General features: G+C 42.2%; 1 protein-coding gene across 1 annotated transcript; it reads left to right on the top strand.

Moving 5' to 3' along the window:
* Positions 1 to 15,955: 15,955 nt before the first annotated feature.
* Snx18 (sorting nexin 18) lies at positions 15,956 to 42,277 on the top strand. Its single transcript, XM_090331944.1, has 2 exons — positions 15,956 to 17,729; positions 39,305 to 42,277. The coding sequence occupies exons 1-2, from the start codon at positions 16,109 to 16,111 to the stop codon at positions 39,556 to 39,558; spliced, it is 1,875 nt and encodes a 624-aa protein (XP_090188070.1). The 5' UTR covers positions 15,956 to 16,108; the 3' UTR covers positions 39,559 to 42,277.
* Positions 42,278 to 64,193: the final 21,916 nt, after the last annotated feature.

Raw genomic sequence — 64,193 nt, 5'->3', positions numbered from 1 at the left:
AAAAATTCTAATATCATGATGGTTTTAGGGGATAGATTTCCTTTTTCCATACTAGAATTGGTATTTATTAACAGTGATGGAACACAGTGCATATCCAGTGAGTCATTATTTAGTATGAGGGATATACTGAATGCACATCACTGCCAAATGCATGCATGTATGTAGAAATATGGAAAGTCACTACAGCACCATTTCATATGAAAAAATACTATCAGCCAGGTGCTGGTGGCTCACACCCATAATCCTAGCTACTTAGGAGACTGAGATATGAGAATTGAGGTTTGGAGCCAGCTTGGATAGAAAGGTGCAAAAGATTCATATCTCCAATTAATCAGCAAAATTCTGGACCCAGAAGAGCACTAGCCATAAGTAAAAATCCCAAGAGCAGGAAGCCAGGAATTCAAGTACAAAAACCAAAACAAAATACTATCAAGACCTCTAGGTATTACATGTACTCATTTCTGGACATTATATCTTGCTTGTGAAAGGAAGTATGTTGATGATGTCTAGGACAGACACAACTCCTTTGTTTAATGACCTGTTTTCTTTTTCCTTTCTTTTTTTTTTTAAAGTTGCTTCTCAATCCCTCTCATTACATTCACATAGAAAGGTATAGTTTAGGTAAATTAGATGTAGTAGAATTTTACAATAAGGTCCTGATACAACTAGATAGCTGTTTTGTTAGATCTACGTACCCATAAATTACATTTAGAGTTGCTGTTATTGATTATACTTAGTTCCTTTCAACTTCAGTCATCAATGGAAAATGCCAGATGTCCAATATAGGAATAATCTGAGTCCCTTCTTGAATGAGGAAGTAAGAGGCACCACTGGAATTTTCCTTTTCTTATTCATCTATCCTCATCTAGGCTCACTGCTGGAATGCATCTTTATTATGCTTCAATTTTCTGAACTGTAAAATGAGAATAATGTAGAATTCAGATGTACAGTACTTAAAACAACACCATTACGGAAACTGTGTCATAATAGGTCTCAATCAAAGATCATCTCCAATAGAGCACATCAGTGACAATGATCTGAAATGTCTTTCTTCTTTGGGAAATTTCATGAAAACAACCTTGAGACAGCATGTAACAGCTTTTCAGACCTGTTGAATCTCTGCTAAACACTTTGGAAAACAGAATAGGCTTATTATTATTTTTTTTTAACAGAGAAAAATGGGATAGTGCCCTCTAGTGGTCTATAGGCAAAGCAACTAAAGGACACAAAAATTAAATTTCCATACAGAAAGAAACCCTTTAAGTGACGTAAGCAGACCCAAAGGATCATAGGCTCAATGGTTTCTCTCATTTGTAATAATTAGTACAAACCTTGGACTCTCCTAGCAGAGGATTTTAATAACTCAAAACCTAGATACATAGGGCCATATAGGATGAGGCTAAATGAAAGGACCTCCAGGATATGGAAACAAGAGCTATATAAGGTGTGATTGTTGTTCTTATTTCTCATCTTTTTTGTTGTCCCTTGGTTATTCTCATATTGTTACAGTATCTTACCTTGTAATCTGATATATTGTATATGTTTATTTGTTTATTTGAAATAGGAAAGGGAAGGGGGAAAACAAGATGAGGGGAGGGGGTAGGGGAGGGAAATGGGGACAAAGACATGAGAAGGGGTATTAATCTGTGTGAAGTAATGCACCTTCTATCAGACGAATATAACTGTAACCCCTCTATTAATTCCAATAAAATATATGAAAAAAAATTATCTCTCCCCTGCCCTCTCTTCCTAGTAGTACTGGGGGTTTGGATTCATGCCCTTACACTTGATAGGCTAGCATTCTACCACTTGAGTAATTCCTCAAGCCCTGCTTTTTTTTTTTTTGCCAGTCCTGGGTTTGAGCTCAGGGCCTGAGCACTGTCCTTGGAGCCTCAGCACCACTTCCGTCATTTTTCTATGTATGTGGTACAGAGGAATCAAACCTGGGTCTTTGTGCACGCTAGGCAAGCACTCTACCACTAGGCCAAACTCCCGGTCCCTCAAGCCCTGCTTTTTGCTAGCCATTTCGGACATGGAGTCTAGCCTAGCCTCGAACCACAATCTTCCAGACCTCAGTCACTGAGTAGCTAGAATTACAGTCATGAACAATCTACCACAGCTTGAATTCCAGGTTGAATTTTCTACTTCCTGCAGCATTAGCTAATATTCCCTTTATATTTTGTATGGTTCTTACATACATGTACACGTTAATATTTATATTTTCAGACAAGGTCTCACTCAGTTTTCCAGACTGACCTCAAACTAAAATTCTCCTGTCTTAACTTCTGGTATTATAAGCTTGCCACGAGTATTACAACTTTTTTTATTTAAAGAATTTATTAGCACTGATTTTTACATCATATTTCTATTACAACTTTTTAAATGAATTTGTAGACCCCTTTCTCCTGTAAATTGGTCTATTGTTAGTTGTTTTACCTGACTCCAAAACTTCAGAGAAAACAAAAATTAACCTTCCCTACAATAGCCAGACACATGAAGAAATACGACCATGAATAAGAACCAACAAAAACAACAGAAATCACAAGAGATCCACAAGGATCCAGACTCTGGAGAGACTGTGAACAGTGTTTCAGATATAAACAAGAGAGATCATATTCATATAAATTCTGTTTTCATAATTGTCCTATTTCATGATTAATATTGTCAATCTGTTATTATGTTTAATTTATAGATCAATACTTATTATAGGTATGCATGGGGAAAACCATAGCATGCATATATATGTTTAGTGCTACAGTGGTTTTTAGGTATATTGGGATCTTGGAATATATGCCCCATGGATAAAGGGGGTCTACAATACTATCTTCCATATTGACATTTTCTTTAATATGTTTGAGCTGTTCATCTCCTCCATTTCAACTGTCACCCTCATACAATACCGATTCTTCAGGTTCGTTCTTGCCTTAATTTCTTCTATATCTCCCCTGTATCATTTACCATTTTGCAGTTCCAAGATTCTACCATACTATTTCACATCTCCAGTCCTCTGATATCCTTCCTGCCTGAAATATGAAGCTTTTCCTTAACAAGGATTAGGTTAGGGTAATGATCAGTGAAATGACAGGAGAAAAAGAAATTAGAGCATAACATTGCAAATAATATTACAACTCAGGAAAACTCCAATAAATCAAGAGAAAGAAATGATTACAAACAAGAAGATAATTCAGCAAGGTAGCAGAATCAAAATAGTCTTCAGAAATGGTCATTACGTGAGAATGGAATATTTAAATAAATTATGGCACCCCAATACATAATGTGATAGACTGCTCTAAGAGTGACAGGATATTTTATATTGATGGGATTCAGGACATGCTACCCTACAATATGACTGTGAGAGAGCAGAGCATGCCATTCTAAATGTGCCTCATTAGCATGAAGATTTTTTTTAGAAAGACACCACTGTACCATGGGAGAATCTCTGGAAAGGCCCCCTTTTGTGAGTGATGTAAATCTATAGAGCAGATTTCCATGGATAATAGGGTCTCCTTTACTGTAGGAGGAAGAGAAAGATAATGAAGTCACTAGTGACTCTTTATCAATGATGCTTTCCTGGCCATTCCATATCTGGTCTTCTCTCATGCAGTACTTTGTTTCAGTGAACCATGGTATTTAAGCCTGAAGATAATCCAACACTTTGAGATCCATTTTAGTGATTTACTTATTTCTTTGGGTTATCTGCCAATACACAGGAGGGGCCCATGTCAAAAGACTTCTGTTTATTTTCCTCTTGTTAATTTTTCAATACAGGGCTCTTTCCCAGTCAAAAGCTATGAAAGTGAAAGTGATCTTTTCTTCCCACCACACTATATATTGACATGGACATATTCTAAAGATATATCATTAAATGAAAAAGCAATGCTTTTAGGACAATGCTAAACATACAGTACTTGTGAAGAGGAATAAATACATTTGTATAAAAATCATAACAAGATGGGAATAAACTGTTTGCTTTGGCCAGGCCTTGTAGAGAAGGGTGCATGCAGCAGGCTGAGTTGGAACAAGACCTTCCACAGTGAGCTTAATTGTCTAGAATTGAGATTTGAGTCATATGTCACAACAGCTTTGTGTGAATATTAATTGTGGTAATTTAATATTTGTAATGTGGAAGACAACACTTAAATTCATCTCTAGCAGCAACTTAATAGCTGCTTTTTCTAGACCTATAAATTCACTAAAATCTGGACATTCCGCTACACACACACACACACCTGTGCTCTTTGATCTGAGCCATTCCTTGTAGTCACTTTACAAATACTTTGCACCCTTTATGTTTTCAAAGGACTTTAAAAAGATTTTCTGGCAGCACCTGTGCTCTTCCACTTTCTCTCTTCTCTATAGGAGAGAGAACACAATGGTGGGTAGAAGCTAACTTGGCATCTGGTCAACTTGGCATCTGGTCTATGCTCCTGCCTCCACTTGCCAGCTCTTAACCTCTGAGTGTCAATTGTCCCTTTGTCATTTAGAAATATGGCCATCCTCAACACAACCCCTTGTGCAAACATTAATTGTAGTAATTTAGTATTTGTAATGTGGTTATTACAATGCTATATATAAAATTAGCAGTTGGTTGGTATTTTATCACATTCTTGTGATCATGCACATACATACATATCTGTCAATGTTATTGACATGCACATATATGTGGGTATATGATCAATATACTTTATTGGAATAGTTGAATAATCTAGTAGTCTAGTTCTCTCTGGTTACTGAATATTCAACTCTTTCTATTACCTTCACCAGACAAGTAGGCTTCTTTGATTTATTGTGTTTATCCCCATGCAGGAAACATATCTAATAAAGAAATACTTGTTAAATTATTGATGAAGTGAAGAAGGCCAATTCTTAAGACCATGAAAGATAAGGGAAGCAAGGAGCAAACCATAAACTAGGAAACTCTGAAGACAGTCCATATCATACAAACTCTTAAAACTGGGTTTTTTAGAACCAAGGCCAAAAGTCCAGGAGCTCTGTTAGGGATTACAAGACACTTTCCTCCAGATGCCAAATAAAGAGACATGATAGAGAAAGGTTTATTCCATGCAATCATGGGAAGACAGCATTTCAGTCCATCTTCACCTATCTATAGGACACACATTGGCCTCAGATTGAATAGGGACACTTGGTGATGTGAGGTGAGAAATGTGCACATGGTTAAAACAGTCCCAGAGGCGGAAATAATCTAGTTGACCAACAGTCTCTGACTTCAGAAGCATGGCTGATGGTCTGGAGCTTTTGACTATTTTCTTCAAGATGATAAGAAGATGGCATTGCCTATTGGATGGGCAATTTGCCTTTTGTCACAAGATGCTCATCGATGACTCTTGTCTTTCCTGGAGCCCAAGGCAATTTTAAAATGATTGAAGCGGGGAATAGCTTATATCGAAAAGCACCTTTGCAAGGGGAGGAGGACTGAGTGTCCAGATTTTAGTTACTTTTCAGGCACAGAAAAAAGTAGCTTTTAAGTTGCCTCTCCCACTTCTGAAGACCAGATATGTACTTGTGGTCCAATCTAAGTTGAAACTGGAGAATCTCTTCCTCGCCTTAGACATAGTTGAAGGTGGACTGAAGGTTCTTTGGCCTGCATTTTTCTCCCCAGCTAGTAGTTCCTCCAAGTAATTGCCTCGGGAAGCCTCGAACTTGACTTGCACTTTGTGGGATTCCAGATTTTGATCATTAATTAAGATAGAATCCACTTTAAATGAAGGATTTCATGTTAGCCATCTTACTTTGATGCTCCAGTTCCTGGTAGCAGCTTGCTTTCACAGTGGTTCTGAATACTGAGTCCTTGGGAGAAGAGTACAACTTAATCATCTCAATAGGGCAAAAATTCTTGTTCCTGAGAGCTCAGAGTTGGCAAACACCCTTCCTCCCTCTTGGACCCTGAAGTGGCAAAGTGTTAGGTGTTACTACCAGCATCTGACCCCACTTCACTCTGCATGAGTGCGTGTTGCTCAGACCTCTTGCATGCTGCCTTATATGGGCCCCCTTTTAAATATAGTTTAGCTTATGGCATTTCTGGATATATATTTTCTGATTTAGCTACCTGATTGATACCTAGATACTGGGTTGTTATTTTATAAATATTGTTTTAAAAAGATGACTTCTTTTTTTGCCAGTTGTGATACTTGAACTCAGGGCCTGGGTGCTGTCCCTGAGCTCTTTTGCTCAAGGATAAGCAGTCTCCAACTCTGAGCCACAGCTCCACTTCTGATTTTTGAGTGATTAACTGAAGATAAGAGTCTCACAGGGACTTTTCTGCACAGGCTGGCTTCGAACCTCAATCCTCAGATCTCAACCTCCTGAGTAGTTGTGATTATGGACATGAGCCACTGGTACCCTGCTTTAAAGATGATTTTTTTTTTTTTGGCCAGTCCTATGCTTGATCTCAGGACCTGAGATCATTAACTTTGAAAAACAACAACAACAAAAAACTGAGTAAGAGCACAAGGCCATGACTTCAAGTCCCAGGACTGGCACAAAAGACAAATAAATAAAACTATTACTGTTATTTTTATTTTTTGCCATCAGTCCTGTGACTTGAACTCAGGGCCTGGGCGTTGTCTCTGAGTTCTACTCCCACCACCTCCCCCACAGGGATAGCATTCCACCACTTGAGCCACAGAACTGCTTCTAGCTGTTTGGGGTGATAAAGTAGAGATGAGGGACTCATACGGTTTTCTGCTCGGGCTGGCTTTGAACAGTGATCCTTAGATCTCAGCCTCCTGAGTAACTAAGGTTACAGGCAGAAGCCACTGGTGCCTGGCAATCAAATATTATTTTTTAATTGTTTTTTTGTTGTTGGGGAAATGTATAGAGGGGTTATAGTTACATTTGTCAGGTAGTGGTTACATTACTTCTTGAACATTGATACCCCTACTCATGTTTTTGTCCCCCTTCAGTCAAATTTTTTTTTGTTTGTTTTGTTTTTTTGCCAGTCCTGGGCTTGAACTCAGGGCCTGAGCACTGTCCTTGGACTTTCTCAAGGCTAGAGCTCTACCTCTTGAGCCTCAGCACCACTTCCAGCTTTTTTCTATTTATGTAGTACCAAGGAATTGAACCCGGGTCTTCATGCATGCTAGGCAAGCACTCTACCACTAGGCCAAACTCCCGGCTCCAGTCAAATTATTTTTAAAGATGATTTATTATTTGGATTTTAATCTATTTGATTTGCCTTATTTTCAGGGTGTATCTGTGTATGTATCTGTGTGTGTGTGTGTGTGTGTGTGTGTGTGTGTGTGTGTGTGTGTGTGTGTGTGTTACACAGAGAGTGAGAAACATCCTAGGTTATTTTTTTCAAGGTATATTTTTGAGTCAATTGGAAAAGGAGTGATGACAGTGGATTTGTAGATTGTTAGGTGAATCCCATGGACTTTGTTGCTATCTTGCCATTGAAAGGCCATCGGTGCATTCTTCTCCAGGTTTCCAGAAACAACCCATGCCACACTAGATCATTAGGTAGGCCTCAGCTATTCCTTCTCCACTTGGATGGAGGCAGGTTAGAAACCATCTAGACCTTCAGCATGGGTGTTGCCTCTGGGGCTGGTAGGACGAATCTTGCTGTGAGATCCATGCTGTCTGAACCACATGATGTTTGCAACATCAAGATGCTTTACATACAAATCATGATTTCTGGATTTTTACAGAAATTCAATCCTGCAAGTAGTAGAGGTCTCATATTCCTCATGTCACAGAGGTGGGGGTCAAGTTCATGTCTCCTCTACAGAACCATCTCCCTCTATGAGGCCCACAAATTACTTATGACATGTGAACACCTAAACAAATGACTCATTTTTTGTTTGTTTGTTTTTGGTTTTGGGTTTTTTTTGTGGCTCATCCTGGGGCTTGTACTCAGGGCTCATTCAAGTCTCTTCTTCATCACTGATGCTCTACCTCTTGAGCCATGCTTGCAGCTTTGCTTTTTCTTGGTTATTTCTTTACCTATTGAAATGGTTTTGGTTGTAGATAGACTCTTTCTGCAGACTGGCTTCTAATTTAGAGTCTCCAGAGCTCAGCAGCCTTAGAGTTAAGATTACAGGTTTAAACCACTGGTGCTCAGCCTCAAACAAAAGGTTTCTTTGAAAAACTATTTGTAAAATAGGAAAAATAAAGTGTCATTTTTCTCACATACTCAAAATAGCTGTTCTTCTGATATATCTCATGTACATTAGGTTACTGGATTTATTGGATTCTACTGCTACAAAATCTGTTTGGTAAATGGCAGTGCTCTTTAAAAAGGCTGATGCTGATTACATTTTTAGTGTGCATAAATATTCTATTAGGTGCATATTTGCTTCTCTTCCAAACCATTTCTTTTTCTTACAGACATCAGTTTTCAACACTGGATAGATATCAATAGGTGACCATTTTTGGTAAATTTCCACTTAGGTTTTGTTTGGTTATTATCATTATTATTATTATTATTATTATTATTAATTTACTCCTCTGAATTTCAGAGTTTCCTGTATTTTCTAACCTCCAGGCAAAGGTGGATGAATGGAGTTCTGATGCATGAATGGGATAAAGTCCTCATTAAAATTCATACAAGGAGCATTCATGTGGCCCTCTGGGGGAGCAGCCTCACTAGTAAGGGACAGTAAGGAGACAGGCTTCGTTTTCCTGACAGTGCACTGTCCCTATAGTCTGCACATTGCTTCTTGAAGATTCATGTTTCCTATAGTTATTAGAGATCTGGCCACTCTAACAGGAATTATGAAATCATCTCCCTGTCCCAAGAAGAGCCACAGAGAGTGCAGGTGATGAACCAATGATCTCGATGACTTGTCAAAACCATCACTTCAAACTCCTGGATTTTTCCCACCTGAAATCCAGGTAAGTGGCCATGGGTCTACAGAATGGTAATATAACTTACGACACTGTGGAACAGATAGCAGAAGGAAAGGGCTGAATTTAGGATACAGGTAGAAGATGAAGTTAAGGTAACTTTGAAATTTCTATCTTGTGGGGACATATGGACCTTAATGTCATCCATTATCAGACAGAAAACCAGCAGCCAACAGATGTTAGGCTCAGCTGGCTGATTTGGACAACTTTTTTTTTTTTAAATAATGACCTCTTTGGCTAAAACTAAATGAATGGTATTTATCCTCTTCTTTTCTTCTTTTTTTGTGGGTCACAGGGCTTGAACTTGGTCTGGGTGTTGTCCCTGAGTTCTTCAGCTTAAGGCTACTGCTCTACTCTTGAGCCAATCTCCACTTCCCCTTTTCTAGAGGTTAATTGGCGATAAGAGTCTCACGTCCTTTTGTGCCCAGGCTGGCTTTGAACCTTAATCCTCAAATCTCAGTCTCCTGCGTAGCTAGGATTACAGGTGTGAGCCACCGGGTCAGGCAAATGGTATTTATCTTTTTGATACAGACAACCTTCTCTCCTTGAAAAAAAGTGTGATATTGTGAAGTGCATATTTGATTGGTTTCCAACTGCTTGGTTTATAATTCCTAACATCCTTGGAACCTTCAAAATGTTAAGTGGCTTCTGTGTTTGTACATAAATGGATGGCTGGCAGCCTCCAGATGCCTCAGGATGGGAACTACTCCCAGGAAGTTGGACTTTCATCTCCTAACTTCTTGGGAAAAGAAAGAGTCTGACTACCAAGAGTCAATCATTTAATTGATTATTAAATCATATATAGTAAAGAATCTATAAAAGCCCTCAAAAGAAGCTAGGTATGGTAGCTTATCTAGCACTCTGGGGGTGAGGGGATGGTGAGGTCCAGATGATTGTGAGTTTGACACCAGTGAGACCATCTCAAATAGAACAAAATGAATACACAAGAGACAACAAAGCAATAAGAACAAGGTTCAGAGACCTTTCAGAGAACCAAACACATGGAGGTTCCTGGAGGTGGTATGCTCAGAGACTAATGGAAAATCTACGTTCATGCCTTCCTACCCTGCTCTGTGCATTCTTCCTCTGCATATTTGTAATAACCCAGCAAATATAAGTATCTCTCTCTCCCTTGTAAGCTTTTCTAAAAAATGAATAGAAACCCAGGAGAGTTCTGTGGGCACCTGGATCTATTCTGGTTAGAAGTAAGTCACAGCCTGGGTCTTGTGGTTCGCATAGAGTTGGAAGCTGTCCTGGGCAGGAAGCCCGCAAGCTGTGTTGCTCCATACCCTCTCCCAGTAGCCAATGTCTGGGCAGAATGGAATTAGAAGCACCCTACTAGTGTCTGTTTGGGAGAAGTCCTCAAGCCTCTTGAGGTCACAGATATCATGATTGTTATTGTTGATGTAATGATTGTTGTAGCATAAAAACAGGGAGGAGCTAGGCAACAGGCTAGGATTACAGCTTACACTTAGCATAGGAAGCTGAGATCTGAGGACTGTGGTTCGAAGCCAGCCCAGACAGGATAGTCCATGCAACTTATCTCCAATAAACTACTCACATGGTAGATCAGTAGCCTTGAGCAAAAGAAACTCAGGGACAGAGGCCAGGCCCAGAGTTCAAGCACCAAAACTAGCAAAAACAAACAAATAAAAAATGTCAGGGAGAAAATTTTCTTCTCACACATTTCTTCTCACCTTGTCTGGCATGGAGAGGCAGAGGAGGACTTAGAGGAGGTTTCTGTGTTTGCCCACATTGTTCTCTCTCTTGTCTAAGCTGTCTCACTCGGATCATTTCCCGCCTCAGGGACTGACTTTCAGATCTTTTCATGCAACTACCTAGTGAACAGCTCCCTCTGATTGCCATGTAGGCATCTTAAATCCAGCATTCCAAACTATTCTTACCTTTTCTGGCCAAATCTTCTTCTCACCAACACTCAGCATCCTCTCCTGCTTTCCCAAACTCCTCTGCCGGGTAAGGCTTATCAGTGAGCCTGTCCCCCAGTGAACACACTACCCACGGCTGACACTCAAATACTGCTACAGGAAGTGGAAGGCACAGAATGAGCCTTTAGGTTTGGGGCTCTGCTAACCTTTAGGGTATAAAAAAATAATCCTCTTCCACTTCCCCATTCTCTGATAGCCTGAATTGGTTAAATCTGGCACCGTTTGTTAAGAAAGTGGCCTTAATCTCCAGCTTCCTTTCCTCCCCCCCTGTCTGTTAAACTTCAGTGGCAATTACTTCATGTCCTGGTAACTGCTTGTTTGGTAGAGGGGAGGACACTAGATGGGAAATTTCTAGAAGATATTTGGATGTGAGTGGAGAGCTCAGAAGAGTCCCGTGCTGGACAGGGATGTGAATTTCTCATGTGATCACAGAGTGATGCTCTTTGCCCGGATACGCGAGGAGGAGGCATCCTCTAGGGCAGTAGAGATGGAGACCCATAGTACACAAGGGAGCATGCCTGATCTAAAGGAGAGAAGCTAATGCACCTGTGCAGAAACACCAGCCCAGCGTGGTCACATCCCTCCCAACACACACACACACACACACACACACACACACACACCAGCTCTTTTGTTGAATGAGAAATCTCTAACACCGATGCTCTTCAACTTGTGATGCGGTCACACCAGATAAACTTATCATAAATTGAAAATATTCTGAGTTGGAAAGACCATTTAGTACACCTTGTATAGGAACAGCATAGCTTAGCAAGATGGAGCACCAGAGAATGAGAGTAGCATCTTGTTATTTTCCTCTTGTGACCACAGGATTCTTTCCACTGCTTAGCATCACAAACAGCATTGTGCTTTGCAGTATAAAAGAGCAACACTCAAACTCAACATATGGCTTTTAATGAATGTATATCATTTTTGCATCATAGAAAAATCCATGAATCAAACCACCTATTAGTCAGAAAATGTCTGTATTTTATACAGATTAAAACAAATATTTCAATGCATATAGTTTTGGGCTTGACAATTTTTAACTTCTGGGTCAAAATATTGAATAACGTTGCCTTAGAAACTGCAAGATGTGAATATATTGATTACGGAAAGTAAAATGAAGGCCACAATTCAAGATGGGCTAACTGAAGAGAAAATTTGAGAAATGTAACCACAAAAACATATTGATCAGTCAGTAGATGAATTAATTTAGCAAAACACGTTTGACAAAAAGAGGGAAATTATATAAAGGGATATGACAGGCAATAAATATTGAATCCAACCCTAATTTATTTTGCAACAGAAATGTGCTGTGTGTGAAAGAAGTCTGGCAATGAAAAATGAGAGATTTCTTAGTAGCAGTGAATAATATTTTTAGGTATTTGCACATTCTCAATTATAAATACCACTACAGAGAAGACTGACATGATAGAATTTAAATATAGACATTTTACCAGGTCAATACCTCAAGAATTCACATTGGGAATGAACTACACAAAAAATGAAGACCTTCATCGTCGTGTGTGTGTGTGTGTGTGTGTGTGTGTGTGTGTGTGTGAACTCAGGGTCTCATACGGTCTCTGGAATTTTTCCCTCACAGCTGGAGCCATACCACTTGAACCAGGATGCTAGCCTAGTGTTTGGTTGATCAACTCTCACTGAGATATTCTGTTCAGACTGGCTTTGCATCTTGCTGTTGATCTCAGTCTCTTGCATAGCTAAGATTGCAGGCATGAGCCACTGGCACCTGACCTTAGTTTTATCTTTAAGGGCTAAAGTTTGAGAAGTTTTATTCATTAACTCATTCATTTGACACAAATTAATTTAGTATGCTGAACCTACATAATATGAATAACAAAGGCAGAAGTTCTTGTCTTGGTGGAGTGAGACATAGCCTTCCTTGTCCCTGAATCCAAGCCTCCTGTTAAATTACAAAATTTCTAGTCAGTGGCCAATATCTCTAGCCAATAATAATTTTGAGAGGTCAGCAAGGTGAAGAAGTAATCTCTCAGGACTGCTAAACAGCATCTTGATCTCTATGCCTAGGCTAGCAGCCCTCTCTAGTTGTGTGTCCTGATCTGATAGGGGAGGTAACGGCATCTGTGAATATAGAATAAATGTGAAAGTGTATATAAAATCCTACATGTGCATTGTAGAATGCTTGACACATATAAAAAAGTTTACAAGGAACACGTAGTGTTATTTTTTTGGTTACATAATGACTCACGTCACTATGGTGAAATTGCCAGTCGTGTGAGAAAATTTGCAATGGTCTTCTAGGAGGTGGAATTATCTTTAAGTCTGTTGATTTTAAATAGCAGTGCTATTTAGTTGTTTTTAGAAATATTGAGAGACCACTGGCAGCAGAACAGCCCAGGCCAATAGCACCAGGCATAAAGCAAGGCCCAATTCTTACAGCTGACATCATCCAGGGAGAAAAAAGTGGGCAGTCCCTCATTCATTCATTGAACAAATATTTCCTGGTTGCCTATCAAGTCCTTTTGGTTGGTTACAGATATTCCTGATATCCAGATCAAACTCACTGGCTCAAGGAAGTCTATGTTCGAATAAGGGGAGATGATTACTGTGTTGATATACTTGTGTTTTTCATGGTAAGCCCTACTGAGAAAAACAGAGACTGGCCAATCCCTGATAGGTTAGAAGGAGGTAGGCTGTATTAGTCAAGATAATTAACACCAGCTGTCTCAACAAACCTTGCCATTTAAGTGGCTCTGCCCAGCCAAGGCTTTCTCTTACTAAGTGTGGTTGGGGGCCGGGACTAAGGGATCCAGGCTTTCTCCATCTTCTTTTAACTTCTTCAGGTCAGAAGGAAGGAAGCTTAGAAGTGCTCGGCTGATTCTGAGTGAAGTGAAGGTATTACATAGTGGGTTTCTAGAGGGTTCCAGGCAGAGAAAACAGCAAAAGTAAAAGTCTGAAAAGACAGAAGTGCGTATAGCTTATTTCAGAAATAACAGTGAAATCACAGTGGAATTCTTGGTGGAAGTGACAGCCAATGGCCAGGTCACCTTGGTCTTCTCTAGCAAAAACAAAAAGTGAGAAATGTAGTTGTATGGGGCCAGTTAGTTTCCCATATTTTTTTAATGGAAGCCTGGAATAGAAAAGGGTTTTGTTCTGTTTTGTTTTCTGTTTTGTTTTGTTGTGTCAATATTGGGGATTCAACTCAGGGCCTTTGCAGCATCCCTTAGCTTTTTGTCACCCAAGTCTGGCATTCTACCACACTCTATTCCACTTCTCGCTTTTTTAGTAGTTAGAGAGTCTCACAGACTTTCCTTCCTGGGCTGGGATTTGAACTGTAATCCTTAGATCTCAGCCTGCTGAGTGGCTAGGATTCTAGGTATGAGCCACTGGTGCCCAACTGAGATAGAAAGTGTTGATAGTTTTAATGACTTCATGTTGTGCTGTATTTTCTTGAAAATCTTTTGCAAATGCATTAACATATCCATTTTAGTTATGTTATCAATAATCAAGCATTTTTTTCTACATAGCCTAAAATGTTCAGAGATAGAAATTTCCCTGTCACTCATGCCATAGAGCCAAGCCACCATACTAGTCTGCCCAAATCTTTCTTGAGGTCTGGTATGTGGCGAGCACCAAATCCTCACATTCAGCTTACAAGCTGAGTTCCTGCTGATGCTTCACATTTCTGACCACATAAAATGTTGACACTGAAGTTTAATGATCCTTGATGCTCACTGCCACAATACTCAAAGTTTCCAGCTGAAATTGTTGTGTTTCCAAATTTGCTCATGGAACTGAATTAAAGCTGCTGCACTAAGATGCACACGGTGGGAGGAATTCTGGTGTGCTAGGTTGGTGGTTTTGTAAAGGATGCTTAGAATATCACAGTTATTATGATAATGGTATACTCATCTGGCTCGATTCCCAGACTTGCTTGGAAAGGGTCAAAGGACAGGCTGGGATTAATGACAAGTGAATGCTGAGCCCCAATTAGAGGTGTCTTCAAAGGAATAATTAGGGTAGACTTAATAAGAGGGGATTGTGAGAAGAAAAAAGAAGCTTTGGGTAAATTATACACAGAAGGAAAAGAAGATATGAAATGAGGCGATTGTATGCCATTGGAACCAATTAATATTTCAGGAAGTGATGTTTGATCCACTTACCTTAAATACAATACAAATTTAGTGAGACAGAGATGAGAGGGTGACTTATCCAGCAGGAGGAGTAATGGTGTGAACACTGTAACCTTCCCTGGCACACACAACTTTGCAGTTGTAGTTTTAGGACCCTTCCTCTATGAAAGAGGCTAGGCAATTTAGTTTTCCTTAATAACAGAGACAGCAAACACTTGAACTATGTGTCCCAAGCTGTGTTAGCCATGTACGAAGGTTCCCTTTTCTTTCTCTGTGAGAGATGACATTAGTATTGAATCTCCACGACCACCCTAGGAGGAGAGGACAATATAAAGGAATATAAAGGTCTCACAGCTAGTGGAACACGGACTGGAACCTGGAAGCCCGAGTTCTTATTTACTGTACTTCCTATGGAGGAAGAAGGGATATAGCACATACTTACTTGACTGGAGTTTTTCCAGCTCCTCTCTCAATATACCACTTATATATCTCTTACTTGGTCAGACACAGCTTCTTCCCCAGCTCTTACTTGCTTTTGTCAGTCTCCTCCTCCAAGGTCAAAAAGCCCCTCAGAGTCCAGGAGGGAAAGGAGTCACTTTCATCAGTGAACAAGGCCTCTGCTCCTGCATCCTGTCTCTGCAATCTCTGGCCTTTCTTGCAACACACTTTATGACAAGCCTGGGTTAGGCCATTTCAGGAGCCTTCTCTGGGTACTCATAGTGGCACTGTTTATTATCAGGCTTGCAAATAAATACTTAATAGGAAACGTGTTTGGGGCCTCAGATATCCTCCACGACTTCATCCCCCGCCCTTGGTCACCCCGGCGCCTCACTTCGCAGTGCCCGCCACGAGGGGGCAGCGGTGGCCGTCGAGTCCGGGCTGGCGCTTGCTCGGCGGTCGCTTGCTTTCGCCTGGCGCTCGGCTGTGGATTAGTGCATCTGGGGACGTGGGCGGCGCGGCCCCGCCCCCGGCGGCGGCAGTCCCGGCTGGGAGCCGAGCCGAGCGGCGCGGGGGGGCGCGACCGGCGGCCGGGGCGGCGGGCTGCGCGCGGCCGTCAGGGCTCCAGTCGGCGCACCGAGGCGCGGGCGGCACCGCGGGCCTCTCGCCCTTTCCACAACCCCTTCCGACGGGCCGGGAGAACCGGGATCGGGACCGCGCGCCGGTCCGTCGGACGCCGGCACCATGGCGCTGCGCGCCCGGGCGCTGTACGACTTCAGGTCGGAGAACCCGGGCGAGATCTCGCTGCGGGAGCACGAGGTGCTGAGCCTGTGCAGCGAGCAGGACATCGAGGGCTGGCTGGAGGGGGTCAACAGCCGCGGCGATCGCGGCCTCTTCCCGGCTTCCTACGTGCAGGTGATCCGCGCCCCGGAGCCCGGCCCCGCGGGCGACGGCGGCCCGGGCGCCCCGGCTCGCTACGCCAACGTGCCGCCCGGGGGCTTCGAGCCCCTGCCCGCCGCGCCGCCCGCCTCCTTCCGGCCGCCGGCCGACGCCTTCCAGCCGCTGCTGCAGCCGCAGCCCGCGCCGCCGCCGACCTCCTTCCAGCCGCCCGGCGCCGGCTTCCCTCAGCCGCTGCTCTACGGTGGCGGCGGCGGCGGCGGCGGCGGCTACCAGGCCAGCCAGGGTAGCGACGACGACTGGGACGATGAGTGGGACGACAGCTCCACGGTGGCCGACGAGCCGGGCGCCCTGGGCAGCGGCGCCTACCCGGACCTGGACGGCTCGTCGTCGGCGGGCGGCGGCGCGGCGGGGCGCTACCGCCTGTCCACGCGCTCCGACCTGTCCCTGGGCCCGCGCGGGGGCTCGGCGCCCCCGCCGCATCCCCACCACCCGCCGGGGGCCAAGAGCTCGGCCACCGTGAGCCGCAACCTCAACCGCTTCTCCACCTTCGTCAAGTCGGGCGGCGAAGCCTTCGTGCTGGGCGAGGCGTCGGGCTTCGTGAAGGACGGGGACAAGCTGTGCGTGGTGCTGGGCCCCTACGGCCCCGAGTGGCAGGAGAACCCCTACCCCTTCCAGTGCACCATCGACGACCCCACCAAGCAGACCAAGTTCAAGGGCATGAAGAGCTACATCTCCTACAAGCTGGTGCCCACGCACACCCAGGTGCCCGTGCACCGGCGCTACAAGCACTTCGACTGGCTGTATGCGCGCCTGGCCGAGAAATTCCCCGTCATCTCGGTGCCGCACCTGCCCGAGAAGCAGGCCACGGGCCGCTTCGAGGAGGACTTCATCTCCAAGCGCAGGAAGGGCCTGATCTGGTGGATGAACCACATGGCGAGCCACCCGGTGCTGGCGCAGTGCGACGTCTTCCAGCACTTCCTCACCTGCCCCAGCAGCACGGACGAGAAGGCCTGGAAACAGGGCAAGAGGAAGGCGGAGAAGGACGAGATGGTGGGCGCCAACTTCTTCCTGACCCTGAGCACGCCGCCCGCCGCCGCCCTGGACCTGCAGGAGGTGGAGAGCAAGATCGACGGCTTCAAGTGCTTCACCAAGAAGATGGACGACAGCGCGCTGCAGCTCAACCACACGGCCAACGAGTTCGCGCGCAAGCAGGTGACGGGCTTCAAGAAGGAGTACCAGAAGGTGGGCCAGTCCTTCCGTGGCCTCAGCCAAGCCTTTGAGCTGGACCAGCAGGCCTTCTCGGTGGGCCTGAACCAGGCCATCGCCTTCACCGGAGATGCCTACGATGCCATCGGTGAGCTCTTTGCCGACCAGCCCAGGCAGGACCTGGACCCGGTCATGGACCTGTTAGCGCTGTATCAGGGGCATCTGGCCAACTTCCCGGACATCATCCATGTTCAGAAAGGTAAAGCCTGGCCTGTAGAGCAGGTGGTACGGAAGGTGGTGTTCAAGAGGCAGAGGATAACCGAAGGTTCGGGGTTGTATTTCCCACGCCTGGCAGGGATGTGGACTTCCCTGCCTCCCCGCCTTCCGCCTCCTTCCCCCCCCCCCCCAATGTGTGTGTTTGCTGAATCGCCAGACTTAGCTTCCTTCTCCCAGTATCTTCCCCTCAGAAAGTGGGAAGTCTTCAGATTTTCTGTTAGTAGTTTTATGACAGTGCTGTCTGAGAATTCAAATAGGCTAATAACATGCAGATCTGTAATTTTGTAGGGTAGAATGGCACGGGCACCCGAAAGCATGTTAGGCGTCTTGTGACCAGTGTCGGAGATGGGAGGACCAGTGTCGGAGATGGGAGGAAGTGAGCGAAGCATTCACCCTCTGCCCTTCAGGCCCTGCTTTGGTAGGGAAGTAGCATCAGTTCTCTGAGTTGGATGTAAAAGAACTTCCTTCCTTTATAAGCTTCTCACTTGCAAGCTTCTTAAAATAGGCAAGAAGCCCACTCTCATTTCAGCTTCGGTCATTTTGGGTTTGGAATCCATGAATCAACCAAATTTAAGAATGTTATTTTGGAAAATGATTTAGGGAAATTAGGTTGAAGTCTGAATTGTATCAGAACCATGGATTATTCATACTACTCTCAGGGTTTTATTAGTAGGTAGGAGGACCAACTTTTGTTAAAGAACTGGAGTTTTCAAGATTAGTTATGATTTGTGTGTGTGTGAAGTAAATTATAGCAGTAATTCCTGTCCCATGGTTACTCATAGTGTTCCTCTACTGATGGAGAGAGAATGGGAGCGTCTGAGAAGTCCAGTGTTGGAGGAGAAAGGGAGGAGTGAGTCCTCTAGAATGCACATCTGGGCTCCATTGATGTGATGCTTCCTCCCTTTCCAGGCCATTTAGGAATGGCCTTGATCTTTGACACGTTCATTCTTGTGTTGGGCTTATTTGTCTTTTGGGATCATCTTTAGTTTCCCTGGAACCAAGGTCCTCAACCTGACAAGACATCAGACATTGGGAGACCACAGTCTCACTTCCACTTCCTCTTTGCTTCTCTCTTCTTTTCAAATGTGACTAGGCTTGTAATTCAGTGTGGGGGTGGAGATGGGGTACCAGTATCTTTAATCGATGGATATTACTGCCAAAAGGCAGTTCCCCCGAACATCTGAAGCAGGAATTTTAGTGGAGGATAGCAACTTTCTTAGCAATTTACGACTCACAAATGCAGACTGAGTAAATGAGCTTTTTGAGTCATATAATGCTGTAGGCCTGTATTGAACCTGTATCTGACTTCTTTTGCCTTTATTTTTGCCTAAATTACTAAGAATCCTTGGTGCTTTGTCTGGTGCTGCTAAAACTGGCTCTGAGTTTTTTTGTTTTGTTTTGTCAGTCGTGGGACTTGAACTCTGGGCCTGCAGTGTGCTGTCCCTGAGCTCTTCAGCTCAAGGCTACCGACCTATCCCTTGAGCCACAGCTCCACTTCGGGTTCTGTGGTGGTTAATTAGGACTGAATTTGAACTGTGATCTTCAGATCTCAGCCTCCTGAGTAGCTAGGATGACGTGTGAGCCACAGGCACCCAGCCTGAATCTGAGTTTTTGATGAAGGACTTTAATTTTTAAATTCCATTGTGTTACGTCATGTATCGTGTTATGTGTATTATATTACACATTGTGTTGCATTGTGGATCCATTGCTGACTGTCTGTTATGCAGCTCTGCCAGCTGAGGCAGATTGTTGGTGAATAGCTGAAAGAAGACGGGACCAGCACAGACCCTGTGGGACCTCAAATAGGTGACTAGACTTCACACTGGCATCAGTGCACTCTTGTATTCTCCTGTCATTCCATTCTCCAGACCAGCCCTTGTCCGGTGCCCTGCCTCTTAAATTTCCATGTTACAAAAGGTGTGGTGCTTATAGTAAGGCTTACTTGGAGTTTGCAGTAGTAGTCCCCTTAGTCTGTTCAACCACCTAACTTATTATTTTTTTCATCTTGGAACTGGAATTGCCTCTCATTGCTTGAGATTTGAAAAACTTCCTTTAAAAAAAAAACAACCCCAGAATCATTTGTTGTGGTTTAAGGTACTCAACACAGCTTCTTGGAATTCTGGAAAGAATACCAGTTGGCTGGCATTCAGTGTAGTTTGTTTCTGCTGTCACCTTGGTGTGTAATGTACAGGGAGCCTGTGTCCCTAGATGACAAATCTTTAAATGTACTGCCATTTAAAGGTACAGCATATCACATGTAAGGCTAGAAGCATTTCTTTACAATAAGTACTTTAGCAGATTATTCAAGATACTAGTGTTGGTATGTTAGGGTGAAGCGTTGTTAACAGGTTAGGACCAGAGGCCCCAGCTACACTGTCACTATAGGAATGACTCTTCAGTCTGAACACTTGGATAGTTGCTTACTACTTGATTTTTTCATCAAACGTGTCAACTGTGACTTTTGAGAAGGGACAGTAACAAGAAAAAGGACAGATAAAAAACATTCAAATAGTTTTAGTAGTCTTTGGTTGTATATGGTCCAAAGTATATATTTCAAGTTAAAGAGAAATTTAAAAAGTAAGAATCCGTGTTACACCTAAAGTGAGGAAAGAGGAGTTTTTCACTTCCCTTTTTTTTTTTTTTTCTTTTTTGCCAGTTCTGGGCTTGGGCTCAGGACCTTGGACTTTCTCAAGGCTAGAGCTCTACTGCTTGAGCCACAGCACCATGCCTGGCTCTTTTTCTTTTATGGGGTCTTCGTGCATGCTCGGCAAGCACTCTACCACTACACCAAACTCCCTGGTCCATTTTTCACTTGACATTTTATATATCCTAAACCTATTTAGTTCTGTGTTGAGATGTGACAGAACATGATTCTCTATTGTCTTAATTGCTAAAGCAGTTCATAAGGAGACTTAATTAGATTCTCACCCACCATGCCAAATCTCTGGAGGAAGGAAAGCTGAGGGAAATTCTCTGGGGAAAGGAAAGCTCCTGTGGGCTTGTCCTTCTCCAATGAGACTGCTATGGCCAGTCAGCTTTTAGAGTGTTCTAGAGCTATGGTAAATACTGTATCTATGAGCCACGTGTGTTTAGTTAAGAGTAAATTGGATGAAAAAGTCAGTTGTTCCATCACACTGGCCATCTATCAGGTGATGGAATGGCTAGGGGCCAGCCAAGTCAGGGACTGTCTCCACTGCTGCCCTGTCCTTTATGTTCTCCAGCAAACTGGTACATCTTTAGTGCATTTTCCTGATGGTTTTCTTTTCATTTCATCTGGTGGATCTCTTCCTCCCTGTGTGGACCTAATCAGAAACAGGTTCTGCTGGATCCCGCTCACCCTGTGAGCAGAAAGTACTGGTCTCTGATGGACTCCCCACTGCAGACTTACCTGCTAGCTGACAGTGGGGCACACAAACACTCCCAAGTGTGTGAGGCTCAGTTATTCTTTCTGTTCCCCATACTGAAACCATTGTTTAACTACTAAAATGTAGAACTTCCAGGAAAAGTGTGGGAAGCCACGTGATTCCATCAGCTAAAAGATCTGTAGAGTTTTTTTATTTGTGTTTTTTTTTTTTTAAATTTAAATGTATTTTAGGAGTACTGGCATTTGAACTCAGGGTCTTACTTGCTAGGCAAGTGATCTACCATTTGAACCATGTCATGAGCCTTCAGAATTCTAGTTCTTTCAATTAATGGAGTCTTAGATATCTTCCTCCTTGGGTTAATGGAATGAAGAAAGAAGATCATTTGCTATACCCTACAGTACATAGCATAGGGATCCAGAATTGGTTTGAATTGTATTTGTATTTCGCTTCGCTCTAACTGGAATCCAGAAAGTTCTTTGTCCCAGCTCCATGACCCCTGAGCAGCCAGCATGTCCTGTAGTCTGTCACTGACCTACAGATGCTGTGGTTCTAGTTTCCATTCTCTCCTCTTCTTCTCTGCCTGTGATATGCTTTTCTAATGCTGATGTTACTGACTGCTAAAGTACAGTCTGTCTGAATGGCAGCAGCTCAGGGTTTAAAAGTTTTACATTTGTCTATTGAGAGATACTATCAAGACAAAGACTGTAAAAATTAAATTATGAGAAGTCTTGTTTTCTTTTTCTGCTGTGTGAAGCAGGAAACAGGACTAGATAAATAAACAGGCGGTCAGTCCTGTTTTCTGTACTCTGAAATTAAATATGCAAAATCAGTGCCATTGCTCTCTGCTTTCTACATGTTCTAGATGTTTGCTGCCTTTTCCACGTAGCCCTGGGACTTCAGGGAAGGTGGACCAGGTGAGGGCCTGTCAGTCTTGCCTGGATAAATTTTATCATTATGCTTCCTTTTGCCACCAGGCTAGTTGGTCTGGAATGCTCCAGACCTTAATTAAAGATGTCAGGGGCCCAGAAAGGCAGGCAAGGGAAGCTCACGCTGCCCTGGGGTCACAGTCTGGTTCCCATTCTCTAGTGGCTAGAAGCAGCCCTGATAAGATGGTGCTCAGGATCACAGGGCACAGGGCTCAGAAATGGACATCACACAGCTTCTTTGTGTTAGCACCATCGTAACCATCCCATGCCAAACGTCCACCCCAGCTGTTTTAGAAAGAAACTTTACTTCTAGCTTTAACCTTTGTCCCAGATATGGATTTCCTTAGTGGAACGGAGGTAACCTTTGGGGATTCTGAAATAGATGACTCAGTTCCTTGGTTAATGCATACACGTGACTGGCCACATTTATGTGGCCAGCATTCTACTCACAAAACTGGTGAGTTTTGTGAGGCTGTCCCACCGAACTTTGTAAAGAACCAGTCGGTTTCTCCCCTCACCTTCCCTCTCCCACCCTCCTCAAAGCTACATTTGTTTTCCCCACCCATTGGAACTGGAGGAGGCTGGGGACTGCACTCTCAGCCGTTCTCCCAGGAACTCTTGATGCCTTGGGCTCCCTGGACTTTGCCCTTTGGTGAGAAACATCGTCCTGTCTGATCATCTTAGACTTTCCAAGCATGCTGGGAGTGTACAGTGGCCTAATCATTCCTAGGAGTCACTTGGAAACATGACACTTCCCTTAAACTGTGTTCCTTCTTTTTTTTTTTTTTTGATGGGATTGCTTTATGTCTAAATATTTTAAAATCAAATGTTAGTATCACATGTGACTCAAATACCATCTGTTTGTGAAGCTGTGTGATATCATTAAGTGTTTGGCACTGATAAAATAGGACAGTAGCTTGAGCTCTGTTTGATGAGATTATATGCAGAAGACAGACCTGTACCATTTAGCATTGCACATTTAGGCAGCCTGACTGAAGTTCACTCCAGAGGAATGAGTGGCACTCTGATGATCAGTGAGTTCTTGGACTGGTGATGAAGGCTGGTTCACTACCTCCAACATTGCGGTATGCCAGGTTGCTGAGTAGCTGAGGAGAGACTTGGGGGAGATACCTGCTCCTAGAGAGAGTAACCCAGGCAGTGGATAGCTTGGGGCTGAGTTAACCAAGCCAGAGGTTCTCCTGTATAGAGTCTCCTTGCTATGGGAGCAGGCCTGTCCGTGGACCAGCATTGTCTAGTGGGCCAGTGTATGACTGACTGACTGAACAGTAACTGTAATCTCTGTAAGCTTCATTCAGTTCTCTCACTGGCCAAGCGGGGACATTTCCTCAAATTTAAATAGTAAATTTAAATATTGTGGTTCATAGTAGCTACTTATTTATTTATTACGTGCTTAATTTTGAAAAAGAGAAAGGTACTTAATTTTAAAATGGGAAGCACCCACCATTAGAAGTCTATTCCAGTGACCATGTTATCCTCTTCAGCAGCCTGTTACCTGATAGAAGGCAAAATTAACTGAGTCTTGAGAAGATGGCACAGGTGTCCAGTGGGTAGAGTAATTGTCCATCTTTGAGGCCCGTGTGGTAGGTAGCATTTGGTTTACCCTTTGACAGATGGTCACATTTGGCTTTTGTTGGAACATAGTGGGAAGTACGTCCTGGTCTCAGATAGGCTTTAGGATAAGGTCGGAAAGCACATAATATTTATCACTGGTTCCCAGTGCTCAAGTCAGCAAGGGAGGGCTGAAAGCCTTTATCACACTAGGCAGCACACACTATCTTAGCCATATGCCATGGTATGAAGGAGGGCAGGGGGAGTGTAATTAACTGTGAGGAGAAAGGGTAGGCTCAGGGGTGGTTTCTACGTCTCAGTCTGTGAAGAGAACCGGGGCAAGGAAAATGCAGTCAAGAATTCAATGCATATTGTACTAAGCGGGAGAGAAGAGATAGGTTGAGAAGTGAGGTTGAGAGCGTTGAAAGGAGTGCCATTGCTTAAGATACATTGCATTCATAAACTGCTTTGTTAAATGGCAAGTCCCTTCTATAACTACTTAAAGAGAAATTAAAAAGAAATAATTTGACAGGTAGGCAAGCCTGAGGAAGGACATTCCAGATCAAAGGAATCATGTGTATAGATAGATGCCAGTCCTGTCAGAATTAGCTGGGGAGTAGTTTTGTGAATCTGAATGTCAGGGCCCTCTAGATATTGGAGGTATTCCAAAAGCACCTCAGAGTGGGTGGTTTCCACCTGTAGTCCTCCTTACTCGGGAGGCTGTGATGTGCGCATGAAGGTCTAAAGCCATCCCTGGGCAGGGCAGTCCAGGAGTCTCTTACGAATCACCAGAGAGCTGGAAGTGGAGCTGTGGCTCAAGGCAGAGTGCTACCCTTGACCAAAAGAAAAAAGTAGGGGACAGCATCCAGGCCCTACTTTCAAGCCCCAGGACACAGCGACGCACGCATGCATGCACGCACGCACGCACGCACACGTACTTCTAATGTACTGCTAGTTTCACTCCTGCTGCTGGAGGTGGTGGAGGCAGCACTATGGAAGATCAGTGGATGGTGACATGGGCAGGTAGCACTTGAGAGTCCTGGTCACAGCCTGAGGCCAGGCCCATGGGGAGATCTTGTAAAAACTGAAGGAAGAAGTGGTGAAGTTCTGCATGGAGGAGTGGAGCAAGGGGACAAGGTGGGCATACATGACCTGCAGAGCAGAGGCTCCGGGGCCCCCACTAGAGATGTGTGGAGAGGGCTTGGAGTAGAGGTCTAAGAATGGCTTTAGTGTTTAAAATAATTGTATTTTTAATGATTGTAACAGTGCCTATCTAATAACCTAGATTTTGTCTGTTGACTTGCCATTGGAACCTTAAAATGTTCGCTGACCTTGGCATTTCCCAGGCCTTAGCGGGTGGCGTGTGAATGGCGGTCGTGGTAGCTGCTGTGTGTTGAGCAGTGACCTTCACTGTGCCTGGCAGAATGCGTACATTATGTCTCAACTCCACACAGGAGTGGCCATGACAGCAGAGGGTTGTGACATGGTCAGGAGCCAAGTGGGGTTGAGTTCCTGCCAGCTTCACACACAGACTTATCTTCTCTCAGTTCAGTTGCCTCATGTGTAACATGGGGTGACTGTCCTTTAAGGTACCTTAGGTTTTCAAGCATTAGTTATGTACCTAATTAGTGTATTTCTTTCCTAGGGCTGCTGTAACAAATTACCACACTGGGTGGTTTAAAACAACTGTAATGTCGCCTCCCACAACTCTACACAGCAGCAGTCTGAAGTGAGGTGTTGACAAAGTCAGTCTCGCTTCAAAGGGCAGGGGACTCCTGCCTCTGGCCTTCCAGCTCTGCCTGGTTGCTGGCCTTCCATGGAGTTCCTGGTAGTTCCTTGTCTCTAATCTGCTTCTTCCTATTTGCCTGGCTGCCTTATTTTTTAAAGCATACATTAAAAGTCACATTTGATTTAGGATCCATCCTAAATTCAGTATGACCTCACCTCAGCTATTACATATGCACATTTTATTTCCAAATAGAGTTACAGTCACAGTTCCCAGCAAGCTATGAATTATAGGGGAAGGGGCACACAGTAACTACAGTATTAGATTTGAAAATAACCCCACAGGACTGTTATACCCATATGGTGGCAGTACAAACAGGCTGAGGGTAGTTAGCTAATTTCTAGGATCCCACAGCTGGTAAGGAGAGCCAGGTTGTGTTTCTTTTTCATCCTGTCTTCAGATTGGTTGAAACTCCATGAAGTTCAGTAATTAGCATGCTTGCCAAAACACTGAGTATCTTTGCATACAGTCAGGAGTCACTGTATGCAAAATTCTAAACTCAAGAGTGATACCTTAATCATGTTCAAAATAGCCAACTCGGGGCTGGGAGTTTGACCTAGTGGTGGAGTGCCTGCCTAGCATGCACAAAGACCCAGTTTCAATTCCTCGGTACCGCATACATAGAAAAAAGCCAAAAAGTGGTGCTGAGGCTCAAGTGGTAGAGCTCTAGCCTTGAGAAATCCCAAGGACAGAGCTCAGTCCCTGAGCTCAAGCCCAGGACTGGCCAAAAAAGTATATATATAGCCAACTCTTTCAAGGACTTCCTGTGTGCCAGACATGGCATTTATGTTTATAGTCATTGTGTCTATGTAAACCTCATGACACTTTGGAGGTAAATACCATCCTTTGGTATGCATTGGTCTGGCTCCTGTGACAGGTGTGCAGTGATGAGGCTAGCAGGGTGGTGAAGGCCCCAGGGCAGCTTTGGAGAGGAACGGGTGAACTTGAGACACCTGCTGGCTGGGATGGCAGAACTTGGTGAGGTGCTGGCTGGCTGTAGAAGTCTAGTGTTACTTCAAGGTTTTAAGTGTAGATGATAGAAAAATGGCCAAGTCAGTAATGGAAATAAGCAGAGGAAGAAAGGGAGCAGGATTGAGGGAAAAAAGAATTAACGAAGGAGGCCTACATAATGTTAAGAAAGCTGCTTCTGCATACCTTTTGTTGTATTAATTAAAGGCAAAACCTTAGTTTCTTTTGTTCTAAAATATTCGGGGAGGCCCAGGCTAAAGTAAGTCTACTTGTAAGCCACTAAGCAGACTAGCTTCTCCATACTGCGCAAGGCAGCAAAATAGCACACGCCAGCTTCTGACACCATGGCAGAGAAAGGAACTGAGTGTGCAGAGCAGAACCAGGAACCTAGCCTTGTATTGTCTTGTGCTTTGTCTCGACATGTAGCTAAGTCCCTGTTGTTGCAGCAAGGCATGAAATTTTTTTTCTTGTTGTAGTAAAGATGATGTAGAGAAGGATTGCAGTTACATAGGTCAGGTGAAGAGTACATTTCTTTTTGGGGGTAATGTCACCCCTTCCCTCACTCTTGCAGTTTTTCCTTCCCATCCCCACCCACAAGTTGTATAGTTTTATGTTCAACATAGTGTCTAGTGAGTACCACTGCTGCTTGTGAACCCTCGTAGCCAGGTATTCTCAACACGAACAGAGACCGTGCCAGCGGTTAACTCTAAGATTTCATATTTTGAGATTTGTATTTCACATATTAAAACTTGATATACTTCCAGGTGCTTTTTATCTTTAATGTTTGGTTTTGTTTTGTTTTGGTGGGTCATGGGGCTTGGATTCAACCTGGGTGTTGTCTCTGAGCTCTTCAGCTCAAGGCTACCACCCTACCCCTGGGCCTGGTCATTGTTCCTGAGCTCTTCAGCTCAAGGCTACCACCCTACCCACTTCCCATTTTCTAGAGGTTAATTGGAGATAAGAGTCTCAGGTCCTTTTGTACCCAGGCTGGCTTTGAACCTTGATGCTCCAATCTCAGCCTCCTGAGTAGCTAGGATTACAGGCATGAGCCACTGCACCTGGCTTCTTTAGTTCTTTTTGTGGTCTCATTTGTGGATACTCGATACGGCCACTGGACCCCTGGCCCCTGCCAGCATAGGAAGCAGAAATCACCAGAGGGAGGGGTCATGAGCTGAAAACCACTGATTTGGGAATTGTTCCCAGAGCAGAGAAGGCATCTCAAGCCTGACCTGAACGGTCTGATGGTTGACAAGAATTAAAATTTCACTTAGAAAGTAGACATGACTCCTCACCACTGTGTGTGCCAAATCCCTTAGCGCCTGCACCACTCCCACTCTGGACATGGAGCACACACTCCCTAGTGCCTTGCTAAGCACTGGAGCCACTCCGCGCCTTCCTGTACTCTGATGGTGGCTTCACTGTTTAGCTGCCCCATTTATACCTGTTTTATTCTTCTGTGTCCTAGAACAAAGAAAACAAAGGTATAACTTTTAATTAAAAGTAGTTTTCAAACTGATGCCAGTAGTTCATGCCTATAATCCTAGCCACTAAAGAGGCTGAGATTTAAGGATCAAGGTTCCAAAACAGCCCAGGTAGACAAATTTGTGAGATTCTTATCTCCAGTTAACCAGCAAAGAGCTGGAAATGGAGGGGTAGCTCAAGTGGTAGAGTGCCAGCCTTGAGTGGAAAAAGCCAAGTGCGAACATGAGTTCAAATAGTGTGTGTGTGCACACTCAGACATGCACACACATACAGACATACATAGTAGTTTCCATGACTTCTATACAAAGTCATGTCTCTTCACATATAACTCCATTTGTTGTGTGTGATTGGTTAGCTAAACCCAGCATGCTTTTGATTTTTAGGCATAGTATGGTGTTGCTTTAGGAAGATTCTGTGGGCATAAAATATTTAAGACAAAAGCAATGTTTGTCTTTCTCTATACCGAGTTTTAAAGTCTTCATCTGTATTTGCTTAGATGTAGGCAAATCTACATTTTTACCACTGTGTCAGACACTTTTCTAAAATAAAGATACATTATGTTCTCTTGAAACTATTACCCTCGTAAATTTATTATTTAACTTTTTAATGTGTATGTTTTGATTCTGAGGATTAAACCTGGGGCCTCACACACACTAATCATAGGCTTTTTCACTGAGCTACACCTCCAGTCACATATTTAATATTTATTATGGGTTAAGTGAAACACAGGAATGTGTGTGTGATTGTATTTAAATTTTTTTTTTAATCCTGACAAGGAAACCTTGGTTTTAGCAAATAAGCTACAAGAGATGTAATGACATGATTTGAGTTTTGGCTTTGGAACAAGGTGAGCTACGTGAATATATATGCACAGTGTGTATGAGTAATTCTATGAGGACATTCACATGCAAGTGAATGTTTTCCTACTGCACATGATTCTGCACTTACACCTTGGGTGATTAATGAATGAAGCTTAAGAGCTACTTGTTTATGTACAGCAGGGCTTGTACCCAGTATAAATCACTGCTTATATGTTTTCAGGACTGCACCATGTTTACAGACTTGAATTCTTCAGGTGATTATTATTATTTTTCCACTAACAACCAGGTTTTTCTGTAATTTACCCTCCTTGTCGGCTCTCTTCCTTCTTTTTGATCCATGGCCTGAAGGTTTCTGTCATTTAGTAGTACACTGTGAATTCAAAGTGAAGTTTAAATTGAATTGCTTTTGAATTTTGATAGTTCTTGGCTTTTAAGACTTGTAATCCTTCAAAAAATTGCTTTTGGACTGCATCTGGTAGTACACGCCTATAATCCCAGCATTAGGGAAGCTAGGTAAGATTTTGAGTTCTAGGTTACCTTGGGAGACACTATCTTAAAGCAATTGTTTCTCTTCCCAGCTGGAGTTGAGTATCAACACTTGCATTCTTCCGAGTTTATCAGTGTGTTCCAAATCTGGGCAGAGATGGTATGGGAATAGAAATTTGAGGGCCTGGGGGCAGTTTGTGGGTCACCCATCCCTGAGATGTGGCTCTGTGGGATTTGAGATCTCCCTGGCCAGACTCAAGAAAGACAGCCAGATTTGTGTGCAGCTGGTCAACATGAATGCTACTGTTATGTAGTATTCCTCAGCTTCCCCTTCCACCTTGGAATCTGACAGTGGTGGTTACTTACCTTTTGGGATTCAAGAGGAGCAAAACGAGACTGGCAGTGCTGGGCACAGAGCAGGTACCCTGTGGACAGCAGCCTGGAGGATGACCACTCACCGGATACTCCTAGATAGATATTGGCCTTTGTTTGGGGGGACATTTTAAAAAGTCAACATTGGAGCAGAGAGGGAGAAGGGTAATCAAGTGGTGGAGACACAAAGAGAAGGAGCAAAGGAGAGGGGACGGAGGTACTGGAGAGTGGCCGGAACGGGAGAGTGTCTGTACTATTGATAAGGATGTAGGCTACCCTGACCAAGATTAAATTAACACTTTTTTCTTTTCTGAGAGTACATGGGAATGGGGAAAAACAGGCTGGGTCCAGTCTCAAGCTACTTCACTCAGCAGGCCCTGGCTTATCAGAGCTTCAGTTCCTCACATCTGGCCTTGGTTTCTGAGGAAAGGCCTTAGGGAGATTGAAAATCAACTTCATGTTTTGGGCACATTTGCCACTTGAAAATTAAATGAGGTGCTTTATAGAGGGAAAACTTAATCTGTGGATCCCCAAAGCTTAGTGAATTGGCCTTTTGTGTAGGTGGCTTAAGACCAAACCCAACAAGAAGAGGAATTTGGGGTGAGGAAAGGAAGGCATAGAATTGAGGTGCAGATGCTCCTTGGGCTTGGATGCTTCTGGAATTAAAACTCTGTGGGGCACAGACAGGTAAATCTGGCAGGTGCTAGGCAGCACCCTTAAAGAGTGGGGCTGTCAGAGGCAGCGTAGCCTAGCGGGGTGGGGCGCCCCTGTCTTAACTGGCCAGGTAGGAAGTTGCCTGAGAAGTGGTTCCCCTGTACTCCAGAAGCTGAGGAAAGTGGGTTGGTACTGCTGTGCACCGCTGCTGAGGTAGGTGCATGCTGCCCAGCTCACTGTGCAGATGGTGTTCACATGCCGCGGGCAGTGACACCGAAATGCTTCTTCAACGCTAGGTTTTGCCGGTGGGAATAGTTTAACGATGTGAGGTGCAAATTATACCATGCTTTTGCAAGTGGTGCTGATTTCCTTGACCATTATTCATTCATAAAATGAAGGGTGTATTTATTAATTTGAGCCCTTTAATAACGTTAATGAGCTTTGTCAAATAAATTTTTGATCTTAATGCATTACAGTTATGGGAAATGCAATCTCTTTAAAATTAAATACATGTGTGCCATAAACAAATTGTTTCATATGCTTATATGTGTATGTATGCATATGTACATATATGCATGTATACATATATAATATACATATGTACATATACATGCATATGTATATAAATACACACAAACATATACATATATATATGTGTGTGTGTAAGTTCGCAAGATGTCTGACTCTGGTAAGACATAAAGAGGTAGAGAGGGGTGGGTATGAATTTAGGACCTTAGTTAAGTTGAATTTTGTGATGGAAAAATGGAGCAAAGTGTCTTTGAGAGCCCAGATATTTGAGGTGTGTATGAAAGTGAACCTGTTAAAGGTTTTTTTTGTTGTTGTTATTTTGCTTTGTGGTTTTTTTGCGTGCATGGAATTGGCACTGAAGTCTAGGAGAGATGTATTAATAACGGATGCTAAAGCAAAGTGAAAACATTGGCTTAGTTTTCCTTTTCACGCTCAAAAATGTGGGAATGAAAGGAATGTTTTTAATGGCATGTAGCAGGATGAAGCCCACATCAAGTCTCGAGGGCAGATCTTCTTGGTCTGTGCCCACAGAGGGCAGGCAGCCCCGGAGTCCTGACTGTGGAACAGGACACATGGAACAGGAAGTAAAGGAGGGCGGCGGGAGGAATGGGCTGGTTCTTTGCCACAAATAGCTTTGGGATTTTGGGCAAGTGACTCAGCCTCTTGTTTGAAAGATTAAGGGACTTATTCTAAAAACTCCTCCCAAGGTCTTTCAGCTAAAAATAAATCAGTCTTTCTATCTGGCGACCAGCTCTGTGCCACTCACCTGGGCTTCTGTCAGCCTGGGGTGGGCGGGGTCCTGCTTCATTAGGATATGGTCTGAGGGTAGCATTCCTGAGTGAACTAACTTCCTGTCCTGATAATTTGCCAAGTGGTTCCTTTTTCTGTACTTCAGTTGTATTTCAGGGATTTCTTTTCAGTTGTGTGACTTGGAGAGTCTGCAGTCCTTTCTGTGTTACCTTGTAAGCATTGTCTTCTCACACAGAAGAGTTCTTTTCTTCTGAAGAATAGATTCAGCGCTAGTCACTCTTTGACTTCTAATCAAGTCTTTTTTTTGGTCAGTTGTGAGACTTGAACTCTGGGCCTGGGAGTTGTCCCTGAGCTCTTCAGCTCAAGGCTACCACCCTATCTGTTGGTTAATTTGAGATGAGTCTCATGGACTTTAATGCCCAGACTGGCTTTGAACTTCGATCCTCAGATCTTAGCCTCCTGAGCAGCTAGGATTATAGGCATGAGCCACCAGCACCCAGCTCCTCTAATCAAGTCTTCTACCCATGTTATTCCTGATGCAACCAAGTCATGTCTGTCAGCCCAAGAACAATGTCAGTTGTTTATACACTTACTATATAATATTTTTTCCCTCTGCTCACTCCTGTGGGTTCCTTTCTTTCATTCTAAAACTATTGACCTAACCATGAGCATTCTAGGCTCTTTTGACCTTAGACTTCATTGTAGAATTTCCCCCCTTCTTCCTTTGTATTCTTGAAAGCAGTATGGATGATGTATGTGACGGGGAAGGGGCTGGAAGGGAGCACTTCCCCTAAACTAGCTACTTCAGTGGAACATCCGAAACCTTTGCTTGTGTTTCACTGGTTCCATGATTTAAAAGAAAAAAAATTTTTTTTCTTACTGTGGCTGAGATTATAGGCAGGGCTTTTACCTTTTATTTTACCCATTCATATTTAGTAAAAATTCAGTAGAGCCAATCACTGCTAGACAATTCAATGATTATTTGTTACAGCTTTGCAGCTAGCTGTACTGTATGTACATCAGCCAGTTAAACCCTACCAATTACTTTAATTTTTCAAGCTACCTTAGAGGTAGCATGCCTTTACTTATTGAACCCTGCTCAAAAGTTTTGTTCTCCAACCTCTGATGGCTGATATGGTAGACCTGGCAACAAGTATAGAAATGTGTACTGATGATTCTCAGATTGAGAATTGTCCAGTCAACAGCCAGAATGTATTATTTGTAACACACTCTAATTATAATCAATGGTATTTAATTTCTTACCTATGCATGTAATAATTCTACTAGAAAACCTTATTTCTGCTTTTCTGTGGCATGAATTCCGAGAAGGTGGGGATGGGACAAGGGAAGCCTCTGCACAGGGACATTAGAAAGCATTCTCTGCATGTGATAACCGCATGGAAACACTTGATATCTGTCCATTTGGATAATTCGGGTATTAAAAGGATGTCACATCCATTTCTGCTTATTTCCAGTTAGTAAACCAGGAAGTTAGTTTTCCATAGGTTTTATCTTTTTTATAGGAAGGAAAACATGATATCCTTAACTGCTCAGTTAGAACATTTAGGATAAACTGGAGGGTTGTAAAATGAATTTTAATAGCTTTCTTGTAAAAAGAAATATATTTTTTAGAATTTAGCAAAATAATGTGTAAATAGCTTTTATTTGGCTTAGGAGATGGAAGTCTCGTTGGTTTGGCATCTGAACTTCACAGTCAGTGGCATTCCTGGTATAGGAGTCAGGCTGCTGGCTCTTGAATTCAGGCTGTGTCCAGAAATGCTGGTGACTTTTATTTGTCTAGTATCTTGCCAGTTGCTTGTTTTATTGTTAGTCAGCTTGCTTCCTACCGAAGGTGAATGTGGGAGAAAATTTAACTGTGTTTTAGTTTAATGGGGTTCTTTTCTCTTCTTAGTTTGCTCTATGTCATGGGTGCATTTTTTATGGAGACAATCTGCCTTGATTACCCATAGTGCTCACTGCTCTGTTCGTACATTTATAGTATTTGCTATTACAATGTGCTCTGTAATGTTCCATATAGACCCTTCATTTTTTTCAGGCATTTATGCGTTGTCATTTGAGGTAGTTTGAGCCCTTTATACGTCTCTTTCTACACGTTTTTCTTCCTCCTCTGCAGGCCTGACACATTAAACTAGTGAACTGGAATTTATTAACTAGGTCAAATTGCATATCTCAGGGAATTGGCTTTCAAGCACTTACTCTTCCAAATATTTTGGCCTTCCTGATTTGCAAAATAAAAGTTTTGTTCCTTTTTTTTCCCCCCAGTTGCACAAGTACAGAGACAAACCTCATATATTTCCTAAAGGAATTACATGTTAATGTGGGGCAATTCACCATTTATATAATCTTCCCATAGGATCTGGGAAGATAACTAGCATGGTGAGGGGGGAAAAAAGAGCAAGAAAGAAGACAAGGATAAAAAAGAACTCAGTGTGGGCTTAGATTTTCAAAATAATGAAGAATGTTACTTCTTTCAGCCTTTCATTTTGTGGTACCCTAATCTTGTTACAAAGAGTAGGAAGTGATATCTCCTTAAGTGTTAAAGGAATTCACAAGTGCAATTAGTAAACTGAAGGAGGTTAGTAAGATTCCAGGGGGAAAAGTTTAAATCTCTTTTCTTTAACTCCTTCTGATTTGCAGGTGAAATCCAAAGTGAGGACTCTTAGAAGGAAGGCGAGAAAGGAGGCAGAGCTGAGACCCAGTGCCAGATGGTTGGGGTGGGGGTGGGGGCAGGAGTTTGGCTGGGAGGAGCATCCCGCTCCCCAGTACCTGGTTCTCGTACCCCCAAACACCGTGCTTTTTCCCTAGGCCCACTTTGCTTTCTTACCTGTTCCAGTTTCTTTTCTACACATTTGTGGTATTTGCTCCGAAGTCAGTGAGATGTTGAGATCCCATCCCAGCCTCTTAGAGGATTACCTGGTTGACTTTCAGACAAATATGCTGAGTAACTGTTTCTTTACACACACAGTATCATCTACTGCACATTGTACAGGCTCTGGAAAATGTCTAGCATATATTATACTTATTTTTGGCAGCTGCCATATATTGTCTTAGATAAGCCTCCTTGTGCACCCTGTTCCCCCTATCCTTAGCACAGGACTTGACCAGGAGGATACAATTCTTGATGGCTTGGGGAAGCCATACCCTCTCACCCCATGTAGAGTGGAATTATGTGCTTTGTAGTGCTGTTATGCTGTGTCCAGGTGTTATGACTGCCTGTGGCCTCAGTGTACCTGTCCCATCCTCTTGGGCACACTTAGGGTGGGGACAAGAACATGAGTGGTAGATTCTCCATGTTCTACTAGCTTGTTCTTCAATGACTTCAGTTTCTTAACCTGGAGCCCACCCTTTTGGGTGCTTTAAAAATAGCAACACTGTGTTATTTTCCTAACAGATTCATACTTAGAAGAAAACTGAGTCTTAATTTTTTTTTTCCTTTGGCTTCCTTATGTACATGCAGAAGGCTTAAAGATTTTAAATGCCAAAAGGTCCATGGACTTCAGAGATTGAATACTGTCCTATTCAAGAGCTTAAAATATGTTTGCCCCTGTGATAAGTTGTGAATATCTCAGATTTGTCTATTTTTTGCTTTTGTTAGTCCTGGGGCTTGAACTCTGGGCCTGGATGCTGACCCTGAGCTCTTCAGCTCAAGGCTACTGCACTACTCCTACCCCTGGGCCTGGGCATTGTCCCTGATCTCTTAAGCTCAAGGCTAATTTTCTACCACTTGAGCCACAGCACCACTTCCAGTTTTCTGGTGGTTAATTGGAGATAAGAGTCTCGTGTACTTTAGTGCCTGGGCTGACTTTGAACTGCGATCTTTGGATCTCAGCCTCCTGAGTAGTTAGGATTACAGGCATGAATCACCAGTGCCCAGCTCTGACCTGCTTATTTTAAAGCAATTGCAGCCACTCACTCTAGTTGTGTGTAATAGAATGAGGCTTGAAAAGATGTCGTGATCTCATTGGGAATTGGGTAAGCGCAGCTAGGGGACCTTCATTCACAGCTCTGGGCAGGAAGTCATCTTCTCCCTGCTCCCCAGACTGCACATCTGATGGAGAAATACCTGCTCTACTAACTAGCTTGATCCCTACTTCCACACTCACAGATCAGGCAATGGCTGACTTCACATTGTCATCTGAGCAGGGTGGGACCCATGTGCTTGAACCCTGGACTGTGGCTTCCTCACATGAAGAAATGGTCAAATTACCAGAGACTTGTCCCTGTTTTGATCTTATTCTACTTCAGTGCCATGATTTCCAATTTTTAATTATGTTTTGAATTTTTTTTCCTCGAGTTTTACGTCTTCTAACTTTCCTGGTCTTTTCAACTTCAACTTCTAGAATGTAAAACCTGTACAAATATAAACCCAGAGGCAATGGGTTACAGGAAATGTGTTTTGATTTTCCTTTTGGTGTGGAGGGTTCTTCATTTCCTGCTTGATTTGTACTGTGAGCAGTGGAAGAAATGGGGCAGGTGCCACTCTTCATAGAGTTCCAGGCTCTGAGCGATGGCGGTCTCCTTGTCCCCTGAGTGGTCCAGGTGGGCTCTGCCCACCTGTTTCTGTAGGTGAAGTGTGAGCATGACTATGCCAGTGTGTCCTGTCTGCTCCAGGACTTTGTTTCTGTTCACATGAAGATCTCATGTAAAATAAATTGGTGCAGACAAACATGGTGAGGGGGATTTACATACACACATTTATTATCTATTGTCAATACTTTAATATTCCTCAGGTCTTTGCCTGGGGATGTAGCGCAGTGGTAAAGCATGTACAAGGTCCCAGGTTCTGTTCCCAGCTCCACCAAAAGTAGAATCAACAAAATGTAATTTTAAAAATCCACATTGATTTAACTCTACAGGTTATTCTTTAATGCTAGTGTATTACAGAAAAGCTGAGGAAATTAGACATAGGTGATTTCCCCTGGGTATGTTAGCCATTAGATTGAAACAGCATCTATGAAGTACTTTGTCACTTCCTTGCCTCTATCCAGGCTACCCTTTTTTTTTTCTCGTGAGTTTGCATTGCCAGGCCAGGGTTCGTGCCAGCCTCACTCTGTGCCCTCTCCTGCTCTTCAGCATCCTCTAGTAGAGTAGATACTAAGAAATCTGAATTTCAGCTGGCTTTGTTCCAGATGTTAGCTTTTTCATTCAACATTCTTGGATCCTGTGACCGATGGGTATCCTGCTACTAAACATCTCTTCATAGGACTAGTGCTCCTGGCGGGAGGGGGATGGGGTCTACTCTTCTGTACCGCACTAAAGTGACAGGTGCTCTACTCTCACTCCTGCAACCCCCTCTGGTAGTATTTCTTGACACTAAGCTGTGACATCTGTGTTGTCATTCTCCTTTGGGAATTTAAAGCTCACCAATCCCCTTAAAAGAGTAAAAAGGGCCGGGCATGGTGGCTCATGCTGAGGATCTCCATTTAAAGCGAGCCCAGGCACTAAAGACCCTAAAGACTGAGAGACTCTTATCTCCAATTAACCACTGGAAAACTGGAAGTGGTGCTGTGGCTCAAGGAGTAGGGCAGTAGCCTTGAGCTAAGAGCTCAGTGACAGTGCACAGGCCCAGAGTTCAAGCCCCACGACTGACACAAAAAAGGTAAAAAGGCCCTAGTACCCCAGTGGTGGGGTCAGACAGGTTATATGTGCGGAATGCACCCCATCCCCAGACATTTTATTCAGCCAGGCATGTTCTGTAGATGAACCAGACCTGGGCATATGTGTTCAGGGGGCACACAGCTGTGATTTCCTACTGCCCAGCCCAAGGTGGTAGTAACTGGTATGTCCTACAGATTGGTTCTCAAGTCCTGCCCATCAATTCTTTAGTGAAAAGAGGATTTATATTCTTTTTTTTTTTTTTGGCCAGTCCTGTGCTTGAGCTCAGCCTGAGCACTGTCCTTGGACTTTCTCATGGCTAGAGAGCTCTACCACTTGAGTCTCAGCACCACTTCTGGCTTTTTTTTTTTTTCTATGTATGTGCTACCAAGGAATCGAACCCGGGTCTTCGTGCATGCTGGGCAAGCACTCAACCACTAGGCCAAACTCCTGGCCCAGGATTTATATTCTTTATGAAGTATTTTATACATAATTTCCTCATGTGAATGGATATAAAAGCATACCTTTTAAGCACGTAAAAATTCAGTGTGTTGGTTTATCTTGTTTTTGTTTTTTCTTTTAAGTATTGAGGTTTGAACTCAAGGTTTCAAACTTGATAGGTAGGCACTGTACCTCTGAGCTATACACTCCAGCCCTTTTTACACTAGTTATTTATTTTTTTAAATTTTGTTGCTGGAATAATGTATAGAGGGGTTACAGTTACGTTCATCAGATAATAGGCACATTACGTCTCGCATATTGATACCCCTTTTCATGTTTTTGTCCCCCATAGCCTCCCCCTACTCCCTCCCAATCACCTTGCTTTCCCTCCCTTCCCTGCTCTATTGCAAATGAACAAATAAACATATATACAATATACCAGGTAACAAAAGTCCACAGTGTGTTTTTTTGGTTTTGGTTTTAGTTTTTGGTGGACCATGGGGCTTGAACTCGGCCTGAACACTGTTCCTGAGCTCAAGGCCACCACCCTACCCCTGGCCCTGGCGTTGTCCTTGAGCTCTTCAGCTCAAGGCTTTTGCCCTAACCTTGAACCAAGCCCCACTTCCCATTTTTTAGAGGTTAATTGGAGATAAAAGTCTATGGTCCTTTTGTTCCCGGGCTGGTTTTGAACCTGATCCTAATATCTCAGCTTCCTGAGTAGCTACAATTTCAGGCATGAGCCACCGTGCCTAGCTCACATTGGTTATTTTTTTATTTTTTATTTATTTGTTTTTTTTTTTTTTTTCGCCAGTCCTGGGCTTTAGCTCAGGGCCAGAGCCCTGTCCTTAGACTTTCTCAAGGCTAGAGCTCTACCAGTTGAGCCTCAGCACCACTTCCAGCTTTTCTCTATGCATGTGGTACCAAGGACTCGAACCCAGGTCTTCATGCATGCTAGCCAAGCACTCTACCACTAGGACAAACTCCCGGCCCCCACATTGGTTATTTTTGAGATAGGCTTTCACTTCTTACTTGGGCATGCTCCTGGACCATAATTCTCCTACCACTTGTGCTGCCTGGTACAGCTGGACGACACTTGTGCCACTATGCCTAGCTCTTCTGTTGCAGTGGAGTTTTGCAGTGGAGTCTCACAGACTTTTTGAGAAGACTGGTCTAGAACTACAGTCCCCCAATACAGCCTCCCATGTAGCAAGGACAGTGGGCATTGGCCACAAGTGCTCAGCTTCAGATCTTTTAAGAACAATTCATTGTACTTTTTTTTTTTTTTTTTTAGAGAATAGGAATAGTTTTCAGGTTTATTTTCAGTTTTTTTGAAGATTTTATTAACACTGATATTTATATTTCAAATGTCATGTTAAACAAGTATTCAAGAAGGGAATCTGTATGCAATCACTAGGACATAGATTTTAGAACATAATTAAAATTAAGCTGAGGGTTTGTATGTCATAGATACATACCAATCTATATAACATGTCTATAGAGTATCCCGTCATAGATAATTCATTGTACTTTTATCTGTTATAGCATGTCAAAAATACTACAGATAACTGATGATTATAGTAAATACTAGTTTCTTGGGTTTCTTGGCACAGTGAAATTATAGCAGTGGGAAAGCTTTCAGCTTTTCCATTTTAAATTCTGAAGTACTTTGAAATAGGTCAGGTTAGTCTTTACACATACCCAAGAGTCATTTGTAGGTAGGTATGTCATCCAGGATATGTGTGTGTATGTATTTATTTATTTATTTAAATTAATGACTTTATTTTTAACTACAGGAGCTCTTACCAAAGTCAAGGAGAGTAGGCGCCACGTGGAGGAAGGGAAGATGGAAGTCCAAAAGGCTGACGGCATTCAAGACCGCTGTAACACGATTTCCTTTGCTACGTTGGCTGAAATCCACCATTTCCATCAAATTAGAGTAAGAGACTTTAAATCACAGATGCAGCATTTCTTACAACAACAAATAATATTTTTCCAAAAAGTGACCCAGAAGTTGGAAGAAGCTCTTCACAAATACGATAGCGTTTAATGACTGGATTTTAGATTGTAGACTTTTTATTTTTCAGCTCAAGGAAAAATTCTCCAGCAGAAGAAAAACTGCTATCAAAGAGCTATTGCCAACTACCAGTGGTGGTACAAGGATGGTTTTGTGTGCAACTGAAACCCAGCTGAATCTATAATTATGTAGGAGAGAAACAGTTAATAAGGTTTTATAATAGAACAGTACCACACATTGTAACTAAATTATACTATGTATGCCTACACTACCATTGTAACTTTTGGAATAATGATTATACTATTTGCCTTATTGCTTTTTGAAGTATGGGTATTTTAGTGCATACTTTGTAGACCTCAAAACCCATGAAGGGTCTCAAAGAAGCTGGCTGGACAAGAGCCTGCTATGGATGCCTTTTTATTCTCACTGATTGGGATTACCTAAATTCAACCTATTCTGTGTTTACAAACTCCAACTAGAGCAGCTATGCGACTTTGTGCCTTTAGACTCTTGGTTTTTCATGCCCCTCCTCACCTTCCCCTCTTTCCTTTCTTTTCTTTTTCTTCTTTTTTTTTTTTTTTTTTTTTGGTAAGTCAACTTTTCTGATTAAGAGAGTGAAAGGCCAATGCATAGGATGAGGAGCTGGTGACAAGCTCGTATTGTCTGGGGGATGGGGTAGCAGAGTAGAAGGGTCAACAGTCATCAACTTGCACAGCAAATTCTGTCTCCTGATAAGATGCTGGTGAATGCAATGCAGAGGAGTGATACGCATGCCCGTGTTTGGATATGAAGTCTATTAGGGAAGAGACAGTGAATGCACTGTGATCTCCTACAGGCCACAGTAATGTGATACCTGGGCATGAGGATTGCTGCAAACACATCTCATAAAACGGAGGAGGAAAAGTCTGAGCAGTCAGGGGATACGAGTGCAGAAGCAGTGATAATACACTCATTTTAGTTCTTGGAAGAGTTTCCTGGATTTTGTTTTTGTTTTTGTTTTATAGCTTGAAGATTTTAGTAATCAGTTTTTGTGTTTTGTTATTTTTTTAAATGGATCTACACTGTTAATTGATTGAGACTCCACTGTGATTCATTAGTTTACTTAATCAAAAACTTTTCAGGGATGTCTGTAAATTTCAGTGTTATTCGTAATGAAAAGTGGTGTTGGTTGATCTAAGGAGGGACCAGAAATAATTTCTACTATTCCAATACTGAAGGAAAAATAATATTGATTTATAGTGTACTGTAAGAAAAGGAAAAATATTGGTAAAGCCTCTACCCCCGAACATTTAATCTTAAATATGATTTAAGATATTCTTTTATTATTACAAGGGAAATATGCATGGGTGATAAATACCAAAAAGACTGAAAAATCAGCTTAATTTGAAAAGCACAGAAAGATTGTGGCTGAAAATGCCAAGATCATAATGTTTTTATAGTTTTTGGGCTAAATAATGTGATTCTTGAGTCTACAGATTTAAAAACTGTCACTGAAAGCTTACAATAGCTACTGTGTTCATAAAATAGAACTTCTACTGCCTCAGAAATCCCTGAGTACTGGAATGGTAAGGCGGAAGTGGAGGTCAGTTTGAAATTGTGGTGAGTCACAATAATTACAGGAAAAGGTCAGCTTGTAGAAGGTCTTAAAAAGAAAAGGTTAGTGGAATAAGTAATTACTCAACAGCGCATTTACTCTCCAAAACCTATGGGGTTTTTTTGTGTTTGTTTTTTTCTTTTTGGAGCCGGTATTGGGGCTTGAACTCAGGGCCTGGGTGCTATCCCTTATCTTTTATGCTCAAGGCTAGCTTTTTCCACTTGAGCCACAGCTCTGCTTCTGGCTTTCCAATGGTTGACTGGAGATAAGAGTCTCATAAGAGACTTTTCTATCCCCACTGGTTTCCAACCATGAGCCTAAGATCTTAGCCTTTTGAGTAGCTAGCATTACAGGTGTGAGCCACCAGCACTCAGCCTGGGTTGAATTTTTTTTAAGATCAGAGTATCCCAGTTTTGATCTTTGGTAAAAATTTTGTACCATAGAATTCATAGAGCCAGGTGTAACATTACGTGGCTTTGTCTTTGCCACAGACATGTGGAACTGTCACTGAATATACTTTGTTCTCTAAAAAGTAACTTTCTCTTGTTGATGACAAAGTACAGTTTTATAAACCCATATATATATATTAAGTATTAATTTTATCATAGGAGTTTGGAAGTTTTAATGATAGCATTTAATTTCAGTTTGGATCTGTATTGGAAAAAGAAGCATTATGCTTTTCAAATGAGTCGAGAGTCACATTTATTTACCTCCTTATTTTGATGATGGTTTGATTTTTTTTAAACTTTAAGTGAAATCACTAAACTTGTGCAATGGTAGCATGGAAATCATCTAAGGTGTCTTGTACAAATGTGCTTTAGCCAGAATGGACAGAGGTAAAACTATGAAAACTAAAGATTAAAGTGCAAAGAAGTCTTAATTTCATGCTGCCTATTTCTAAGAGAACTTGTGCTCTCCATACTATATAACATAATACCATTGATGGGAATTAATTCCGTGAGTTAGAATACCAGAGTTGTTAGTGTCCATTTTCATCTAAGATCCTTATTCTCTAACGTTCTTGGTCCTATTGAAACGTTTCAGTATACAGAAATACTGCAATGTTAATACCCAAGAGAAAAGCCATTATCATGTGTATACTGGTCATTGGGATCGGTGTGGTACAATTTTTTAAAAATAAACTGTCATGCCCTTCAGCCATCACTTGTCTTCATTTCTAGAATTTGTGGTTCTGCTGCATAGTGTGTTTATAATAAAAATGTGCACTCGAGTCTAGTTTTACTATTCTAATCACACGGTTTTGTGTGCTGAAGGTGGGATGCTGCTAGACTGTGTTTTCAGCTTTGCAGATATAACAGATTTTCAGAGACACAGCTTTCCAGGATGTTGTATCTGGAGGTACCACTCAAACCCAGAATGGGGGAATGCATTTGGAAATGGATCAAACCAACCCACATTGACTAGAATAGGGTAGCAGTTGCAATTTTCCTAGACTTCCTTCAGATGATTATATATTAGATTTATATATTAGAATACAGCAGTTTCTTACATATTACTGTGTGTCTGTGTGTGTGTGTGTGTGTATGTGCACATGTATGTGTGCCACTCCTAGACTTGAACTCAGGGCCTGGGTACTGCTCCTGAATTTTTTCACTCAAGGTGAATACCCTACTGCTTGAGACACAGCTCCACTTCTGGACTTTTGGTGTTTAATTGAAGATAAGACTCTCATAGACTTTGCCTGCCCCAGTTGGCTTTGAATGACAGTCCTCAGACCTTAGCCTCCTGATGTCATTCTTTACTAAGCTCATTGGTATAGCCATTTTTTTCTATTTATGTTTATTTTCTCAGAATCAAATACCATATCTAACTGATATCTTTAAGTCCACCCAGTTTTTTTTTAAAGCATTATCCATTTTTTTTCATTTCCAACTTTAATCAGCAGATTAGGTAAAATAGTATATGTACAGATTAAAAATATTTGATGTTATTTATTTTTTTTGCCAGTCCTGGGCTTGAACTCAGGGCCTGGGCACTGTCTTTGAACTTCCTCAAGGCTAATGCTCTACCACTTGAACCACAGTACCACTTTCGGCTTTTTCTGTGTACGTGGTAACCAAAGAATCAAACCCTGGGCTTCCTTGTTTGCTAGGCAAGCATTCTACCACTAGGCCAAACTCCCAGCCCCTTGAGTGCTATTTTATTTCCTTCAAAACATTATAGTTAGTGCAAAGCATGCACATTCGTCCTTCAAAAAATAATAAAGGTTGCTTTACTTCTTAGCTTCAATGGAATAGTCATTTTTTTTCTTCAGTCAAAGTGCTATTTGTTTATTGTGAGACACTGAGAAATGAAAGAATATGCCTTCTATCTTAAGCTTTCATTTGTATTTGCTGTGTAAATGTCCATGAAACTAGTGAATTGGATTAATTTAAAACATAAACCATTCGGGTGGACACAAAGAATTTGCTTATGTTAGTAATATCCATAATTAAGCATATGTCAGTAAATTATGGGTGCAGTGATTTGCAGTAGTCAAATTATCTCCACTGGCTATTAGAAACACCAGCTGAAAATTACCTAAGTAAAAATAATAATAATAACAGCACAAGGATCTCATAGACTGGGCCACAGTTAGATCTGAAATTATGCATGCTTGCTTCATGGGGTTTAATAACCACCCCTTTCTTAAAGGATCAATGAGCAGAGAAAAGTGTCTTATTTTAGTTGTGTTACCTCAATCCAATGTCCAAAACAATCCTCTGAGGAAGATTTTTCTTTAGGGATGTGAAAGAGTGGGTTGAGGCCCAGTTCTACCATGTAGCCCAGGCTAACCTTGAACCTAAAATTCTACCTGTCTCTGACCAGAGGCCAGAGTGCTTGCTTCTCTATGGACAAATCCTTTGGGAAACCAAATCATCTTTCTGGAAGATTGCAGTAAGAAAGGTGGTTAGCCATTCCAGTGCTGTCCACAGCCTCACCTCAACACGGCAAAGATATCCCAGACACTGGAGTTGATGGGTTCTTTTATTCGTTTAACACTCATGGAATGTCTGCTGTGTTCCAGGCACCATTCTTGGCCCTGAGGGAATACAACAGTGGATAAAGCCAAGGGCAAAGGTGATACTCAATATAGCACATCACTAATGTACAGAATTTGTAAGTTCTTAGATACTTCCTGTTACAGGGGTCAACTCATCACCAGCCCCCGACATGATATCCACTGATGGCCCCTGGTTGTGGCTGAGACCCTTCCCTCCCAGTATGCTCCAGTCTGCCTGGTGGCCTGTAGAAACCACCTCTGGTCAACCTTGCCATCTCCCAACACAAAGTTGAGGCCCAGGACTGCCCCTCTATCCACTGGCCAGCTTTTAACAGTCTGGTGAAAATGCTAACTGAATCTGAAAATTTGAAGTGTTCAAACCACTGTTTTTGTACAATGGTTCTGATTCTCTCTAGAATTTTTTTTTTTTTTTTTTTTTTTTTGTGGTTCCTGGATTTGGACTCAGAAAATCCATCCAGTTTACTTGGCTTGCTTGGTTGGTACTCTTCCCCTTGGAACCATTCTTCCAGCCCCTAAGTGGTTCTGATTCTTTTCAGTCCCTTCCTGCTCCCCTGTGGGCAGAGGTGTCCCACGGGGGACAGGTCTGGGGTTGAGCCTGTGCTCTGCCAGCTCCGCCCTCTTCATCACCACCACATTGTCCTTGGTGAGGCCCTCACTTGTCCCTTCCCCCCACCATTTGTTCATCCACTGTGACCATTCTGTGTCTTTTGAGCAATGTCTGTGAATGGGCTGGTAAAACTTTCCAATACTCATTTTCTTAGTCCCTCCTTCTTTGGGTGTGTGAGGCCCTGGCTTTATCTCAGAGTCACCTGTGAGCTTTTAAAATATCGCTCTGGGCAGTGGGCTCATATCTTATGGTTCTGTGCACTTATTGTATTGTAGTCCTAAGACTCATTATAGTGTTTTTGATATTTTTGAAATGTGTTAAATGTTTTAATTCAATAATATGAGCCAGAGCATGTTGCAGCAAATCTATTGTTTGTAATAAATAACAACAATAATAAATAAAATGGAGTATCTTTCTCATGAAAAAAAAATATATATATCGCTCTGGGACCTCAATGCAAACAGCTGGAGCAGCCTGGCAAAGTAGGGCCCAAGTTGCAATGAGTTTTGAAAGCTTCCAGATGCTTCTGAAGTGCAGTTTCACTTTGTTCAAGCAAACAGAAGCTGGGCTGAGCTCCACACATTGGTTAGGCCTGCAAAAGGTCTTTCTCAAAAAGGCCTTCTAGAATGACACAGAGACTGCTTGCTTTTTCTTTTAACCTTCCTCTGTTCACTCAGTTTCTTTGCTGTTTTTTTTTTTTTCCAGTGTTTAGCACCAGGTTGGGCCTATTTATTTATTTACCATATGCACTGTAGAATATAACCACAGTGTTATACTGGCTGTGTGTTTACAAGCAGGGATTGAAGGAAGAGAGTGTTCATTATAGGATTTAACTCTGTTCCATTGGTAAAACACATAGCCTGTGGTGAACTGAATTAATACAGTCAGTCTGTAGTCCATTCCTAATTGTACAACTGCATGTTGTTGGATTTTGTTGTATCTGTAAGAAATGAGGTTTTGTTAAATATGAGGGATTTCAACACATCACAAAACTTTGTTTCAGTCTTTAATGCATTGGGACACTAAAGTTCCAAATGTCTCCCTAGCCTATCTAGAGGAATGGTCTTTTTCTGGAAAGAAGCCATGACTGGAAAGAGAAGGATAGAGAATTCCAGAAGCTGGATTATTCTTTTCTGACCCTGATATAGATAGATTTCAATCCTCCTTGAAAGGAAGGTGGGTCAGAGAACATCACGAAATGAATTATGCACACAAGTCCTTGGTGCACTTTACAGAGTTTCCTCTAGCCACCCCACCCACATACCCACATCAGACCTCATGCCAGTTGGTTTTTTGTGAGCTGTTTCCTCTGCTGGTTTGGCCTTCCACGTCTTTGTTTGGTTGGCTCCTGCTCTTTGGGACTGGATTCAGGCATTACCTCCCACTGGCAGCCTTCCCCCAACCCTGCTTGGGCTAGCTGTCCCTCCCTTCCTTTTTATGGTACCCGATGCTTTCCTTAATCTTAACATTTGTTACATTTTGTATATATATTTTTTGCCTGGTTTTCTTCCTCCCCTTTTTTATTTAATCAGCTTCTTTGCTCTTTATTTTCCAGTGTTTAACACAGTGCCTCGCGTATTTATTTATGTAAGAATGAAATCAAGACGTGTTACAGTTTCACTGTTGTATTACATTTGCCTAAGTATTTACAAGCAGAGCAACTTATGAACGGGGTGGATTTCTTAGCTACAGTTTTTTCCCTTCTGTTTTGAATTAATCAGCAAGGCCTAGCCAAAAGCAGAAAGAAAAAAAAATAACATTAGTAGCAGCAGCTCTCCCTTGGGGGAAGGTCTAGAATCTTAGGCACCCCTCATTAACTCATGGCTTGGTATTAAGCTTCTGGCAGTGGGTGTTTAGGTGCTGCTGTGGGTTTGGTGTGATTCGTAGTGTGGGGGCTTGGTCTTCAGTCTGGTGGTGTTTGGAAGTGGTAGAACTTGTAAGAAGCAGGATCTAGGAATTGGGCTTGCCTGCCATTGGAAGGGATTTGTGCAGAGGTCTGGTGCTAAGAACACAGAGTAAGATTGTGATCCTGGGATCTCACACAAGCTCCCCATCATAGCTTGTGAGCTGTTTCACACTGTGCCTATCATTTTGGTACCATTTGCCACAATTTGAACATGTGGAGTCCTGTGGTTTGGGGCACTGGGTCTCCCAAACTGAACTAGATAAATGTCTATAAAACAGTCAGCCTACGTGTTTTGTTATAGTTCAGTTGCTTCTTTTTTTTTTTTTTTTTTTTTTGGTCTGAAGTGATGTTTCCGTGAACAGCCTTAGCTATTTTATTTGTTGACAGTTGTTACCATGACAAATTACCCCACACTCAGTGACATTTTATTCTCTTAAAGTTGAAGCAATCAGAAGATCAAAATAAATTTCATTATGCCAGAAAATCCAGGTGTTGACAGGGCTCTGTTCCTGCTTGGTTATGGTAGGGGAGAATGCAATTCCTCACCTTGTCCAGCTTCTTGAGCCGCCTTTATGCCTCGTGGCCATTGATCCCCTTATCATCTTGAAAACCAGCAAAGACTGGCTGGGTCTTTGTCCCCATTTAAAGGACCCTTGGCCCACCAAATATAGTTTAGGAGACTCTTACAGTACGGTCAGGTAATCGGCAAACTTAGTTTTATCTGTAACCCTTAATTCTTCCCTGACAAAAACAGCATATTCAGCCTTGAACTGAAGAGCTCAGGGACAATTCCCAGGCCAAGGGTAGGGTGGTAGCCTTGAGCAGAAGAGTTCGGGACAGCACACTGGCCCAGAGTTCAAGCCCCACAACCTACCAAAAAAATAACGTATTTAAGGGTTTTCAGGTTCTGGGCATTAGGACTTAAACATCTTTGGGGGATTATCTCCCAATTCAACCATGGTCATATGTATTTGAACCACATGTATTATTATCTCTTCAGAAATTATCCAGAAATGAACTGTAGAATTGAGGTATGGTGCATAAAGGTTTAGATTTCCACCAGGCCCTTCTTTTCTTACCACAACCAATGTATTAAATCATTGCCAATCTTACTGTTAAAAAATAACTTAGCACTCCCAAATTTTAATACTGAAAAAAATCTGACATGTTATTTACAAAGTGGAAGAAGGAATGTCTGCGACCAAAAGCTGATTGTGTTTGACTATGGAAGGACATACAATAATCTTTAACTGCTGTATCTTTCAAAATGTATTTTGTTAAGGTTAACCTTTAGTAATTATACATTGCCTGAGTATTTCCAGTTAAACAGTAAACATGTGACACAGAGGTAAGGGAAATAACTCATGAATCTTTTCTTTCTTATATAATTTACTTTTATTGGCATATGTTGGTTGAACAACCTCATTCCTCTCTGTCGCCATCCCTCAAGTCTCTTCCCCCTTCTCAAACAATTTCAACATCTTTTATTATCCCATTTATTTTTGCCAGTCCTGGGCTTGAACTCAGAACCTGAGCACTGTCCTTGGGCTTTCTCAAGGCTAGAGCTCTACCACTTGAGCCTCAGCACCACTTCTGGCTTTTTCTATGAGGAATCGAACCCTGGTCTTTGTGCATGCTAGGCAAGCACTCAACTGCTAGGACAAACTCCCAATCCCATTATCCCATTTTTATACATGCATTTATAATAATATTTCATGTTCAGCCTAGTTTGTATGACAATAGAAAAATGAAACATCTTGAAGTTGTTTTATTTTGGAAAACTTCACATTTTTTGTGAACTAGCTGGATGGTCGTAGAATATGGTAATCTAACACAATGTAGCAAAAATGTATTCCGTGTGCAAAAATTTGTCAAGCCTTCCAGAATATCTAAAAAGAAAAGTTGACTATCTGAAGTAAGCCAATCACAGGAAGGCAAATAGTATATGATTCTTCACATACAAGGAGCCATCAACTGTTGAATTCATGGGTAGGGAAAGTTCGGTAATGGCTGGCAGGAGACTGACAGAGGTAATTAGAATGGTCTAATGGGGATAGAGATTCAGGGCTTCAGCTTTGAAGAAGAAAAAGAGTTCAAGAGCTTTTGTTTACTTACTATTTCTGTACACTTAATTAAGCTGGCAAAATTTGTGTATGTATATTTTATCACAGATGAAGATGCAAGTTGAAAATAGGTACTTTTCAGGCAGTGGAGGGAGAGTTACCACCAACTGTGAAAGTTATCACCAACTGTGTTAGATACTTCGATGCATCACTTAGTTTAATCTTCCCAACAACCTTTTGAATTCAGTATAGTCAAGCTCTTCTGTAAGTGAAAAAGCCACCAAACTTGCCTTGAGTCAAACAAGCTGAGGTTTGAGCCCAATATATCATGTCCTCATCTGTCTTCATGCCTGATGATTAAAGATGCCCAAATAAATTTAAAAAAATATTTACCCTCTAAACTAAAAATTAGCAAATGCAGGCCTGCCATGGGGGCACAAGTCTGTGCAGTTAGGAAGCTGAGTTAGGAGGATCATGACTTTAAGGATAACCTGGACTACCTAGAGAAAGTACCAGGAAATACTAGAGACTTAAGATCTGAATGTACTGGTTCAAAGCCAGCCTAGACAAGAAAGTCTGTAAGACCCTTCTCTCCAACTAACCACCAAAATGCCACAGGTATAGGTGTAGCTCAAGTAATAGAGTGCCAGCCTTGAGTGAAAATGCTTAGAAACAGCATTTAAGCTCTGAGTTCAAGTCCCAGAAATGCCCTCACCACACACAAAGGAATTATATTAAAAGTGACAGAAGGCCATGATTATTCACTTATGAAAGTCCTAGAAATCATCACCAACATTTAAAGTTTATCTGACTACATAACTAGAATTCCCTTCCTTCTTTCTTCTCTCCCTTTCTCTTTCCCTTCCTTCCTTTCTGATTCTTTCTTGCAATGGTAGAGGGCTATCTACCTCCTAGTCACACAGCAGCACAAGCCATGCTACAGTGATTTATAATCAGCCCCTGACCGTGGCAGTCTTTGATTCAGAGACCAAGTAAGATCTGCTAGAGATCAGACGAAGGACATGCCCCACCTGTCCCCTGACATATAAAAATTCATTTCCTGTTTGGCCTTTATCTCAAAAGCTGACTAATTTAATGGCCTTACTTCCTTTACTTCTGTATTTGGAAGTAAAAGTAAAATCACTTTCTATGGAGCTTTATTCATAGGTCATGTAGTTGGATGGTTTTCCTTCTCTGAGGGTTAAAGGGTTGCTTGATGTAGAAAACAAACATGCCAAGATGCTGTCCACAGCGGCTCGTGTTATTTACATTGTCATTTTCTGGTGAATGTCTTTCCTACACACAAACTTGTAGAGTCAACATAAATAACACTTGACTTGTAGTGTGGAAATCTGGGTGGGTCACATTATAAACTCTGTCACCTCCTGTGATTCATTGGTGTGATATTCTGTGTGACAGCACTGACTCTCATTCCTGTTTTGGCACCAGAATCCACAGAAGTTCCTCCAGAAAGGAGGCTGTGGGTCTGGGTAATGATCGCATATGGGAAAGACCTCCTGCCTGACAGGGGAGCTAAGCAGCCTTCACTGGAACTGTGACACTTACTCAGTTGTAAAAGATACAAATGAGTAAACCAAAGTTTACTGAAAACAGACCATCCCCACCACTTCTTTATCTTTAATCTCTCCTTTGTCCTTCAAAAGTTCTGGGATCACCATGCAGGCTCACGCCTGTGATCCTAGCTACTCAAGAGGCTGAAATCTGAGGATCTAGGTTCAAAGCCAGCCTGGGCACTAAAGAATGTGAGACTCTTACCTCCAATTAATCACTAGGAAATGGGAAGTGGGGCTGTGGCTCAAGGAGTAGGGTGGTAACCTGGAGCTGAAGAGCAGGGACAGTGCCCAGGCCCAGAGTTCAAGCCCCATGACCCCCCCCCCCGCCACACACACACACACACACACACACACACACACACACACACACGCACACACACAAAAGTTCTTATTCATCTTATTCATTTATTGTCAAATATAGACAGGATGCTTTTTTATGCAGTGGGTTGAATGCAATGTTTGTTGCATAAATGTAATAGACTTTCTATATTTTTGCTGATTTTTAAAAGTTATTATTAAATAATCATACAAAGAGGGTACAATTTCCTGTCAGGCTATGAGAGCAGCGCTTGATGAATATCACACCTCCCATCATTCTCTTCAATTTTTCTCCCTTCCATCCCTTCCCACTAGTTATGCAGTCCATTTTTTTACACAATTTACATTGAATATAATGGCTGCATTTGCTCATCCATTTTCCATTTTTCCCTTCGCCCCCCAAACATGTTTCCATTTTCTGGTATTCATTTTGATTAACAGGATATTAGTCAGTCAGATGACTTAAACCTTTGTACCCTTCCCTTTAGTCAGTTTACATGTAAATGCATAAAGTCTTGCGTATGCTATCATCATGCATGACTGTATTTTAGCTCTAGCTTCCACATATGAAAGGAAACCCACATTGTTTGTTTCTCTGTGCCGATTTACTTCACTTAACATAATTTTTTCTAAGTCCATCCATTTCCCTGCAAATGACATAATATTCCTTACTAATGGATGAGTAAAATTCTGTTGTATCTATGTTGCGCATTTTCTTGACCCACTCATTTGTTGCAGGGCATCTGGGATGTTTCCGTAACTTGGCTATTGGGAATAGTACACTAGAAATGGACATGCAAGTGTCTTTATAGTATCCTGGCTTGTGATATTCTGGGTAGATCAAGCAGATTTCACAACTGTGAGCCAATACTTTCAGGAAGAATGAAATGCTGTTTTATCTAGTAATTAAATGTACTATTCTAGTGAATCAAAGTAACAATGGGCATTTGCCATGTAGCCTTAAGATATTGAGCCATGTCTCAAAAGTTTCCCTCATTTGTAATAATTAGTACACATTTAGGGCTTTTCTAGCAGAGGATTACAACAATAGCTCAAAACCTAGGTACATAAGGTCATATAGGATGAGACTAAGTGAAAGGATCTCTAGGATATGGAAACAAGAGCTTTATCTTGTGTGATTGTTGTTCTTAATGTACTATACCTCATATGTACATTTATTTGTTCAATTGAAATAGGAAAGGGAAGGAGGGAAAATAAGATGATTGGGAGGGGTGAGGGGAGGGAAATGGGGACAAAAACATGAGAAGGGGTATCAATGTGTGAGAACTAATGCACCTACTATCTGGCTAATGTAACTATAACCCCTCTATACATTACCCTGACAATAAAAAAGAAAAAAAGATATTGAGCCATGTTTTAAGCTGACCATAATTCAAGTACATATGTGATCTGGCCCAGAACTAAAAACATCACTGGAATAGAATATAGTTGAGTCCTTGGTTCCAGGGAAGGGGAACTTCTGTATTCTTTCATGGGCCAGGTTGATATTAGAACATTTCCTCTCACCTTCCACAAAGGCAAATAGTGAGACCTACAGCTACAGAGATTCTTGAAAACAGCAGTGCCACCCCCAGTCCCCTCAGGAGGAGATGTGTTATGACAAAGGCAGAACTTGTACCAGTGTACATCCAGCCTTCTCCTCCTCCCCACCTGGTCTTACTGCAGGACTAGAAATAGTCAAAGTCCGTTGCTCTTCCTCATCACCACATTGAGGCAGGTGTTTTCAGTGGGCCCAGAGATAAGACGGCGGAAGTTTCTTGGTGGTGCTTCCCCTTGCTGTATGCACATTCAAAGACCTGGCCAAGGCTTGCGTCTCTTATTCTTACCTATTCTAGGATTTAAGAAGGTATTCTCTCCCACCTCATACTCTTTTTTTTTTCTAGATTTGTTCTATTTGTGCTGTGTTCATTTTTATTAGCTTAGGAGCCAAGATAATGCCATCCAAATTAAATATAGTAATTTGTAACCGATGCATGTTTTATTAGTTGTGTGTGGGGAGGAGGGTGTGGGGTGGGGAAGAGATCCACAGAATTTGATATGAGGATAAACATCAAGAAATCATAAATGATTTTTTTTCTGGCTTGAGAAAGATTGGTGAGGTCAGAGGTGTACACAACAAAGGATTCCAGCTGTATGCCTTACTATCTATAAACACATATGTCATTACCTCTGAGCAACCAGAGTATCTACTGTGGGCAAGTGGCATGGACAAGATCTCAAGTTCAGTGGCATGTGAATGGAGCATTGCTGCCTGGAGGACAAACAGAAATGATCTCATTCTGGCTTAGTGTTGCCCACAGTACTTGGCATGAATGCCTTGCTTCCTCTCTGGGGATACATTTTACTTTCTTCGGTGCCCACTGTGTCTGGCCCCTGGTTTGGAATGTTCTGGAGAGGTGGTGGGCAGTGTAACTTCCAGGGTTTGGGAACTGCTCTGTTTAATGAGTGCCTTCTGCACTGATGATCTATTTGCTGTTAAAGTTTCCATAGAAACCATGCATAGAATGCTTAACTCACTCTTGGCTCCATGCAAACACCATTTTCTGTGCAAGTCACAAGGTCTTTCAGCTGTGGCCTTTTTTTTTGCTTCTCTCCCTGTTTTTCCTCCACTTTTAAAGTGTGGCCATTCACGAGGGCCAAGACCTCCTTTGTGAGGCCAAGGTTTGTGCCTGCGCTCTTGGCAGGATGTGTTGTTAACCTTTGAGTGTGGTGTCTCTGAAGGAGAGGATGTGCTCCAGTGACACCTTTATGTCAGCAACTTTGCTAGCAGGTGGAGGAAATAACACTGGCAGCACACATGCCCGATTCTGGAGTGCAGGGAGCACCTGCACCCCGATGCAAGTGAGGACTCAGACTGTCTCTTTCCTTGGGACAGCACGTAGGCCTCCACCTTGTAGGCCCACCCACTCCCATTGTTGTCATTTCTAGCTTCTTCCCTCCCCACACTGTGGCACAACCTCTGCCCTCCCTCATTATCAAAGAATGAATGATTGGCTGAGGTCTAGGCCCAGAGCAAGTGCCTGAATCACCTGTTTAGTCACTGAAGAGAATAGATTCAACTCTCTGAACACTAGGGCCCTATTTAGCTAAAGTGAGCTTTGGGTTTCAAAAGCATTTGTGTTGATTACCATTACAGGACAGAGAGGCCTCAGGCAATCTCAGGAGTCCTCCACTGCTTGCAGTTGGGAACAACCATCATATGTCAGTGGTATCTTCACTGTCTGCAGTGATAGTTGGCTTTCTTTTATTCTTACTTATTTAAGTTATATGAACTCACTGTAAGGAACTAGAAAGTATAGAAAGTGTAAATAGGACTTAAGACTAACTTACCTCTCCAAAAATCATTGTTTTCTATGAACACTTTAAGGCCAATCTTTCTAGACTTTTCCTGTGCATAAACCTACAGTCATACTTCAAACAAGAGAGTGTATTAGTGGTGATACTTTATAAACCTTTGATCCATTATCTATAGCCAAACAAAACCTGCCTACTTGGAATAGCTAAGCTGAGTGCTGGTGGTTTACACCTATAATTCTAGCTATTCCAGAAGCTAATTGCTGAAGGTTGTGGTTTGGAGCCAGCTCAGACAGATAAATCTGAGGGACTGTTACCTGCAATTAACTAGCAAAAAGCCATAAGTGAAATCAAGTGGTAGAGTACCAGCTGTGAGCAAGAAAGACTGAGGAAGGGCACAAAGACCTGAGTTCAAGCCCTGCAGCACTAAACAAAAAAGGAAGGAAAGAAGGAAGGAAGGAAGGAAGGAAGGAAGGAAGGAAGGAAGGAAAGAAGGAAGGAAGGAAGGAAGGAAGGAAGGAAGGAAGGAAGGAAGGAAGGAAGGAAGGAAACTTCAGGCTACAAGAGTATCTTATAAAACTTAAAAGAATTTTAAATGAAACTAATTACAATGCCAAAAAGTTAAATGCATACTTGTTTACAGATGTAAGATTTCAAGTTCCTTAGGCACAGAAGGAGTTTTAAATATCCAAATTTCTCTGCCAAATGTTAAGAAATTACTCAGAAATGTAATCCTGGCAGACAATGGCTGGCTCAGACCAAGTGTATTGCAGGTCTTGTGACTCTTGGGCCTCTGCTTGCTGCTGCTCCTTTATGATTTCTAGGTTAGATGAGGCCTCCAGTGTTTTCCTTCTCAAGTTCAAATTTCTTTTTTCTTTTCTTGGCCCCATTTGTGACTTCCTCTACGTAGAAGGGTGGGTACTAGGCAACGTCCTTGGAGAGCTGCCCTGTTCCCCTCCCTATCCCTCAGGGATGGGAAGTCAAGACTGTGGTGTGGCGAGCTGTCAGCTGTGCTGGAGAATTCTTTTCTCTACTTCCATAGACCACAAGTCTTGTGAAAAATTATCTAGGAAAAATTAAGTTTGGCTCTCCTTTTGCCATTTTTAAGGGGCTGCTAGCTTCTCCGAATGCAGTGGTCTAGACAAGTGTTTCCAATAGGGTGAAATGGTATGTGCTTCTTAACTACAAAAATTCCGGTTCCAGGAGTACGAACTTGCTGAAGACTGTTGATGGGGGCTGTGGGTGGGGAGAGATCTCTAACCATTTTCGGAATATTTGGAGTCTCCTGGGTAATGCCCTGACAGAGACTTCCCCTTCATGGATTGGAGGATGGAAATGGATTTGGTGCTTGGATGGAGAGCTGTCCTGGCCACTTGCTGAACTGGACTCTGTGCCTGGGTGGACAGGTCCCCTCCTGCGTCCCAGGATTATGATGTGCCTGCCACAGAGAGCTGGCAGTACTCGGTGGAGACAGTGCTGGGGATGTGGGGACCAGGAAGGGGGTGAAGCTGGGGACTGTGTCATGGTCATTTCTGTTCACTCACAAATGACTTCACATTTTTTGTGCTGGGTCCCTACTGTGTGCAAGCTGTAGGCAAACCGGAAAATTGAACTGGGTCATGTGAAAGGAAAGAGAGAGGGGGGAGTCACTGTTGAGAGCCTCCTCAAGATGAGGTTTGGAGAAGAGAATCTGCTCAGTCTTAGGTGACCGATCTATTCATGGTGACACTTTTTTTTTTTAACTGAGAGGTGACAATCATGTGACTCCTTTGATCAGTGAGAATTAAATTTTTCCTTATAAAAAATGGAATAGGAGACTGCTATTATTTCGATAATTGTGTCATAATTTCTTCTTGTTGTTAAATAACAGAGAACATGAATGTAGAACCAGGATGCAATTCATTTACTTTCTTTAATAAACAAGAATCCTCTCGGTCCTCCGTCTTTTCATCCAGGCTCAGGTTTACTCGAGTTGAAACTAGAATAGCTCATTCCTACTGTGAACAGTGGGGATACAGAGGAAAGGAGATTTTTTCAGAGTAAGGTTTGCAGCAGTCAGCCACTGTGAGCATGGGTGGCAATTAGAAGAGGAATTTACTCAAATATGGAAAAGAATTTTGGTGTGTTTCTAAGTGGACTGACCTGGCAGGCCCGTGGAGAGTGTGGCTGGTGAGGAATACTGCAAAGTATATAGACTTCTCTTTCAAGGAATTTTTCTCTTAAGAAACACATTCGTTTGTAACTGTAAGAACTGGAGAAGAGGTATGAACAAGGGCAAAAGTGTCACTCCCTACACACAATGTTGAAAATGAACTACACAACTCGTGTGAAGAGGGAAAATCTGGGAGAGAGGGAAGGAGTGACATTGTCCAAAAAGAAATGTACTCACTAGTTGACTTATATACCGATAACCCTTCTATACATCACCTTTATGATAATAAAAAATTAAAGAATTAAGAAAAGTATATTTTTCTTACTTTTTTTCAAATGTAAGATTTCACATATTTATTATTCAGTGTGCCCATCCTTAAAACAACCAAAGAAAAATCAGTTTAAAAAATGCCCAACTGTCAGTCCAGGCAGCAGCAATATTTCAGCTTAAATGGTTCAGGGTGGAGCATAATAAATATGTGGGTATCTGGTGCAATTCTTCACCAGCCCAGCCTGGTTCTCCTCCAGTGTCTTCTCTTAGAGTTGTACCTGATTTTGGTACCAGTTTTCATCTGAATCCTCTGGGGAAGGGGTGATTTTGCTTTTGTTTCTTGGCCAGAAACCGCTTGATTCTGAAAGTCTTGTAAGAAGACATGGTGAGAAGCCCAAGCTGCCACTATAACCACGATGGTGAACAAAAGCTGAAGAGGATATATTTTCCTTTTTTCAAAAGGGTAAGTATATACAGTTATGTGTGGTTAGGGTTGGTTTGGGTCTTTGGGTTCACAGACAGATACATTTAAGGAGTGCATGCAGAGTTTCAAAAAGCTTTGTCGGGTTTTTTTGTTTTTGTTTTTGTTTTTTTGCCAGTCCTGGGCTTGAGCTCAGGGACTGAACTCTGTCCTTGGACTTTTTCAAGGCTAGAGCTCTACTACTTGAGCCTCAGCACCACTTCTGGCTTTTTTCTATGTATGTGGTACTGAGGAATCGAATCTGGGCCTTCGTTAATGCTAGGCAAGCACTCTACCACTAAGCCAAACTCCCCGGCAAGGTTTGTCTTTTTTTGCCAAAGAAAAGGAGACAGAAAGTGCAAGCAAGAAGGAAAGGGGAAGAGAAAGGTTCAAGTTAGTGTCTGAGGGGAATTGTAAAACAAGTCAATAAAATAAATAATAATATTGGCAGAACAGCTTTGCAGAGGCCAAACTTAACAACCACTGTTGCTACTTGTGATGCTTGGGTTTGCTTTTGTGTTTCAAATAGATTTTTGTAGATTGCCACTTTTTTTTGTTGTTTTGGGGCTTAAACTCTGGGCCTGAGCACCCTCCCTAAGCTCTTCAGCTCAAGGCTAGCACTCTACCACTTGAACCACTTTTAGTTGTCTGGTGGTTAATTGGAGATGAGTCTTATGGACTTTCCTGCCTCAGCTGGCTTTGAACCTTGATCTTTAGATCTCAGCCTCCTGAGCAGCTAGGATTAGAGTCATGAGCCACTGGCGCCCACCAATTGCCACATTTAATTGAATATTTTAAAAGGCATCTTGAATAGCTTTTTAGAAGTATGTAATTTATTAAAGACAATGACTTTAATAACTTTCCAGGTATGATATTTTGCATGTCTGTCTGTCTTATGTGTTCTTCCTCTTGCTTTGTTAGGTGCTTCCTTTTTTCTTTACTTACTTTTTTAGATTATTTAATCAAAAATAGTTTTTAAAAATATTGAAGTGATGCTGTGGCTCACGTGGTAGAGTGCTAGCCTTGAGCTAAAGAGCGCAGGGACAACGCCTTGGCCCAGAGTTCAAGCCCTACAACTGACAAAAAACATATTGATTGATTCCTTGATTCGTTTTTCTAAGACTCCTAAGAGACAGGTGGTTCTAGCCCTAAATAATTTTATTAATTACATGACTAGCTAAAACACATACTATCTAGCTAAAATTATGAATATATATTTTGAAGTGTTAAAACTGCAAGCCAATTTTTATATAATCTCCAGGTTTCCTTCCAAGAGTGTTCCCAACTACATTTGGGAACAATTCACAACTGCAAAATGAGAGAGGAGGAAATGAATGCCTTCTTTTCTTGCTTTTTTTTTCTTCAATTAAAAAAATAAAACATCAAAAACATCCTAAATACCAATCTGTGCAAGACAAGTCTAAGAAGTACAGGATCAGGGGAAGAAACAAAGCATAAGCAGACGCCTTCCTGGGTTGAAACACAGACTACTTCTTGGGCAAATTCAAATTTCAATTTGTATGTCCTAGTAAGAGATAGTTTGAGTTTCACAAAGTTCTTTTTTCTTATTTCTCCGTACTGGGCCTGTGCTTATTAAGAAAGTCCTCTAACACATTGGAGAAACTTTTGAGGTCACTGACTATGATAGTGATAAAGCAAACGCTAAGAGCCTCAAAGGAAGGTTCAATACTGGGGGAGGCAGGACTAGACAGTGATCGTGAGGAAGTGCTGAAGTTAGAAAGACACAGAGAAGGGATGAAAGGTAACTGCAGCCCTAAGAAAGTCAAAGGTTAAGTCAAGAACCTTGTGGGACCAAGATTGAAGGGATCTGTTTGGCCAAGCTGTGATCTACCATTGCATTCCATACCCAGGACCATACCTTAGACCTGTCTGTGGAGTAAAGTGAACATATCTGGAGTAATATAATTGTAGGTTAAGTTGTATTTAGGAAAATAAATGTGATTTCTCTGTATGGGAAGGATTAGAAAAAGGAAGCAACTAGAGATGGTAGAGGCAACTTAAGAAGAGATTGTCTAGAAAAGAATGAGTAGGAAGTGGCATTGTGGCTCAAGTCATAGAGCTCTGACCTTGAGCTGTAGAGCTCAGGGACAACACCCAGGCCCAGAGTTCAAGCCCGGACCAACAACAACAACAGAAAAGAATAAATAGTTTAGGTAGTATCGCTATTGCTATTTCTCTGAGGCTAAACATAATGTTAAAAAGCATTGTAACATTATGACCAAAAATAAAATTTAAGGAATGAATAAGGATTGGTGTTTGACACCCTCATCCGACTTCTCCCTGGGTTTAGCAATTCCCTGTGAATCTATCCCCATTCCTCTCAGCCTCCCCTTCTCCTTCCCTGTTGTATGCATGGAAATTGGTGTTTATTATCAATCAACAGCCAGCAAAGGGAGATCCTCCTTTAGCAAATGTTGAAGAAGCTAGCAGGGCTTGTTGGTACTGATAATTTCCAGTCTCTCTGGTCCAGATGGAACCTCCCTGAAACTATTTTCTTTATCAAAGTCTTCTACGTGGGTGGTGCTGTTTTATTGAACCCTATCTCTGTTCAAATAATCTCTGTAGTATAAAACAATTGACTGCCAGTTGTATGTTCAGATGCTAGGCCTGCTGAATAAGGTGACAAACACAGGAACAGCTGGCACTCACTCACTAGACTGAAGTAGTCCCATCTAAGTCAATGTGGAACATTTTTGGGGGCCCTTGAGTCCAGGTTGTGATGTGAACTTTTTAAACTTTTTTTGTCTATGAGAATTTATCTCTACACCCTGGCTTAGGGTGTCACTCAAAGTCCCTAAAAATGGGGAGCAGAGAATTTTCTTTTTAAGGCTTTTGTTCATCTTGTTAACAATCAGAAAGAAGACAGATTCTGGTTTGCTATTGCTGGCTGCTAGAGCCAGGCATCTTAGTCTTTTTCCCTTTATTATATTTCTAACAAAGTTCTCAGATGGTGGCAGATGACCGTGTCCTAAACAAATTACTTAAGACTAAGACAGAATATTCAGGAAATCATACAACATCCCATGAGCATTAACTAGAAAAGTTCATGACACAATGTTAGATATTTTCAACATGTTTTTAAGTTTTGTGTTTACGTCATCCTTTTCTAAATGTAGAATCGGTTTGGAATTTGGGAGGAAAAAAGAAAGCTAAATACATAGTTTATTATGGCTGCCTTTGAAAGAAATGAAAAACAACCATCGTAATTGATTTGGGGGGACGGAGCTACAAAGTATTTAAGTCTCTTAACGAAATTTTATCCATTTTGAAACTTCTAGTTCAAATCTGTTATTTTTTATAGAGTTCCCTGCAACCTGGCTCTAGTGGTTCACACCTATAATCCTAGCTACTCAGCAAGCTGAGATCTGAGTATCACTGTTTGAAGCCAGCCCAGGCAGGAAAATCTGGGAGACTCTCATCTCCTATTAACCACCGGTTAATTTGGCGCTATGGCTCAAAGTGGTAGAGCACTAACCTTGCACAAAAGAGTTGAGGGACAGTGCCCAGGCCCTGAGTTCAAGCCCCACAAATGAGAAAACAAAAACAGAAACAAAAGAGTTCCCTGCGTTAGCACAGCTCATATTAATGTCCTCTTTGAATTACTGTAGTATTGTAGTCACTACTATAAGTTCCTGTATGTGTGTGGTGATACTGCAGAGATGTGCCTCTGGTCATGTAAAATAATGCTTTCTGAAATGAACTCCAGAAAATGGAAACAGGATTTTTTTCTTTGCTGTTGTTTCTTTTCTCTTTGTCATATTTGTTCATTTACCTGTCTTTGAGAGGGCAAGAGAGCCACAGAAATGGAGGGATAAAGGGTGGATACTATGTTGAAAATGAACTGTGGGTGAAGATGGCAGGAAAAAACAGAGAGAGAGCAAGGGAAAGGTAACACTGTGCAAAAGAGATCTGACTTACAAAACTATTACCCCTCTGCACATCACTTTTATAATAACAATAAAACATACCTCCAGTATGTTTATAGAGACTAAGAGAACGCATCAGCTTCCTGTTGAGACCCAATACAAAATGAAAATTTTCATCAAGGACACAGCCATTTGTCCTTACAGGTGGTGGTTTAAAAGATTAATAGCAGGCCAGTTTTCTATACTGTGAGGGTGATTCTGAACTTGGAAACATGAACAGGATAGCAGATGGCTATCTTGTGTTGCTTAATTAAAAATAGAATTATTATAGATTGTTATTATTTTCTTTTAAATTGGGAGGTGTGTGTGTGTGTGTGTGTGTGTGTGTGTGTGTGTGTGTGTGTACCAATGTTCACTTCTAAAAGAACAGAGAGGCTGGGTATGGCCTCACAGATGGGTGGTCTTGGAACAGGACCTAGTGTGGAGTTTGAAGACTTATCCTTGACTGTCTGCATAAATGCCCTGCTGTAATTCTATTCTGAATTTTGGGACCAACACAAACCTTTGAGTATGTGTTAAAGCCTTTGCCATTTTCCCAATGAATAAAATATGATTTACACCCTTGACAGATGCCTACATTCTGCTGGGGATAGATGCATGGAGAACTAGAAATCCAGAATCAAGTAGCAGGAAAACTCCAGTTTGTCCATGGAGTTGTCTTTTGAATTTGCGTTGGTGGGTTGAGAGACACAGAGGCCAGTTTCACACTGTTAGGCTTCTGTCCTGCTAGCTTCTGTGGACAGAGGATGTGAACTTCCTGGAGGCAGAAGTCCTCTAGGATGACCTGCCAGCTTGGTTTGTGTGGGGCTGGTAGGAAGGGGCATGAGTAATAATGGTACCCCATGGTGGTGACTGTTGGGGGAGAGTAAACACAGAGCTCTGGAGCTATGAAGAGGCTCCCAACAGGAGTACTGGTGGCCTGGATTTTTTTTTTTCCAGCACCACAATGCCCAGGACACACTACCACACACCAGTGCTCTGACAGTCCAAGAGGAGTCCAATTCCAGAAAGAGGGGGAAGTGTTTTCTTAAAGAGAAAGCTTCCTAATGCTCCATCTTGAAGAGAGAAGTAGACAGTGTCCCTGATGGTAGGAAGCAGAATGAGAAATTGGGACATGCATTATGCATATTTTGCTTTCCTCTCCCTCAGTGTCTGGAAATGGACAAATTTATTGCCAGATTTTAAGCTTTCATCCTACTCTTTAATGCCCTTTAAATGATTCCCTAATTCTTGACCAGCAACTCCTTACATCTGTTGTACATTTGTGTGATGATACACTGGAGAAACGAACAACAGAGCTGATCCTGGGGTGTAGTTTTCTTTGCTACCCCTTGGTGAAGCCAGCAGCAAAGTCTGGATGAGTCAAGTTAGGGAGGAGCAAACAATAGGAGGAGACAGCCTACCTCATGTCTCTGCACAGAGCCAATGGAGGAAGGAACACTTGATAAGGAAAGAGATGAGAATGCTGAAAGGCTAGTGGCAAAGCATTCCCATTCTCTCCCACACAGGCTGTCTTCTGGGGAGGAAGTCTGTGATTCCAGATGGAAGAATCCAAGCTTGAGTTACCACATCCAAGTCATTGGGTCTGAGGACCATCAAGTCTTGATCTGATTAGAGAAATAATTCACTGACGAACACAAAGGAGACAACACCTGCAGGTTTATTAACACAAAGCAAAGTAAACACAGAGCAGCAGATGGAAGGGTGGATAGTCTCAAGGAAGTTTAGATTGCCCTGAGGGTCTCAGGACTTTATACTTTTACTGGTCTGGGTATATGGAGTGGGTCAATGCTGGAAAACTAGGTTAATGTGTCATTAATTTCTGGAGACTTGGCTATGTGTCATCACTTCCTCCCACACATCAGGTAGGGAGTTTTTGGCCTTGGGTGATCAGATTGGGACTGTCATTATTGTGTGCTGCTGGGGCTACAAAGTCCACAAAGGCTTTGGTGTATGTCATATCATTCCAATAATGTCAGCAGTCCAAGCGTGATTCCTTATCAACAGATAAGCCATCATCCTCAGCCTTCAGACTTCCTGTCTCCATAACTACCATATAAACAGGTTGGCAGAGGTATTCCACTTGGCTCACCAAATTTTCATAGGACATCTAAACCACTAATTTAGTCAACCTCTACTGTCATGATAAATCATTTTCAACTGAACAGTATTCTTTTGCTCCATCATAATGTCTTGGTCCAGTTACTCTGGTCCTTTCAATGATTTTTCAAGAATTTTGAGTCATAAAAATGTAGGGCATTTTTGTTTCCTATAAAAATTGTTATGTAAACAGTGGGTAGAGAATTATGTCCCTAGTATGTGAATAATAAGCCTTGATCAAGGAGAAATGATAGCTTATCTTCTCCAGCATCAGAAAATAAGCTCTTATAGGAACAAAGAAACTGGATTCCCAAGGCATATTAGTACTTTACCCTCTATAGACTGAAAACAGCCAACAACTTCCACAAGGCAGTAAAAACAAAAGACGCCTTAATGTCGCGGACGCCTTAATGTCGCGTGGCTTTGTAGTGGCCAGTTAGAAACAGCTTCACTCCTGCTGCCAGTGCTCCAGCACCTGTTCCTGGGCTTTCCACTGTGCCTGGAGTCCCAGTGGCCTTTGGTCCATGTAGAAATGCATATAACATTGTCCATGAAACCAAACTTTAAGCAGGAGTGGAGGGTTCATGGCTCTCCATTCATATGGTAGCTGCACCCTCATATTTCCTCCCCCATGGTTCACACCAGTCTTCCCCAGATAGCTTTGTTCCAATGTTTATGGCAAAGCATCATAATCAGCACTTTCCTATCAAGGTCAAATAGACATGGTTTGGTTTTTTCCCATTTGCAATGTTGGAATTAATGATGAAGTAACACTCATCTCTGTATATGCAAAGAGTGGAGCCAATGGTGTTTCAAGTGATTTTCTTTGTTGTTATTGTTTGTCAATGGTAGGGCTTGAACTTGGGGCCTGGATGTTGTCCCTGAGCTCTTTAGCTTAAGGCTACTGCCCTACCCCTTGAGCCACAGCCCCACTTCCAGTGTTCTAGTGATTAATCGGAGATAAGAGTCTCTCTCGTTCTTTAGTTCCGGGCTGGCTTTGAAATGTGATTCAGCCTCCTGAGTAGCTAGGATTACAGGCGTGAGCCACCTTGCCTAGCAAACCTAGCCACACTCTTGTCATAAGAGTGCACTTTTGCTTTGTTTTCATGCTATGTTCAACTCTCTTCTGTTCCATCCTTGAATTTTTTCCCTCATGGCACCAAGAACTTTCTGGATCAGATCACCTGAATCTGGCAACAGACTTCATAGCAGATCAAGCCTGTCTTCCTGCATGAAATGCATGTGGTCATTATCTTAAATCCCATATATACTCATAAGGTAGCAGAAAGTCCAGGTGATACCTCCTTCTTGTACATGGCTAGCTCCCTCACTAGCTC

This window comes from Megascapheus bottae, chromosome 4 (assembly GCF_031878675.1).
Source record: "Megascapheus bottae isolate mThoBot1 chromosome 4, mThoBot2.hap1, whole genome shotgun sequence".
NCBI classification, from domain to species: Eukaryota; Metazoa; Chordata; class Mammalia; order Rodentia; family Geomyidae; genus Megascapheus; species Megascapheus bottae.
This window is presented reverse-complemented; position numbering and strand designations above follow the sequence as displayed.

Bases quoted from the DNA above. Each gene is read 5' to 3' on its own strand.
- Snx18 (XM_090331944.1), top strand. From the start codon at position 16,109: ATGGCGCTGCGCGCCCGGGCGCTGTACGACTTCAGGTCGGAGAACCCG. The intron at 17,730-39,304 runs GTAAAGCCTGGC...TTTTAACTACAG, and splicing joins CATCATCCATGTTCAGAAAG to GAGCTCTTACCAAAGTCAAG.